General features: G+C 35.2%; 1 long non-coding RNA gene across 2 annotated transcripts; it reads left to right on the top strand.

The window, feature by feature from the left end:
• LOC110260098 lies at nt 25,344-35,799 on the top strand. Of its 2 annotated transcripts, XR_002342940.1 has the most exons (6): nt 25,344-25,383; nt 26,361-26,445; nt 28,994-29,248; nt 30,050-30,132; nt 31,200-31,307; nt 34,788-35,799. It is a non-coding gene; the product is annotated as an uncharacterized LOC110260098 (long non-coding RNA). The 2 variants fall into 2 exon arrangements; XR_002342941.1 differs by lacking the exon at nt 26,361-26,445 and having other exon boundaries at nt 25,351-25,383.

Below are 72,089 nucleotides of genomic sequence, written 5' to 3'. Positions count from 1 at the left end.
CTTCAGGTTTCCTTTATTATAAATTATGTAGCAATAAACATCATCTTTGTAAATTTTTGCATGTCGAGTTCCTCTTTTACCCTTCCTGTGACAATTATGATTAGTACAAAATTGAACCTCATTTATAATTTTGAAAAGTAAAGCAATTAAATACATATTTATTTGTGGATAGAAAAGCTGCATTTTTAATATAATATGGTCCAATAAAATGTTATTTATTGAACTAGAACCACAGCCTAAATGATATTCAATTTATTAGAATAGGTTCGGTGAATTATAGTAAGTTTTAAATTAATCGTGATTTTTACTCAGGCCCGCAGTTTTCTGGGAAACTATAGAATTTCAAAAACTTCATCTCTCTTGCCTTCAATTATTAATACTCCATTTTTGAAATGAAATCAATGTGCCTTGGAAATCATAACATATTAAGGCAAAACTTTTTTTTTCAAACTGTTGAGATAATTCTGCCTTATTAAATGTTTTATATAACTCATAATTGGCCCGACTAGTTTTTACTATCATATGTAATATTTAAGCAAATGCTTTAAATTTAATCATGATAATTCCCTTTTCTATATGATCTATAATGCCAGGAATTGTTGGTTATTTAACACCTGTTAGATAGAGTCTCATCTTTTTAGTCTCAGTACCTTCTGACCAGATGACATCAAACTGTCATCACAAATAGCAGTGATGTCATACTACATACTACCATTATATTATATCTATTATGTTGCTGGTGGAAAAGTCAAGGTAATTTAAACAGGTAAGTCCATAAATATTTGTGGAAAATGGAGGGAAGCTACTTTCAGGTTCAGAAAATACGTCTGCAAAGGATTCTCTCACTCTAGTATTCCTTATTATTTATTACTTATTTATTGTTTTAATACAGTATTTGTTAGGTGTATATGTTCATACAGGAAAAATGTGTAGAAATGTTTGGCCAAAATAGGAATAAAAATAAAAATAAACAAATGGGACCTAAGTAAACTTACAGGCTTTTGTACAGCAAAGGAAACAATGAAAAATACAAAAAGACAGTCTATGGAATGGGAGAAATAATTGCGAAAGATGCATATGTCAAGGGCTCAATCTCCAAATATACAAACAACTCATACAATTTAACAAAAGAAACCAAACAACCCAATATAAAAATAGGTAGAAGACCAAATAGACATTTCTCCAAAGACATATGGATGGTAAGTAGGCATATGAAAAAATGCTCAACATCACTGATTATTAGAGAAATGAAAATGAAAACTACAATGACATTCCACCTCATAGCATCCAGAATAGCCATAATTAATAAGTCTACAAATAATAAATGGCGGAAAGGTGTGGAAAAAGGCAACTCTCCACTACTCTTTGTGAGAATGTAAATTGGTACCAAAAGTATGGAGGGTCCTAAGAAAACTAAATATAGAACTGTCAGATGATCCAGCAGTCCCACTCCTGGGCATATATCCAGACAAAACTATAATTCAAAAAGATCCATGCACCCATGTTCATTTTAGCAATAGTCACGATAGCCAAGATATAGAAACAACATAAGTATCTATCAACAGGTGAAGGAACTCAAAATGGTTGAAAGACTTATATATAAGACAAGACACAATCAAACTCCTGGAAGAGAACATAGGCAAAACATTCTCTGACATCAACCTTACAAATGTTTTCCCAAAGCAACAGAAATAAAAGCAAAAATAAACCAATTGGTACCAAAACAGACAGACAGACCAATGGAACAGAATAGAGAATCCGGAAATAAACCCTGACACCTATGGTCAATTAATCTTTGACAAGGGAGGCAAGAACATCAAATGGGAAAAAGAAAGTCTATTCAGCAAGCATTGCTGGGAAACCTGGACAGCAACATGCAAAGCAATGAAACTAGAACACACCCTCACACCATGCACAAAAATAAACTCCAAATGGCTGAAAGACTTAAATATACGACAGGACACCATCAAACTCCTAGAAGAAAACATAGGCAAAACACTCTCTGACATCAACATTATGAATATTTTCTCAGGTCAGTCTCCCAAAGCAATAGAAACTAGAGCAAAAATAAACCCAAGGGACCTCATCAAACTGAAAAGCTTTTGCACAGCAAAGGAAACCAAAAAGAAAACAAAAAGACAACTTACAGAATGGGAGAAAATAGTTTCAAATGATGCAACTGAAAGGGCTTAATATCTAGAATATATGAGCAACTTATACAACCCAAAAGCAAAAAAACCAATCAATCAATGGAAAAATGGGCAAAAGACCTGAATAGACCTTTCTCCAAAGAAGATATACAGATGGCCAACAAACACATGAAAAAATGCTCAACATCGCTGGTTATAAGAGAAATGCAAATCAAAACTACCATGAGATACCACCTCACACCAGTCAGAATGGCCATCATCAATAAGTCCACAAATAACAAGTGCTGGAGGGGCTGTGGAGAAAAGGGAACCCTCCTGCACTGTTGGTGGGAATGTAAACTGGTACAGGAACTATGGAGAACAGTCTGGAGATACCTTAGAAATCTATACATAGAACTTCCATATGACCCCGCAATCCCACTCTTGGGCATCTATCTGGACAAAACTCTACTTAAAAGAGACACGTGCACCCGCATGTTCATTGCAGCACTATTCACAATAGCCAGGACATGGAAACAACCCAAATGTCCATCAACAGATGACTGGATTCGGAAGAGGTGGTATATATACACAATGGAATTACTACTCAGCCATAAAAAAGAAGGACATAATGCCATTTGCAGCAACATGGATGGAACTAGAGAATCTCATCCTGAGTGAAATGAGCCAGAAAGACAAAGACAAATACCATATGATATCACTTATAACTGGAATCTAATATCCAGCACAAATGAACATCTCCTCAGAAAAGAAAATCATGGACTTGGAGAAGAGACTTGTGGCTGCCTGATGGGAGGGGGAGGGAGTGGGAGGGATCGGGAGCTTGGGCTTATCAGACACAACTTAGAATAGATTTACAAGGAGATCCTGCTGAATAGCATTGAGAACTATGTCTAGATACTCATGTTGCAACAGAACAAAGGGTGGGGGAAAACTGTAATTGTAATGTATACATGTAAGGATAACCTGACCCCCTTGCTGTACAGTGGGAAAAAAAAAATAAAAAAAAAATAAACCAATTGGGACCTCATCAAACTGACAAGCTTTTGCCCAGCAAAGGAAACCAAAAAGAAAACAAAAAGACAACTTACACAATGGGAGAAAATAGTTTCAAATAATGGAACTGACAAGGGCCTAATCTCTAAAATATACAAACAACTTATACAACTCAACAGCAAAAAACCAACAACCCAAGTGAAAAATGGGCAAAAGACCTGAATAGACATTTCTCCAAGAAAGATATACAGATGACAAACAAGCACTTTAAAAATTTCTCAACATCCCTGATTGTTAGAGAAATGCAAATCAAAACTACCATGAGATACCACCTCACACCAGTCAGAATAACAGATGCTGGAGGGCGTGTGGAAATAACAAATAACAAATGCTGGAGGGCGTGTGGAAAAAAGGGAAGCCTTCTGCACTGTTGGTGGGAATGTAAGCTGGTACAACCACTATGAAGGTACCTTAGAAATTTACACATAGAACTACCATATGACCCAGAAATCCCACTCTTGGGCATACATCCAGACAAATCTTTCCTTAAAAAAGACACATGCATACGCATGTTCGTTGCAGCACTATTCACCATAGCCAAAACATGGAAACAACCCAAAAGTCCACTGACAGATGATTGAATTAGGAAGATGTGGTATATATACACAATGGAATACTACTCAGCCATAAAAGAGAATGAAATTATGGCATTTTCAGCCACATGGATGGAACTAGAGACTCTCATCCTGAGTGAAGTTAAATCAGAAAGAGAAAGACAAATACCATATGATGTCACTTATATCTGGAATCTAATATACGGCACAAAGGAATCTTTCCACAGAAAAGAAAATCATGGACTTGGAGATTAGACTTGTGGTTTCCAAGGGGGAAGGGGAGGGAGTGGGATGAATGGGGACATTGGGGTTAATAGATGCAGACTGTTGCTTTTGGAATGGATTAGCAATGAGATCCTGCTGTGTAGCACTGGGAACTATGTCTAGTCACTTATAATGGAACATGTAATGTGAGAAAAAAGAATGTATACATGTATGTGTAACTGGGTCACCATGCTGTACAGCAGAAAAAAATATATATATATAAATTTAAAAAAGATGAATGGATAAAGAAGATATAGTACATATATAAAACAATACTATTCAGCCGTCAAAAGAATGTAATAATGGCATTTGCAGCAACATGGATGCTACTAGAGATTTTCATACTAAGTGAAGTAAGTCAGAAAAAGAAAGACAAATGCCTTATGATATCATTTATATGTGGAATCTTAAATATGGCACAAACAAACCTATCTGCAAAACAGAAACAGACTCACAGATATGGAAAACTGATTGTTGTTGCCAAGGGGGAGAGGGTAGCGAGTGGGATAGATTGGGAGTTTGGGGTTAATAGATGCAAACTATTAAATTAGAATGGATAAGTAATGATGTCCTACTGTATAGCACAGGGAACTATATTCAATCTTTTGGGATATACCATGATGAAAGGTAATATGCAAAAAGGGATGTGTAGACGGATCTATCTATCTATCTATCTAGATATATATATATACATGTATATATATATACACACATATATATGACTGAGTCACTTTGCTGTACAGTGAAAATTAGCACATCATAAATTAACTGTACTTCAATAAAAAATGTAAATGGCAAAAAGGAAATGTTTTGTCAAAAAGCATTATAAATTTTTGTTTCATTTAAAGCAATGCTTCATCTTAAATATGAATTGTATCACATATTAGTAAAGCAATTGCTAATTCAGTCTTACTTTTTTCTAAATTTTTTGTAAAACAACCTACTCGCCTCATAGCTCATTTTGCATTACAAGCTGTAATCAACCAGCCAAATACCCTGGGGAAGAATCTCTATCATTGATTAACAATAAAAGGCATTTAACTGTGTTTGAGAGACTCAGAATCCCACAAATCTGACAGGTTATAGTTTTTTACTTTTTTTCTGTAAATGTTGATATAGTCATGATCTTAGAGAAAAAAGAAAGTCCAATTTCTCACCACTAATGTATATACATGTATATGTAGTTAATAGATATCAATATGTATTTTTATATAAAACTGTGTGTGTATATATATACATAAAACTTCTTTTAGAGCAGTTTTAGGTTCTAAAGCAAAATTATGGAGAAAATTCTCAAAATGGAAATTATAAAGATTTCTTTTATATACCCTCTGCCCACACATGTGAAGCCTCCTTATTATCAACAGCCCACAGTATGGTAACGCACTTCTTAGAATGAACTGATATTGGCATATCATCACCCAAAGTGCATAGTTTACATTAGGGTTCACTCTTGGTGTTATACATCCTAGGAATTTTGACAAATATATAAAGGCATGTATCCACTATTGTATCATCCTACAGAATAGCTTCATTTCCCTAAATTCTTCTTACTGTACATATTCATCCATTGCTCTCCCAAACCCCTGTCAATCACTGATATTTTTACTGTCTACAGAGTTTAGCATTTTCTAGAATGTGATATAGTTGGGATAATATAGTGTGTAGCTTTTCAGATTAACTTCTTTCTCTTAGTAGCATGTATGTAAGTTTCCTTCGTGTCTTTTTATGACTTAATAGCTTTCTTTTATAACACTGAATAATATTTCATTGCCTATATTTACCTCAGCTTGTTTATACATTCATTTAATGATGAACATCATAGTTGCTTTCAAATTTTGGAAATTATAAATAAAGTTGAAATAAACATCCATGACTTTTTTATGTAGACATAAATTTACAACTCATTAGATAAATACAAAGGAGTATGACTGCTGGATAATATGATAAGAGTGTGTTTCATTTTGTGAAAAAATAATGTTAGTATCTTTTTGATGTACTTGAGCTCGGTAGTGATGATACTTCATTTTTGATATTGTTAATATGTGTTTTCTTTCTTTTTTGTTTCCTTGATTATCCTTCTTCAAATTTTGTCAATCTTACTGATTTCTTCAAAGAAAAAGCTATTGGTTCATTTGATATTCTCTATTGTTTTCCTGTTTTCAATGTTGTGATTTCTGCTTTGACTTTTTTTTCCACTGCTTCTTTTAGGTTTAAATTACTCATTTCTTTAGTTTCCTTAGGTAAAATCTCAGGTTACTGATTTTATTCTTTTCTTCTTTTCACATATTTTATTTATATACTATGAATTTATATCTAAACCCAGCTTTCACTGATCCCATAAAGTTTGCTATATTGCATTTTCATTTTCATCTAGTTTAAAGTACTTGTTAAATTCTCATGAAATTTTGATCTATGCGTTATTTAAAATCATTTTCAGGAAATTCCCTTGTGGCACAACAGAATAAGGATCTGGCAATGCTGCAGCTGTAGTGCAGGCCACCATTGTGGCATGAGTTCAGCCCCTGGCCTGGGAACATCCATATGCCACAGGTGCAGCCAGAAAAAAAAAGTTTGTGAACCTATGGCCTGAACGCCAAGCATTGGTCTTAGCAGACCTTTTTGAGCTAGTTCCTCCTCCCACAAAAAAATCAAACAGATTAAAATCATTTTCAAATATTTGGGCATTATCCAACTATTTTTTGTTATTAGGTTCTAGTTTAATTATGTTGTGGGCTGCAAAATACTTTGTATAATTTTTATCAATTTTGTTGCCCAGAATGTCATTTGTCTAGGTAAATGTTCTAAGTGAGCTTGAGAAGAAAGTATTTCCTACTGTTGTTGGATGAGTAGTCTATAAATATGAATTAGATCAAGTACATTAATAATTCTGTTCACCTATATACTTACTGATTTTTTTTTTGGATGTTCATTCTATCAGTTACTAACAGAAGTATAGTGAATTTTCCTATTATTACAGATTTGTTTATCTCTACTTGCATTTCTACTAGCTTTTTTGCCTCATGTCTGTTGATGATCTATTGTTAGATAGACACATATATGTTTAGGATCATTGTGCCTTCTCAGAGAATTGATACTTTATCATTAGCATTATGTAATGTCTCTCTTTATAGCTGATTAGTTCTCTTGTTTCAAAGTTTGTTCTATATGAAATTAGCTATTCTAGTTTTGTATTAATTGATAGTGTTCCAGGGTATATGTTCCTCCATCTTCTTACATTTATCCTATCTAAATATTTATAGTTTTCTTGTAGACAGTACAGTTGAGTTTTATTTTTATAGTCTGTTCTGCCAGTATTTGTCTTTTATATGCTATATTTTATATGACTCACATTGAACATATTTACTGATATATTTGGATTAATATCTACCTTGTTTTCTATTTGTTGCATTTATTCTTTGGTCTTATTCCTTCCCCAAAGAACTCTTCCTTCTCTGGTTTAAATTGAGCATTTTCTTCTTTTTTATGGCTGAGTAGTATTCCATTTTGTATATATACCACTTCTTCCTAATCCAATCATCTGACAATGGACATTTGAGTTGTTTCCATGTCTCAGCTATTGTAATTGAACTAGAGACTCTTATACTGAGTGAAGTTAAGTCAGAAAAAGACAAATACCATATGCTGTCACTTATATCTGGAATCTAATATAATGTACAAATGAACCTTTCCACAGAAAAGAAAATCATGGACTTGGAGAATAGACTTGTGGTTTCCAAGGGGGAGGGAGTGGGATGGATGGGGTGCTTGAAGTTAATAGATACAGACTATTGCCTTTGGAATGGATTAGCAATGAGATCCTGCTGTGTAGCACTGGGAACTATGTCTAGTCACTTATGATGGAGCATGATAATATGAGAAAAAAGAATGTGTACATGTATGTTTAACTGAGTCACCATGCTGTACAGTAGAAAACAATAATATATTGGGGAAATAAAAAAAATAAAATGAGCATTTTGTATATTTTTCATATTTCCTCAATTAGCATTTAAATATCATTTCTTATGATAAATTTAGTTGTTGACTTAGAGTTTCTAATATACACTTGGACTGATCAAAGTCCCTCTGCAAATGACAATATGTGCTGATTCTTTCCTCCCATCCCTTCCGACATTGAGTTAATTCATTTTACTTTTCCAGCAGTACCTATTTTATTATTATTAATTTAAAGAGCTAACATTTAGATCAAATAAGAATAAGAATAGAAATATTTCACTTTGCTTTCATTTGTTCTTAGTTTCGTTTGTTCATAGTCCCAGATCTATATAACTTTCCACCTCTCAGAAGAACTTCTTCTAACAGGTCTTCCAGAGTAGTACTACTAGTGAGAAATTCTCTCCAATTTTTGATTGTCTGAGAAAATTTATTTATTTTTACTTTTCTTTTAGATGGCTGCACCCATGGCATATAGAAGTTCCCAGGCCAGGCCAGGGATTGAATCTGAGCTGCAGCTGTGACCTAGGCCACAGCTGCAGCAATGCCAGATATTTTAACCCATTGTACCAGGCCAGGGATTAAACTTGTGCCTCCACAGCAACCCAAGCCACTGCAGTAGGATTTTATTTTATTTTTTGTCTTCTTGTCTTTTCTAGGGCCTCACCCATCACATATAAAGGTTCCCAGCTAGGGGTCTATTTGGAATTGTAGCCACCGGCCTATGCCAGAGCCACAGCAATGCAGGATCCGAGCTGTGTCTGCAACCTACACCACAGCTCATGGATCCTTAACCCACTGAGCAAGGCCAGGGATCAAACCTGCAACCTCATGGTTCTTAGATTCGTTAACCACTGAGCCACAATGGAAACTCTCTGCAGTTGGATTCTTAACCCAATGCACCACATCAGGAACTATGAGAAAGTCTATTTCTACATCACTTTTGAAAGACAATTTCATTGAATATAGATGCTACATTGATGCTTTAAAAAAACACTTTACATATTTTATTTCACTCTCTTTTTACTTGTGTGGTTTCTGAAAGGTAACTTGTATCTTTGTTCCTTGAAGTGTATTAGTTTACTAGGGCTGTCATAACAAATTAGGATAAGCTGGGTTGCTTAAAATAACATAATTTTTTTCCTCAAAGTTGTGAAGGCTAGAGATATGAAATCAAGGCATCAGCAGAGTTGTCTCTTGCTTGAAGCTCTGAGGTAGAAACCATTCTGTGCCTCTTTTTGAGATTCTAGTGATTGCCAACAGTCTTTGAAATTGCTTGGCATATAGATGCATCACTTCAATCTCTGTCCCAATATTCGCATGGTGGTCTTTCCTCTGTGTGTCTGTGCCTAAATTTTCCTCTTCATATATGGACATCAGTCCTTGGATTAGGTCTCAACTTACCCCACTATGACCTTATTTTAACCATATAAAATCTGCAAAAAACCTATTTCAAAATAAGATCACATTAATATGTACCATTATCTAGGAGTTCAACATATATTTTGGAGGAACACAGTTTAACTCACAACAAGAGGTAGTATTTCCCCTCTTTTATATTATTCAAAATGTTCTCTTTGTCTTTGAGTTTTGCTATTTGACTATGATATAACCAGATATAGATTTTTGCTCCTTTCTTTATTGATTTACTTTGTATTTATATTGTTCAATGTTTTCTGAGCTTTCTGAATCATCTGTGATTTAGTGTCTATAATTAGTTTTGAAAAGTTCCACATATTACTTTACCTATTTCTTCTACTCTTTTCTCTATTTTCCTTCTGGTATTTCTGATATTTCAATTGTGTGCATGTTTTGAAATTTTCCCACAATCATGGCTGTTCTTTTTTTCCCCTCTATTCTCTTTGTATTTGAGTTTGGAAAGTTTCCACTGACCTAGTCTATTCTTTATCTCTAGAAATTTATTAAAATTACCATTTAGTTATTCTCAGAGGATGGATCAAGATGGCAGAGGGGTAAGATGTGGTGCTCACATTCTCCCACAAACACATTAAAAAATATACATTTAGAATGATTCACACAGAATATCTACTGAATACTGGCAGAAGACCTTAAATCTCCAAAAAGGACAAGGAACCTTCCACATAACTGGGTTGAACAAAAGGAAAAAAAGAGAGAGAGAAAGGGAATCAGGATAGGACTAGTGCTCTTGAGAGGGAGCTGTGAAAGAGGAAAGGAACCCACATGCTGGGAAGCCACCTAACTGACAGGGAGATCAGCTGAGAAGAAGGGACCACAAAGTTTTGGAGAAGAGTGCAGCAGTGGCACTGAGGAGGGCAAAGCAGAGTAAGAGCCACACAGACTATCACTACTACTGTCCCTGGACACCACAGCCTGAGATGCTTGAGTGGGGGCTGGGCACTGAGAGTCAGGCTCTGGAGGTCACTTCCAGGGACAGGACTATGGTTGGCTATGTGGAGACAGCCTGAGGGGCTAGGCAGTGGTGCATCACAGGCCAGGGAACAGAGGGCCACAGCCACGAGAACCCTGGAAGATGTCTGGGCCCTGCATGAGAAGCAAGGTAACATTATTGGGGTGGATAAGAGAAGGAGGGGCAGGCTGCCATAGGAATATCTTTCCCTGCACATGCCCAGACTCTCAGAGGGCAGGGTACTACTGGTGCAGGCTACAGATGTGAGGTACCACTTGTGTGGGCTAAGGGTGACGGGATGCCTCTTGTGTGGGCTACAGATGGCTGAGAACCTCTTTCTTGGGCTAATGGCAGTGGGGAGCTAAGTGCTATGTGGCACCTCTTATGTGGTCTACAGGCAGCGAGGAACAAACCATCGCAGTCATCTCAGACACCAGATGTGTACATGGCCACCACCACTAGGGGGCCATGAACAGGCATTGCCTGTGGCCCCAGTCACCTCAGAGGACAGCACACAGGATGGCACTGTAACCAAGCACCAACCATTGCTGTGCTCACTTTCCTGGGAATGCACACACCCTGCTCCTGCCACTGCCAAATGCTCTGGGCACCACCTACATCTGCCTGGAGATCATTGTCACTTGCCAGCGCCCTGCAAATGGGAGCAGCCTGCTCAACCTTCCCATGGGTCCATGCCACTGTAAAAGGCCCAGCAACCAGGCACTGGCTCCTAGCCCTGCCCATTGCCTCCATCTCCCTGGAAGCACACACAGCACCCTAAAAATAAATAGTAAGCCCTCACAAAATACTCAGGGGTGCTTGCACACATAAACAGCTGTCTAAGACTACAGTAATTGTCTTTCCCTAAACTAACAAAATAAAAAAATATGAGCAAAATGAAGAAGCTGAGGAACCATTCCCAGTTAAAAGAACAGGAGAATTCCCCTAAGGCGCAAACAATGAAACAGATCTCTGCAGGCTAATGACACCAAATTCAAAAAGGAGATAGGTGAGAATACTGAAGGAATAAAGGGTGAACATGAAGGAATAAAGAGTGTATACAGTTATGTGGATTACTATAAAGGAACTAGAAAATACAAGGAGGAGCCAAAAAAATTAGAAAATTCATTTGCAGAGATGCAAACTTAGTTAAAGGCACTGAAAAGCAGAATGAATAATTCAGAGGAATGAATCAGTGACTTGGAAGATAGAATAATGTAAATCACCCAATCAGGAAAGCAGACAGAAAACCATGTGAAAAAAACATAAAGGCAATATAAAAGATCTATGGAACAATATAAAGTGGGCCAATATATGCACAATAGGGATTCCAGAAGGAGAAGGAAAAGAAAAGTGGATTGAAAACATATTTTAAGAAATTATGGCTGAAAACTTTCCAAATCTAAGGGAAACAAATATCAAGATACAGGAAGCAGAGAGGGCCCCAAACAAGCTGAGGCCAAACAGACCCACACCAAGACATAGTATAATAAAAATAGCAAAAATTAGAGGATTCTAAAGGCAGCAAGAGAAACACAAAGCATTAATTACAAGGGAACTCCCATAAGGCTATCAGCTGATTTATCTACAGAAATACTATATGCCAGAAGAGAGTGGCAAGATATATTCAAAGTGCTAAAAGGGAAAAAATTTTCTGGCACAGAATACTCTACCCAGCAAGGATATAATTTAAAATAGAAAGAGAAATAAAGAATTTCTCCAACAAAAAAACCTAAAAGAGTATAGCAATACTAAACTCATTCTAAAGGAAATACTGAAAGGGGTCCTCTAAATAAATAAAAGATGTAAGAAGAAATGGGATGGAGGAAATCACAATTGGAAAGCAATCACTTAAAAAAGCCATCATACAGATCTAAAATTAAAAAAGGAGGGGGGAGGGTCAAGATGGTGGAGGAGTAAGATGTTGCTCTCACCTTCTCCCACAAACCTTTCAAAAAAGCACATCTATGGGTAAAATAACTCCCACAGAACATCTACTGAATGCTGGCCGAAAAACTTAAACCTCCAAAAAGGATGAGAAACTTTTGACATAACTGGGTAGAACAAAAGAAATAAAAGAGAGAGAGAAAAGGAAACAGAACAGGATTAGCATTCTTGAGAGGGAGCTGTGAAAGAGAAAAGGAACCCACATCCTGAGAAGCCACCTAGTCAGATCAGCCAAGACAGAGGGACCTCAAAGTCGTGGAGAAAATCATAGCAGCTGGACTGAGGAGGGCAAAGTATAGTGAGAGCTGCACAGACCATCTGTAACCACCACCCAGGACACCACAGCCAGAGATGCTATAGCAGGGGCTAGGCACTGAGATTCAGGCTCTAGAAGTCAGTTCTGGGGAGAGGACTAGGGTTGTCTGTTTTGGGACCACCTGAGGGACTAAGGAGCATTGTGCCACAGGCAGGGGAGCAGTGTGCTACTGGCTGGGGAGTGGAACGCCACAGCAGAGAGAACCTGGGAGGACATCTGGGCCCGCTGGAGAAGCAAGGTGCCATTCTTGGGAGGGTGAAAGCAGGAAGGTCAGAGCACTATAGGAATCTCCCTGTGCAAGTGTGTGGGATCTCAAAGGACAGGGTGCCTCTGGTGCAGGCTATGCATGGCAAGAAGCAACTTGCTCTGGCTACAGGAGACCAAGCAATTCTTGTGTGGGCTAAGGGCAGCAGGAGGCTAAGTGTGACATGGCCCCTCTTGCATGATCTATAGGTGGCAGGGACAGATGACGGCAGTCATCTCGGAGGCCAGAGGGAGGTGTGGCCTGGCTCCATTGGAGACTTGTATGTGAGCTCCACCTGCGGCCCCAGTCACCTCAGGTGTTGGCCAAAAAAAACAGAGAGCATTGCAACGGAGCACCACACATTGTTGCTCTCACTCCCCTGGGAATACACCCGCCCTGCTGCTGCCACTGCCAAATGCTCTGGGTAGTACCCAGATGCTTGATCACTGTTCCTTCCCAAGACCCTGCAATTAGGAGCAGCTGCTGCAGCACCTCCTGCATGGGCTTAGTGGAATGGGGTGCTTCTTGTATGGTCTATAGGTGGCGGGGGCAAACCACTGCAGTTACCTGATTCCAGAGGTGAGCATGGCATGCCACCATTAGGGGTCTGTGAATTGGCACCACTTGTAGCCCCAGTCACCTCAGAGGGCACCATAGAGGAGGACACTGCAATCAGACACCACCTGTTGTTGCTCTCATATCCCTGAGTACACACCTGAGTGCAATCACCACAGAGGAGGGCATTGCAATCAAACACTACCTCTTGTTGCTCTCATTCCCCTAGGAACTCACACACCCTGCCACTGCCACTGCCAAATGCTCTGGGCACCTTGTAAATCTGCCTAAGGCTCATTACCACTTCTCAGGGTCCTGCAACTAGGAGTAGCCTGCACCACCTTCCTACAGGTCCTTGCTGCTGTTAAGAGCCCAGCAACGAGGCACTGACTCTATACCTACCCACTGCCTTCTTCTCCCTGGAAACACACTCAGCACCCTGGGGATAACAGCCTGGCTCACACCAAAAAAAGAGACCGCAAATATTCGAACTCCCACACCAAAAATAAATAGAAACCCCCTACAAAATCAAAAGGGGTGCTCTTGCATAGAAGTAGCCCTCTAAGACTACAGTTTGGCTTTCCTAAGATCACAGAAAAAAAAAAAAAAAAAGCAAGATGAAGAAGCTCAAAAACCATTCCCAGTTAAAGGAACAAGAGAATTCACATGAAGCAGCAAACAATGAAACAGACTTCTGCAGTCCAACAGAAATTGAGTTCAAAAGGGAGAGAGTGAAAATACTGAAGGAATTAAGGCTTAATGTCAAGGAATTAAGAGCAGATATGAACAGTAATGCAGATTCCTTTAAAAAGGAACTAGATAATATAAGGAAGGACATAGGAAAATTAGAAAATTCATTTGCAGAGATGCAAACTGAGCTAAAGGCACTAAAGACAAGAATGAATAATGCAGAGGAATGAATTAGTGACTTGGAAGATAGAATAATGGAAATCACCTAATCAGGATAGCAGACATAAAACCAAATGAAAAAACACAAAAGCAATACAAGAGATATATGGGATAGTATAATGTGGGCCAATCTATGCACAATAGGAATTCCAGAAGGAGAAGAAAAAGAAAATGGGGTGGAAAATATATTTGAAGAAATTATATCTGAAAACTTTCCAAATCTAAAGGAAACTGATATCAAGATACAGGAAGCACAGAGGGCCCCAAACAACTTCAACCCAAATAGGCCCACACCAAGACATACTGTAATAAAAATGGCAAAGTTAGATAAAGAGAGGATTCTAAAGGCAGCAAGAGAAAAGCAAAGTGTTAATTATAAGGGAACCCCTATAAGGCTATCAGCTGATTTCGCTACAAAAACACTACAGGCCAGAAGAGAGTGCAAGATATATCTAAAATTGTGAAAGGAAAAAAATGCAGCCTAGAATACTCTATCCATCAAGAATATCATTTAAAATAGAAGGGGAAATAAAGAATTTCTCCAACAAACAAAAGCTAAAAGAGCACAGCAATAATAAGCCCATTCTAAAAGAAATCCTGAAAGGGCCTCTGTAAATAAAAATTTAAAAAAAGAAGTAAGAAGAAATAGGATGGAAGACACCACAACTGGAAAGCAATCACTTAAATAAGCTAGCATATATATCTAAAAGTAGTATAAAAATAAAATGAAAAAAAAACCTATTGTAAAAGTGGTGATAAACACAAGGAACAGCAAAAGGACAAACATAAAGATGTTAACAAAGGACATCAGAATCATAAGAAAATATAGACTCTTTTTTTTTAGAATGTGTTTTAACACAAGGAACAGCAAAAGGACAAACATAAAGATTGTAACAAAGGACATCAGAATCATAAGAAAATATAGACTCTTTTTTTTTAGAATGTGTTTTAACACAAGGAACAGCAAAAGGACAAACATAAAGATGTTAACAAAGGACATCAGAATCATAAGAAAATATAGACTCTTTTTTTTTAGAATGTGTTTGAGCCTCTATGACTATCAAGCTAAAGGAAGCAGATATAGGAAGGGGTTAGCGTTCTTTAAAAATAAGGCAATCACAAACTCAAAACAAATATTATATTCACAAAAACTAAAAAGAAGAGGACACAAGCCTAAAATAAATCATCCACCCCACCAAAAAAAAAAAAAAAAAAGAAAACAAAGGACAAACATAGAATCAACTGGAAAATAAATTTTAAAATGGTAATAAATACATATTTATCAATAATTACCGTAAATGTCAATGGATTGAATGTTCCAATCACAGGACAGAACTGCACATTGAATAAAAAAGCAAAAGCTGGAGTTCCTGTTGTGGCTCAGTGATTAACAAATCCGACTAGGAACCATGAGGTTGTGGGTTCGATCCCTGGCCTTGCTCAGTGGGTTAAGGATCCAGCATTGCCATGAGCTGTGGTGTAGGTTGCAGACATGGCTCGGACCTGGTGTTGCTGTGGCTCTGGCATAGGCCAGTGGCTACAGCTCTGATTAGAACCCTAGCCTGGGAACCACAGGAGCGGCCCTAGAAAAGGCAGAAAGACAAAATAAATAAATAAATAAATAAAAATAAAAGCAAAAGCCTACAATATGTTGTGTACAACAGATTCAACTTAGGGCAAAGGACACATATATATTGAAAGTGAGGGGATGTAAAAAAGATATACTCAAATGGAAAAGGTAGGAAAACAGGAGTTGCAATAGTCATATCAGACATAATAGACTTTAAAAGACCATAAAGAAAGACAAAGACTATGTAATAATAAAAGGATCCATACAAGAAGACAATATTACAGTTTTCAATATATATGACCCTAATACAGGAGCACCCAGATACATAAAACAAATACTTCCAGACACAAAAGGAGAAATTGATGGAAATGAAATAATAGTAGGAATTTAATGCCCCACTCACATCAATGGACACATCCTTAGAAAGAATATCAATAAGGAAACAGAGATCCTAAATGACACAACAGAACAAGTAGACTTAATTTACATTTTTTAGGACATTGCATCCAAAAAATATCAGAATATACATTCTTTTCAAGTACACATGGAACATTCTCAAGGATTGACCACATACAGGGGTACACAAAACTAACCTCAACAAATTTAAAAGTATAGGAATAATTTAAAACATCTTCTCTGACCACAATGGCATGAAACTAGTAATCAACCACAGGAAAAAAAAAAGGAGAAGAATTGTCTACATGGAGATTAAACAACATGCTACTAAAAAAACAATGGGTCAATGAGGAAATAAAAAAAGAAATTAAAAAATACCTCGATACATATGATAATGAAGAAACAACCATTCAAAAGCTATTGGATCCTGTAAAAGAAATTCTTAGAGGGAAGTTGATAGTGATACAGGCCTTCCTCAAAAAAGAAGAAAAAAATCTCAGATCAACAACTTAATCCACCACCTAAATGAATTTAAAAAAGAACAAACAAAACCTTAAGTCAGCAGAAGGAAAGAAATCATAAAAATCAAAGAAGATATCAATAACACAGATGTTCAAAAATCAATAGAAAAAATCGATAAAACCAAGAGATGGTTCTTTGAAAGGGTAAATAAAATTAACAAACCCCTGGCCAGATTCACCAAGAGAGGATACAAAGAACTCAAACAAAATAAGAAATGAAAAAGAGAAAATATCAACAGATACTGCAAGAATACAAAAAACCCTAAGAGAATACGATGAACAATTATATGCCAACAAATTTGACAACTTAGAAGAAATGGACAACTGAACAGAATCAAGAAGAAATAGATGAACTGAATAGACCAATCACTATAAATGAAACTGAATATGTAATAAAAACACTTCCTACAAACAAAAGTCCAGGACCAGATGGCTTCATAGGTGAATTCTACCAAACATACCAAGAAAAACTTATACCCATCCTTCTTAATCTTTTCCAAAAGGTTGAAGAAGAAGGAACACTTACAAAGTTATTATATGAAGTCACCACCACCCAAATACCAAAACCAGACAAAAGTACTACCAAAAAATAAATGTATAGGCCAAGATCTTTGAAATAGTTAGATGCAAAAATTCTTAACAAAATTTTATTTTATTATTTATTTATTTATTTTTGCTTTTTAGGGCCACACCGGTGGCATATGGAGGTTCCCAGGCAAGGGGTCGAATCAGAGTTGTAGCTGCTGGCCTACACCATAGCCATAGCAATGCAGGATCTGAGCCACATCTGTGACCAACCTACACCAGAGCTCATGGAAATTCTGGATCCTTAACCCACTGAGCAAGGCCAGGGATCAAACCCACAAACTCATGGTTCCTAGTCAGGTTTGTTTCCCAACAAAATTTTAGATGGCCAAATCCAACAATATATAAAAAAGATCATACAACACGACCATGTGGGATTCATTCCAGGTTCATGAGGATGGTTCAACATATGAAAATCAGTCAACATCATACACCACATTAACAAAAGAAAAGTCAAAACCACATGATCATCCCAATAGATTCAGAAAATGGAATTGAGTGAACCCAACATCCATTCTTGATAAAAAAAAAATTCTTACCAAAGTTTATATAGGAGGAACATAACAAAATAAAAGCAACTTATGACAAACCCACAGCAAATATAATACTTGATGGAGAAAAGCTGAAGCCTTCCCACAAAAATCTGGAACAAGACAAGGATGCCCACTCTCAGGAGTTTCATTCAACATAGTATTAGCAGTTATAGCACAGCAGTCGGAAAAACAAAAGAAGTAAATGGCATCCAAATTGGAAGCAAAGATGTAAAACTGTCACTGTATGCAGATGACATGATACTATATACAGAAAACCCTAAGTACTCCACACCAAAAAACTACTCAAACTAATAAATGAGTTCAGCAAAGTAGCAGGATACAAGATTAATATTAAGAAATTGGTAGCATTTCTGTAAACTAATAATGAGATATTAGAAAAAGAACATAAAAATGCAATACTTTTAAAATTATACCCACCAAAATTAAATACCTAGGAATAAACCTAAGAAGTTGAAAAACTAATATGCTGAGAGATATAAATTATTAATCAAGGAAATTAAAGAGGATTCAAAGAAATGGAAAGCTATTCCATGCTCCTGGGTTGTAAGATTAATATCGAGCTATCTACAGATACAATGCAATCCCTATCAAATTACTCATGATATTTTTCAAAAAGTACAACAGAAAATCCAAAAATTTATATGGAACCATAAAATTCCCAGAATTGCCAATGAAGTCCTGAGGAACAAAAACCAAACGGGAGGCATAATTCTCCCAGACTTCAGACAACATTGCAAAGGTACAGTAATCAAGACAGTGTAATGCTGGTACCAAAAGAGACATAAGGACCAACAGAACAGAACAGGGAACCAGAAATAAACCCGGACACCTATGGTCAATTAATCCTTGATATAGGAGGCAAGAATATAAAATGGAAAAATTACATTCTTTTCAGCAACTGGTACTGGGAAAAGTGGACAGCTGCATGTAAATCAGTGAAACTGGAAAATGCCTTCACAGCAGGCACAACAATAAACTCAAAATAGTTTAACGACTTAAACATAAGGCAAGACACCATGAAACTCCTAGAAGAGAACATAGGCAAAACATTCCCTGACATCAACCATACAAATGTTTACTTAGGTCAGTCTCCCAAGGCAACAGAAATAATAGCAAAAATAAACCAATGGGACCTAATCAAACTGACAAGCTTTTGCCAAGCAAAGGAAACTATAAGAAAAAAAAGACAACTTACAGAATGAGAGAAAATAGTTTCAAATAATGCAACTGACAAGGGCTTATTCTCTAAAATATACAAACAACTTATAAAACTCAACACCATAAAAACCAACAACCCAATTGAAAAATGGGCAGAGACGTGAATATACAATTCTCCAAAGAACATATACAGATGGCCAACAGGATCATGAAAAAATTCTCAACACCACTAACTATTAGAAAAATGCAAATCACAACTATCTAATGATGTCCATTCTGACCTCACACCAGTCAGAATGGCCATCATTAATAAGTCCACAAATAATAAATGTTGGGGAAGGTGTGGAGGAAAGAGTTGGTGGGAATGTACATTGGTACAACCAATATGGAAAACAGTATGGAGGTACTTCAGAAAACTAAATATAGAACTACTGTATGACCCAGCAATCCCATTCCTGGGCATATATCTGGACAAAACTTTCCTTGAAAAAGACACATGAACCCATATGTTCATTGCAGCACTATTCACAATAGCCAACACATGGAAACAACATAAGTGTCCATTAACAGATGAGTGGATTAAGGAGATATGGTATATATACACAATAGAATACTACTCAGCCATAAAAAGAACAAAATAATGTCATTTGCAGCAACATGGATGCAACCAGATATTCTCACACTAAGCAAGTCAGAAAGAGAAAGACAAATAACATATGATGTCACTTATATCTGGAATCTAATATTCAGCACAAATGAACCTTTCCACAAAAAAGAAATTCATGGACTTGGAGAATACACTTGTGGTTGCTGAGGGGGAGGGGGAGGGAGTGGGATGGACTGGGAGTCTGGGGTTAATAGAAGCAAACTATTGTATTTGGAGTGGATATTCAATGAGATCCTGTTGTATTTAGCACAGGAAACTATATGTAGTCAGTTTTAATGGAACATGATGGATGATAATTTGAGAAAAAGAATATATATATATATATATATATATATATATATATAAAATATATGTTACTGGGTCGCTTTCCTGTATAGTAGAAATTGACAGAACACTGTAAATCAACTGTAATGGAAAAAATAAAAATCATTAAAAAATTCAGAATATACATTCTTTTCAAGTGCATGTGGAACATTCTCAAGGATTTACCACATACTGGGGCACAAAACTAACCTCTACAAATTTAAGAATGCAGAAATTATTTCAAGTATCTTCTCTTACCACAATGGCATTAAAGTAGAAATCAACCACAGGAAAAGAAATAAGAAAAAACTGTCTACATGGGGACTAAACACATGCTACAAAAAAATTGGTCAAGGAGGAAATTAAAACAATAAGTAAAAAATACCTTGAGACAAATGGTAATAAAGACACAACCATTCAAAATCTATTGCATGCTTCAAAAGCAGTTGTTAGAGGGAATTTCATAGTTATACAGACCTTCCTGAGAAAAGAAGAAAAATCTCAAATCAACAACTTAACCCACAACCTAAATGAATAAGAAAAAGAAGAACATGGTGTTTCCATTGTGGTGCAGCAGAAATGAGTATGACTAGCTACCAAGAGGTGGCAGGTTTTATCCCTGGCCTTACTCAGTGTTAAGGATATGGCATTGCTGTGAACTGTGATGTAGGTCACAGTCGTAGCTCAGATCTTGTGTTGCTGTGGCCATGGTGTAGGCTGGGAGCTGTAGCTCTGATTCGATGCCTAGCCTGGAACCCTGCATGTGCCATGGGTGTGGCCCTAAATAAAAGAAAGCAAAAAAGAACAAAAAAACCCCAAAGTCAGCAGAAGGAAGGAAATCAAAAAGATCAGAGAGGACATCAATAAAATAGTCCAAAAATATTCAAAAAACAATAGAAAAAAATCATTAAAACCAAGAGCTGGTTCTTTGAAGGTGTAAACAAAATTGACAAACCTCTGGCCAGATTCACCAAGAAGAGCAGTCAAAGAACTCAAACAAAATGAGAAGTGAAAAAGGAGAAATCTCAATGGATACTGCAGAAATACAAAAAAATAAATAATAATATGGGAATACTATGAACAATTATATACCAACAAACTTGAGAACCTATAAAAAATGGACAACTTTATATAGACATACAGCCCACCAAACTGAATCCAGAAGAAATCAATCAATTGAATAGACCAATCACTAGAAATGAAATTAATCATGTAATAAAAACACGCCTACAAACAAAAGTCCAGGATCAGATGGCTTCACAGGTGAATTCTACCAAACATACAAAGAGAAACTTATACCCAATCTTCTTAAACTTTCCCGAAAGGTTGATGAAGAAGGAACACTCTCAAAGACATTCTATGAAGCCACCATCACCCTAATACCAAGGCCAGACAAAGATACTACCATAAATTAAAATTATAGCCCAAGGTCTTTGATGAATGTAAGTGCAAAAATTCCCCAACTTTTAGCCAACCAAATCCAACAGCATAAAAATATCATACACCACGACCAAGTGGGATTTATCTCAAATTCACAAGGATGGTTCAACATACGAAAATCAATGAACAACATACACCACATTAACAAAATAAAAGTCAAAAAACACATGATCATCTCAATAGATGCAGAAAAAGCATTTGACATAGTCCAACATCCATTCATGATAAAAAACTCTTACCAAAGTGGGTATAGAGGGAACATATCTTAACATAATAAAAGCCATTTATGACAAACCCACAGCAAATATAATATGTAGTGAAGAAAAGCTGAAAGACTTCCCACTAAAATCTGGAACAAGACAAGTATGCCCACTCTCACCACTGCTATTCAACATAGTATTGGAAGTCCTAGCCACAGCAATCAGACAAACTAAAGAAATAAAAGGTATCCAAATAGGAAGAGAAGAGGTAAAACTGTTATTGTATGAAGATGACATGATACTATATGTAGAAAACCCTAAGGACTCAACCCAAGGGCTTCTCAAACTGATCAACAAATTCAGCAAAGTAGCAGGATATAAGATTAATATTTAGAATTCAGTTGCATTTCTGTGTACTAAAAATGAAATATTAGAAAAGGAATACAAATTACAGTACCTTTTAAAATCACATCCCCAAAAATTAAATATCTGGGAATAAACCTGACTAAGGAGGTGAAAGATAAATACGCTGAGTACTGTAAAACATTAATCAAGGAAATTAAAAAAGATTTAAAGAAATGGAAAGATATTCCATGGTCCTGGGTTGGAAGAGTTAATACTGTTAAAATGGCCACACTACCCAAAGCAATCTACAAATAAAATGCAATTTCTGTCAAATTCCCCATGACATTTTTCATAGAAGTACAACAAACAATCTAAAAATTTATATGGAACCGTAAAAGAACCAGAATCCTGAGGCAAAAGAAACCAAGCAGGAAGCATATCTTTCCCACTCTTCAGACAATATTATAAAGCTACCATAATCCAGTACTGGTACAAAAATGGACATACAGTCCAATGGAACAAAATAGAGAACACAGAATTTAACACAGACACCTTTGGTCAATTAATTGTCAAAAGGGATGCAAGAAAGAACATAAAATTAGAAAAAGACAGTCTTTTCAGCAAGTGGTGCTGGGAAAACTGGACAGCTGCATTTAAATCAATGAAACTGGAACACACACTCACAACCATGCACAAAAATAAACTCAAATTGGCTTAAAGACTTAAATGTAAGACAAGATCCATCAAACTCCTAGAAGAGAACATAGGCAAAACATTCTCTGACATCAACCATATGAATGTTTTCTGAGGTCAGTGTCCCAAGGCAACAGAAATAAAAGCACAAGTAAGCCAATGGGACCTAATCAAATTGACAAGCTTTTCTACAGCAATGGGAACCATAAAAAAAAAAGACAATCTATGAAATGGGAGAAAATAGTTTCAAATGATGAAACTGACAAGGGCTTATTCTCTAAAATATACAAACAACTTGTACTACTCAATAGCGAAAAACCAACAACACAATTGAAACATGGGAAAAAGACCTGAATAGACATTTCTCCCATGAGATATACAGATGGCCAACAGGCACATGCAAAAATGCTCAACATCACTAATTATTAGAGAAATGTAAATGAAAACTACAATGAAGTACTGTCTCATACCACTCAGAATGGCCATCATTCACTAGTCAACAAATACCAAATGCTGGAGAGGGTGTGGAGAAAAGGGTGCCCTCCTTCACTGTTGGTGGTAATTTAAATTGGTGCAGGCATCATGGAAGACCTTATGGGGCTATCTGAGAACACTAAAAATAGAACTACCATACGACCCAGCAATCCCACTCCTGGGTATATATCCAGACAGAACTTTCATTGAAATTTTTCCTATGTTCATTGCAGCGCTATTCCAAATAGCCAAGAGATGGAAACAATCTAAATGTGAATGGATTAAGACAGGTGAATGGATTAAGAAGATGTGGTATATATACACAATAGACTACTACTCAACCATAAAAAGAACAAAATAATGTCATCTGCAGCAACATAGATGGAACTAGAGACTTCCATACTAATACAGTAAGTCAGAAAGAGAAAGACACATATCACATTATATCACATACCTGGAATCTACTATATGGCATAAATGAACATTTCCACAGAAAAGAAATTCATGGACTTGGAGAACAGACTTGTGCTTGCTGAGGGGGAGGGGGAGGGAGTGGGATGGACTGTGAGACTGGGGTTAATAGAAGTAAACTATTGCATTTGGAGTGGATAAACAGTAAGATCCTGTTGTATTTAGCACAGGGAACTATATGTAGTCAGTTCTGATGGAACATGATGGACGAGAGTGTGAGTGAATTCTTTTTCACTTTGCTAAACAGCAGAAATTGACAGAACATTGTAAATCAATTATAATAAAAAATTAAAAATTATTCTTATCAGCTTACAGTGCCAACGACTCCTTTTAGACAAACAGATCTCAGGTGTGACTCTCAATTTATCTGTCTTTATAGACATCATGGTGATGGAAAGTTTGCCTTGCAACCTCATTTCTCTAATGGCCTCAGAAAAGTTACTGATTTTTTGTTAAAATTCTTTTTATTTTAAAGATGGGAGTTTGCTTTCTAAGGCCTTTAGATAGTAGAGCTGAAACAGGATGTTTCCATTGCTCTTTTTTTCTTATAAAACATTTTTTATTTTTTCACTGGATCTCTTTGAGTACTCAGTATTTTAGCTAATAAAGTTACCTTTCTCTTGCAAGAAATCAGTCTCAGTGGAAAAGTGAGTTTAAAAAAAAATTGACTTTTAGGAGTTCCTGATGTGGCTCAGCGGGTTATGAACCCACTAGTGTCCATGAGGATGTGGGTTTGATCCCTGGCCTTGCTCATTGGGTTAAGGATCTAGCATTGCTTTGAGTTGTGATGTAGGTCACAGACACGGCTTGGATTCCATGTTGCTATGGCTGTGTCATAGGCTGGCAGCTGCTTCTCTGATTTAACCCTTAGCCTGGAAACTTCCATATGCCACAGGTGTGGCCCTAAAAAGCCAAAAAAAGTTTTTAAAAATTGATGTGTAGTTGATTTGCAATGTCATGTTAATCTCAGTTGTACAGTACCATGAATATATATATATATATATACTTATTTAATAAATTTTATTGGAGTATAACTGACAAAGTTCTGTTAGTTTCAGTTGTAGAGCAAAGTCAGTCAATTATACATATACATAAGAGTTCCCATCGTGGTGCAATGGTTAATGAATCTAAGAACCATAGGGTTGTGGGTTCCATCCCTGGCCTTGCTCAGAGTGTTAAGGATCCAGCGTTGCTGTGAGCTGTTTTGTAGGTTGCAGATGCGCTCGGATCCAGCGTTGCTGTGGCTGTGGTGTAGGCCGGCGGTTACAGCTCCGATTCCACCCCTAAACTGGGAACCTCCATATGCTGTGGGAGTGGCCCTAGAAAAGGCAAAAAGACAAAAAAAAACACATATACACATACATATAACCATTACTTTTCAGGTTATTTTCCCATATAGGTTATTACACAGGTAGATTATACCCTGTGCTATATAGTAGCTCCTTGTTATCTATTTTATCTCTGCTAGTGTATATATGCCAACCTCAATTCCCTAATTTATCCCACCACCCTCCACTTTTCCCCTTTGGTATCTATAAATTAGGTTTCAAAATATTTGAGTCTGTTTCTGTTTTGTAAGTTCTTATGTATCATTTTTTTTTCTTTTTTCAGGTTCTTTTTATATACAGATTATCACAAAATATGGAGTATAATCCCCTGTGCTATACAGTAGGTCCTTGTTTCTTATCTATTTCATATACAGTAGTGTGTATATGTTAACCTGACCTCTTAATTTGTCCCTCCCTTCCTTTTCCCCTTTGGTTTGTTTTCTATGCCTGTAAATCTTGTTAGTAAATTCATTTGCATGTTTTTTTTTTATGATTCCACATATAAATGATACCATATTATATTTGTTTTTTCTATCTGGCTTACTTCACTTCATACAATCATCTCTAGGTCCATCCATATTGGTACAAATGGCATTATTTAATTATTTTTATGTCTGAGTAATAGTCCATTATGTGTGTATGTGTGTGTATATATACACACACACATCTTCTTTATCCATTCATCTGTGAATGGATATTTAAGTTGGTTCCATGTCTTGGCTATTGTAAATAGTGCTGCAATGAACACTGGGGTGCATATATCTTTTCAAATTACAGTTTTTGCCAAATATATGCCCAGGAGTTGTCTTGCTGGATCTTATGGTAACAATATTTTTAGTCTTTTGAGGAACCTCCATACAGTTCTCCATAGTGAGTGCCCCAACCAACAGTGTTGGAAGGTTCCTTTTTCTCCAAACCCTATCCAGCATATATTTATAGACTTTTTGATAATAGTCATTCTGACAAGTGTGAGGGGATACCTCATTTGTATATCTGATTTGCATTTCTCAGATAATTAGTAATGTTGAGCATTTCTTTTTTTCATGTGTCTCAGCCATCTGCATGTCTTCTTTGGAGAAATGTCTTTTTATGTCTTCTGCCCTTTTTTGATCAGAGTATTTGCTTTTTTGTTATTGAGCTGTATGAGCTGTTTGTATATTTTGGAAGTTAATCTCTTGTCATTTGCAATGTTTGCAAGTATTTTCTCCCATTCCATAGTGTTTTTTCATTTATTTATGGTTTCCTTTGCTGTGTAAAAGCTTTGAAGTCAAATTAGATTCCATTTGTTTATTTTTGTTTTAATTTTCAATACTCTAGGAGATGGATCCCTCCAAAAAATATCTTGCTGGCTATGTATTTCACATATTAATATGTTTTTTCCTTGTCCTGGTTCCCAATTCTGGTAAGCAAATTTGTAGCTCTGTGTATATTTATCAGTTAATTTCAAATTCTTCAGATGGCTCAAGTTTTCAAGATCAAAGTGAACAGTGGAATTTGGAAAGTATTTTCATTCCAGCTGGCCATGTATTTTGTGCTGTTGTAATGGAAGGGGAACTCCATTATTTAATTCTCCTCCCATGCAAAAATATATACCAAAAAGCCAATAGCATATAACAGTATAAATAAAAAATGCTAAAAGCCAAACCACTTAAATCATAAGGACCATAGGAATACTAGCGTAATTACTAAACAACATTTTGAGAGTCTAACACATATGTAAATAAAATGAGAGCATCATTATAAAAGTTTAACAAAAACTATTACACTATAAAAATTAAACAATTACCTCTATTAGTAGAAATTATGATTCTATAATTAATACAATCCTTTAGAAGATAGCAAAAGTTAGTAGTATTAAAATGAAAAACTGATGTCAGACGGAAATCAGATAAATATACAAAAAAAACAGTGGTTTCATCTTTCTTTGTCTCTACGTAAAATAACCAACTGGAAATGTAAACATTACTTCATTCACAAGAACACAAAAAGCTATGAATATTTTTGTGTGAAATAAACAAAATAAATCTGAAAGAAACTAAATGGTAAAATCTATGTGATTTTATTACAGAAAATGAGAACTTAAACTAGTAAAGCAATGTAATATATTCCTACCAAGGAAGACTCAGTATCATCAAAGTATCATTCGTCTCTAAATTAATAGACATAACTAATGCAATTGGAATCAAAACCGAGCAAGCGTATGTATTTAACAATATGTCATTTTAAAGTGCATATGTCAAAAGAAGTCTAAAAAACAAGAAAATGATTAAAATGAAGTTACAAGAGTCTGGTCTTATACAAAATTAAAGCTTAATTTATGGCCAAAGTAATCAACGGTTTGGCTCAGAAACTACCAAATGGATCAAATATTTGCTCATTACCAGAGGAACAAAGTAATCTATCTATAATTTGCCTATGGGATTTCAATAAAAACATGTGTTGTATTTAAATTTGTAAAAAGATCATTTGATAAATGGTGTTGGAACATTTAGCTTTCCAACTGATAGAATAGAAAGTCAGATTCCTAACATTTTTAAATAAAAAAATTAAATTATAACTCCTTTAGTAAACTAAAAACTGCTTGAGACTATGAAGTTAATGATAGACATACTGCCAACTCTTCCCAAAAGTGTGCATGACATATGCTGCAATAAATAATAGAAAGACTGAGACTGACAAAATATTTACAATATCTTTGGAATCTAAAAATAAATAAGAAACACAATGAAAAAAGAGCAAATTATATTAAAAGACATTATCAGAAGAGTAAATATACCTATGAGAAGATGCTCATTTTCGCTTTTAGGGAAATGCAAATTAAATGTTTAATTACATTTGTAAAGCCACTAGATTGTCAACTGCATTACTGCTGAGTGTTACAAAGGATGTGAAAATACGTCTGTTGTGAACAAAAATTATTCTTTGGAAAAGTCAAGAAAGTATATCTATATGTTTTATGTTAGCATAATAGGAAAAAAAGATGCTGCTAATTTCTAAATCAGACTATCATGTCATTTATTTGATTTTCTGGCTTCAGTCAGGCCAAGGCATCCCTAATCTGTAATCCTTAGTTAAGAAGATGACTAACATAAGTGTCTCCATCTAAGGAATCTTAATGAGAATGAATAAAAATTAAGTAAACCACTGTTGCAAGATATGATATATGGTATTGATTTAGACAGTTTGTAGAACTGTAGTCTGGACATTCATTGTATAAAACTTAGTTGAGGACTGGTTATATTTTTTAATTCAGAATCAGAACTCTAGAAATTGTGTTTAGTTATAATGGTATATGGTTGAAAAGGTAATAGGTTTAGCTCTAGCCGTGATGAAAACCTATTTTTTTGCAATATAAACATTCTATAAAAACAAATACTAATTTTATGTATATTTTGAAATATACAATAGAGTGTCCAGATAAAATTGTGTGCACATTTTCTAAAGGTGATGAACAGGTGATTTTATCTTCTCTGGAACAAAAAGCACAATGTGAATGAGCTGTGCAACTAAGAGCCATATCTAAATTCCTTTTCCATCTCCAGGGAGACAGAGGAGCATTGAATTAACTGACTTGAGTAATATAAAACATAGAAATTGCAATACATTATAAAAGAATAAGGAAAGTAAGGATCAAGGAACTTGCCATGTACTGGAAAAGTGAAAACACAAATAAGAAAAAAAAAAATTTAAGATAGGGCTACATGATGATACAACAGGTAAAGAAATCCTTGGGGTTTAAAGTGGATGGATACTCGATGAGTGGAAGACAGTTTCAGAAATTCCCATCTTCTACTATTTACACTTATGCAATACTCTCCTCTTGAGTGTAAGGTGGATATAGTAATTTGCTTCCAGTTAATAGAATACAGACAAGCCCATTTGATGATTAAGTTAAAAATCACGTCTTCTCTCTCTTGCGTTGGTTCTCTGTCTCTGTCTCTCTCTCTAAGCTTGTTCACTTTGATGAAGAGGGCTGCCATTCTGCAGCAGTCCACATGGCAAAGAATTTATGGCAGTGTACAGCCAACTAGCCAGGCACTGAGGTCTCTCAATCCACCAATCCATAAGAGATGGAATCCTGCCAACAATCAATACTGAGCTAACTTGGGAGAGGAATTTTCCCCAATTGAATCTTGAGATGAGTGTGGCCCTGGGCTGGAATGTTGATTGCAGGCATTTAAGAAACCCTGAAGCTGAGGAATCAGGTAAGTCATGCTCAGATTCCTGATCCAGAGAAAACATGAAACTATAAATGTCTCCTATTTAAGCCAATAAGATTTGGAATAATTTATTATGCAGCAATAGGTAGGTAATACAATATGCACTATTAGTTAAATATGAGGAATTATGACATGATGTGTTTTAAGAAAGCTTCATGAAGAAAGGGAATGAGCTGAATTTTAAAGGGAGAATATTAGTTGTTGTTTAATTCAACTTAGCACATTTAAAAAATTGCAATGACTAAATAAAATAATGCTGGGAAGATCCAAAAGAAGAAAAGCATTTAATTGGAATGGAATAAGATGCAACTGAAAGCAGGAAAAGTCAATTGCTTATGAAAAGATAGGAGAATCATTAGAAAGATTTTTTTTTAAATGAGAGGGAGAGAGAGAGGAGGAAGAAGGGAAAGGGGAATAAAGGAGAGAAGAGAGACAAAAAGATGGCACAGAGAGAGAAAATTAGATGTGAATCTTAATTTCTATGTGAATAGCTTATAAAACATTTTGTAATTTAGCCATAAATATAGGTATTTGAGTTACTGTAAATAGTAAGAAATTTCTCTAAACATTATTAAATAGGATATTCGAAGTATGTGTGTATTTCACAAATACTATAATAATTATAAAAATGTTAGGGATATTTTACTCTAGAAATTTCGAAAGCTTCAGGAGGAATCAGCAGTATTTGTGAGTGTGTTGTCTGTAATCCTTTCCACTATCAAGTGTGAAAGACATGCACATAAACTCACTCTGTGTTGAGTGTAAGGCACCATGCTCTGTTTTCAGGCACCTAGTGAATGTCTCCATGGTGACTATCTATACACTTCAGCAGTGGGACACCAGAAAATACAGACTCTGTGGATACAAAGGTGTGTAATTTATTGACTGAAGTTATAAACATCTATATTAATTTGTCTATAGTTTTCTGCCCAAGTCTTTTCCTGCTGCTACATAGTTAAAATGTAATCACTAGGTAGTTGGTCCGTAACTCTACATGGTTATGCTGGAAAGATCCATAGTCTTACCTAACTAATCAACCTCATTTTGTTGTTCCAATTTTATCAAACTGTATTTCAAGTAGCAATGACCTGTGCCAGCCTTTGGTCTACTCTGCCTTGAGTTAGCAAGGTGATTGTGTGGACCAAGTTTGTGGAATCTAAACAGAGGAAAGAATCACTTGGGGTATTGATTAATACAATAACTCTAAGGTTTCCTTTCCAGATATTCTGATTCTGAAAATTGTCATGGGAACCCAAAATCTGTACACTAGATGGTTCTTACAACTAGAAGAGCAATGCTTAGGAAAATGATCAGAAAGAAGAAAAGTAACAAAAGTTGTTGTCAGAAAAATGTGCATAACCTTTGGCTAAATCTTAGAAGTCCAGAACATGAAATATTACATATAAATAAGAGTTGGAATACTTTTCTAAAATTGTATGCCTTCTGAGCTTTGAATTTTAAAACAGAAGAACATTTTAAAAACAAATTATTTTATCACTTTAATGGTTTCTGAATGGAACTTTAAAAAACTGATTGTTGGGAGTTCCCGTCGTGGCGCAGTGGTTAACGAATCCGACTAGGAACCATGAGGTTGCGGGTTCGGTCCCTGCCCTTGCTCAGTGGGTTAACGATCCAGTGTTGCCGTGAGCTGTGGTGTAGGTTGCAGACGCGGCTTGGATCCAGCGTTGCTGTGGCTCTGGTGTAGGCCGGTGGCTACAGCTCCGATTCGACCCCTAGCCTGGGAACCTCCATATGCCGCAGGAGCGGCCCAAAGAAATAGCAAAAAGACCAAAAAAAAAAAAAAAAAAAAAAAAAAAACTGATTGTTAAAGGTTGGAATTTCAGAGGATTTTTTTCCAATAAGCATTTGAAGCAGAAAGAAGAAAATAAAAGGTAACCCAGACTGGAAACCAAAATATCATCTTTAATTTTGCTAGATGCCAAGATAGAGAATATAGCCAAGGTTTGGGCACTGAATGAAGAAGGCACACTCTGGGAAAAGCCACTACTGCAGGAATAATTCGACTTGGGCTTTCTCCAAGAAGGTAGACCTGGTTATATTTGTATTATTCCTAGTTTGTTTGTCTTAAATTTACAAATAAGATCAGTTACTACATCTACTTAGAAAAAGACTGAGGAAAAGGGGCAAAGAGGCTATGAAAGGGTTCAGGAGCAATCTCTACTAGGGGAGAGCCGAAAGTGGAAGAAAATGTTCCTTTAAAAAATAAACACATGAAAACTAGTCAGTATCCTTATTTAGACCACTGAATTACCTCTAATTTTTTTATATCATGATTTCTTCAACTCCTACACTTCTCTCACTAATTGTGAAACACTAATTCTGAAATTTCAGCCAGCCATAAGAACATAATTATATACACAAAGTGAATATAACCTGTTAATTAAGATTAAATTATGTGACTGAGCTAGCGTCCTTATTATTATTTCAATTATCTAGTCTAACAATGTGTATTATTGCACTTTACACTGTATTCATAAGTATAGAAGACAGAGGATCAAGAAGTCTTCAATGAATGAATCAAATCCAGAATCTCAAGGAGACAAGAAAACATAAATTATCTTAGAGTGTCTACAGTAGAGGCATTGTGCAGACTTTGTAGAGGAAACAAAGAGAAGGAAATTCTTTACCACCCACAACTCACTGGAATACTTATAGTACTCAGAATACAGAGTAGCTCATGACAGGGCAAGAGGAGACAGGTAGAAGTAATAGGCGAACAGCTTCGGAAGTTGAATGTTTTGAGGATGGATGACTGGAGTGTTTATGGCACACTTAGTGATGATTTCTCTATCTTGTAGGCTACTGTCTGCAAACATATTTTTCATGACCATTTATCTATAAAGGTTTTAAGAATATAACCTTAATTATTTATGTTTACATCTATAAGTTTGTAGATATAGATATCAAATTAATATTGTCAAATTGTCTAGTTAATTGTCTTCAGCAAGTTTTAATACAGAGCCTTAGATTTTCTGCTTTCTCAGTCCATGCCATATTCGGTATAGGAAATTAGAATTAGGAAAGTTGATAGAGACTAATAGGCTAATAACAATAGCCAATTTGTATACAGTAAAATATTTGACTGTCATAATCTAAGTGCTTTGTTAAAATAATGATCAATTATAGATATTAAGTTCCACTTAGAACAATGAAATATATTTTGAAATATTGTTCTTATAAATGTTTAAATCCTAACTTAGGTACATAAATGAATAAGCTATCTAAAACATATAATTGTAAGGATAGTTACTTTCCTCTATGATGATGGATAACTGATATGTTTCCATTCCTTTTATTTTCCTTTATACCTCATATGCAATGAACTGTAGTAATTATTTATAATGCACACCCATACCTTTTTCAACACATGGTCCATTTTAAAATTTATCTAGTTAATTACCTAAAGTACTGTAAAGTACCTTCAAGTATACCACTAAAACAGCTCTTTCATATGAATTTTGACTCCCAGTAGCTTAATACTTATCATTCTAAATGGATGGCTGAATCAGGTTGCTGACTGCTACTAGCACAATCGTCATACTTTAGAAGAAAATATTCTTTATTTTATTTTGGACTGATATCATTTTCCTCTTAAAAACTGAACACTCATCTGCTTAGTGGCTGCATACCTTCCGTGCAATTATTTTAAGCCTACTGCTACTTTTTAAAACTAAATGGTGACACCATAACCTCAAAGAATTTACTTTTATATTCATGAAGATTTATCATAATCACATTGATTAATTCTACTTAACATATTAAATAACTGGTTGACTGGCATAAGGTCTTGAAATGCATGACATGAAAAATGATCAAGTGAGATGTATTTCAAGTAGGAAGTTAAAAAAATTATTTAACTTGCTTCAATTTTTTTGGCTAATAAACCTGTGATGAATATGTTTCACTTACTGCTTTTTTTGTTCAACTAAAAAATCAAATATGTTTCACTTACTGCTTTTTGTTCAACTAAGAAATCAACTAAGAAATCAATCAGTTCCCGTCATGGTTCAATGGTTAACGAATCTGACTAGGAACCATGAGGCTGTGGGTTCGATCCTTGGCCTTGCTCAGTGGGTTAAGGATCTGTCATTGCCGTGAGCTGTGTTGTAGGTCGCAGATGCGGCTCAGATCTCATGTTGGTGTGGCTCTGGTGTAGGCCGGTGGGTTCAGTTCTGATTCGACCCCTAGCCTGGGAACCTTCATATGCCATGGAGCGGCCCAAGAAATGGCAAAAAAAGAAGAAAAAAAAATAGAAATCCAATGTCCATGTCTTTTTTTAAAATATAGGAATAAAACTCCTCATTCTCATTTCTTTTTATGGTTAAATAAGCTGAAAACTGACCACAAAATACAGCATTGAGAACAAAACACATTTCAAATAATTTATTCTCTGAAAATTATTTTTATCTTTTCCAACTCTAAATTTTTGTCCTCACTTCCTTTATAAATTTTTTCTGTAGTGCTAGCAGCAGTAAAATTTCAGAACCAATTTTATATGTTTTAATGTAAACGTAGATTAGAATTTGCTATTTTTGAGAATAATTTAGAATAAGGTAGTTGTAAATTGGGTTATGTTCCAAATTCATTTAAGCTTTCCATACCTTTCTAACACTGACTGAGTCTGTGTCAACCAACTCTACGATGTAATGGATAGTGATCCAATTTAGTAGGCAAGTTGGCCTATAGAAGAAGGGGACAAGAATAGAAATCAAATGCACATTGTTTGACATTTAGATATAACTGCTTTTTCAGTGTGTAATTCTATATATGTATTAGATAGTATTTCAGTGTGTATAGATTTTTCAGGGTTTTCTAAGTGTTTATTTTAGTATAATTTGGTAACTTTTCCTCTTTCTCAATCATGAAATAAACATTTCACTCTTAACTAGCACATAATAGAGATATATACCAACTGTATGGACAAACCAAGGGGAGAGCACTAATTCAGCCTTTGTAAAGGCAAGTCAGAAGAGACAGCATAGAACTTTTTCAAACTAGTTGTAAATAATGAATATAAAACCAATAGATTGAGGTAAAAAGAAACAAATATACAAAATCCCAGGAGAATAAAAGAGTATGTTATACTTGGAAATTTTTGAGAATTTTCATAAAACTTTATATCTCTGCTAGAAATGCCATGTTCCTGCTCCAAAAACCATTCTGGTCTTGTAGAATCTTCTTGAAAACAGTTATTGCAGGCATTAGCCATGAACGGAGCATCTCTTATAGTTGGATATTACATAATATGGGGTGTGAACTGCACCTGATGTTCTCACTGGGGCTAATTTGAATGATCTGTAGATAAGGCCAAAAAGAGAAAGAACGGTGTTATTCTTATTGCACATCTAGAAATTTTAGTTAAAATCCAAGGTATTGTTAAACTAAATACTCAATTCAACCTCCTTTTACATCTCAACAGGATCCTAAAGGAAATTGTAGGCCTTTGTGTTTGAGTTTATAGTCCTTATGAGCTAATAAGTTAGGCTATTGTTTTGTTTCACAGGTGCTCATAGAAGACCTGAGACTCCGGGGTCAGAGGTAAAGGGCTTTACTACACACAGCAACATGAGCACCATGTTTGCCCTGGTTTTTCTTTTTCCACCCATCTGATGTAGCCAATGCAGGAGCCCAAGATAGATGCTATAGCACAGTGAGCTGCATTACAAGAGGAAAACAATGTGCGTGGAGAATTTACAAACTTAAAGCACGTGGTAAGAAAACCTACACTTTGTCCCAAAGGAAGACATTACCCCATCCTTCAATGTTGCTTGCTGTAAACACAACCCTGAGAAGCAGCACAGGCATAATACTCTCAGGGCCTTACATTCTTGGTAGGCCCACTAAGATGGGTAGAAGAGTGAAAGATTGTGGAGACAAAAACATAGGTGAGATTGTGAAGTAAATCCACATCTGGAAGGTCACCCCATATAAGACCGTTCTACTTTCATTCACTTATTTAGTTTTGCAGAAATAAAACTTCCCTGGATTTCTCAATGTTTCTGTAAAATCCCTTAGCCTCCTGACACATGGAAACATTTTACTCTTCACATACCAAGAAAATTAGATCTATAGCTGTTTGTCTAGTACATCATTTTGATCTGAAAGGGTAATAAAATTTCTCATATTTCCCCAAGACATCCAATATTTCTCAGCCTGGAATAGGTCCCTAGGCTGAGATACAGGCTGCCAGGGAGAATGGAGCACTCTCTCCCAAGACATTAACATTTCAGAAGGGCATACAGTGCAATCTGGTTCTTAGGGAGATTTTTATTTGTATAACAAAGAATTGGAGGTCTTTTTGAAAATCTGTTCAAGAAGGGAGAGAGACAGCTGCAGCTTTCTCCTTTATATGTAGAGAAAAACTGTCTTACTTTGTCTCTCACCTCTGGAGTATTGGACTCCATATATTAAAAAAATCCTACCAGCTCTTGAGAGGATTAAGATGGTGGGATAGAAGGACTGGAGCTCAACTTCTCTACTAAAAAACAACAAAATTCACAACTAAAGACTGAGCAATCTCCACTCAAATGGACCAGAAACCTTAAAAAAGATACCCTACTCCAGAAGAAAAAGAAGAGGCCACATCAAGAGGTAAGAGGGGCGATTTCATGGTATAAACAACCCCACTCCTCTGGGGTGGGAAGCTCCACAGACTGAAAACTAACTAGTTCACAGAGACTCACCTATAGGAGGGAGAGTTCTGAGCCCCACATCAAACCCTCACGTGCGGGGATCTGGCACTGGGAGAAAGAGCCCCTGGAGCAGCTGGCATTGAAAGCCAGTGAGGCTTGTGCACAGGAGCTCCACAGGACTGGGGGAAACGAAGACCCCATTTTTAAAAGGCACACACAGACTTTCACGTGCACTGGGTCCCAGGGCAGAGTGAATCTCCATAGGAATCTGGGTCAAACTTGACTGCAGTTCTTGGAGGACATCCTGGAAAAACAGGGGTGAATGTGGCTTGCTGTGAGGGACAGACACTGAAAGCAAAGCTTTCGAGAATATTCAGCAGCTTGCCTGTCTCTAGATGTGGCCATTTTGGGAAAATCTGGCCCCACCCATCAGTCACTGCTGAGAAGCCCCAAGGCAAACAACAATCCATGTGGGATCACAGCCCCGCCCCTCAGTAAACAGGCTACCTAAAGACCCCCTCAGGTACACAGCTGCCTCTAATCCCATCGAGGCACTAAGCCCCACCCACCAGAGGGATTAGAATCGGCTCCACCTACCAGTGGGCAGGCACCAGCCCCCACTTCAGGAAGCCTACAGCAAACCCCCATACTGACTTCAGCCACAACGGGGGCAGACACCAGAAGTAAGAGAGGCTACAACTCTATTATCTGTAAAAAGGTCACCACACCAAAAACCTATAAGAATGAAAAGACAGAGAACTATAACTCAGATGAGGGAGGAAGGAAAAACCCCAGAAAATCAGCTAAGCAATGAGGAGATTCTCAGCCTCCAGGAAAAAGACTTTAGACTGTTGATGCTGAAGATGATGCAAGACATTGGAAATAAACTGGAGGCAAAGATGGATAACTTCCAGGAAACACTGACCAAAGAGATACAAGATATAAAACTGAAACAAGAAGAGATGCAAAATACAATAACTGAAATAAAAAATTCACTAGAAGCAGCTAACAGCAGAATACAGGAGGCAGAAGAACAAATAAGCGAGGCGGAGGACAGATAAGTGGAAATTATGGATGCAGAACAGAAAAGAGAAAAAAGATTGAAAAAAAGTGAAGAGCATCACAGAGAACTTTGGGACAATGTTAAATGCACCAACATCTGTATTATAGGGGTCCCAGAAGGAGAAGAGAGAGAAAGAAGGGGACAGAAAAAATATTCCAAGAGATAATTGCTGAAAACTTCCCTCACATGGGATAGGAACCACTCACTCAAATCCAGGAAGCACAATGAGTACCATATGAAATAAACCCAAGGAGGAACACCCCAAGACACATGTTAATCAAACTGACCAAAATTAAAGACAAAGAGAAAATCTTGAAAGCAGCTAGGGAAAAGAAACAAATAACATACAAGGGAACCCCAGTAAGGTTATCAGCAGATTTTTTCAGCAGAAACTCTGCAGGCCAGAAGGGAGTGGTATAATATACTTAATGTGATGAAATGAAAAAACCTCCAACCAAGATTACTCTACCCAGCAAGGCTCTCATTCAGATTTGAAGGAGAAATCAAAACCTTCACAGATAAGCAAAAGTTGAGAGAATTCGGTAACACTTAACCAGCCTTACAACAAATACTAAAGGAACTTCTCTAGGCAGAAAAAAAAAGCCTGTAACAGGGAACAAAAATTCCACAAATGATAAGGCTCACATATATACAGTGAAGATATGAAATCACCCATGCACAATTATACCACCAAAATCGAAATCACAAAAAGAGGTGGGTACAAATGCAGGACACTTGAGATGCACTTGCAATTAAGAGAACAACAACTTAAAACAATCTAATATACATATAGACTCTTATATCAAAACTTCAGAATAACGGCAAACCAAAAATCTACAATTGATACACAAACAAGGAATCTCTGGAGAAGAAATATATCTCATAGTAAATAAGTGCATAATCCACCATGAAGGGGGTCATTTGACATCATTCTTGGAATGCTGAAGTCTTCTTAGATCTGATTCTGATTTCCTCTCCATCAAAGAACTTATGATAATTATAATTAAATAATGCCACTGTACAATTAAATAATACAGTTCTACAATTGTATTATTAATAACCATTTCTCTCCATGGTACAATGTAAAGCCTATAATGTCTTGTTTATCACATCACCTAGAATGGTGTAATGCCTATATTGAAGAATCAGTAAGTTGTAACAAATTGTGAGGACATTTATATAGTTACACTGTTTTTTAACCAATTTATCCATTTTATATTTTACTTATTTTCAGAGGGTGTATTATTTTTGTTATTCTTACCAGTTAAAATTCTTTTTCTTATGCTATATAAAATATTTAATGGTATATAAAGCTTTCGTTTTTATAAATTTTAGTTGCATAATATACACAATTTTAATATAATGCTAATTTTTAAAGAAAAATTGAAATGTAATAGGTAATACTAAATAGTAAAAATGAAAGCCATACAAAATGGGATAAAGTATAGAATAAATTTCCTATTTGTCTCAGCATATTTTCCATTCCACTTCTTCAGACGGAGTCACTTAATCTGTTTCTTAAGATCCATGATATAATAATCTGTGTGAATGTAACTGCATTTAAATATATGTATTTTATCCTGTAAAAAAATAAAAATAAAAAATAAACTGGTAAACAAAAATCAGTAAAAAAAAAATTTTAAAAAAATAAATAAAAAGTCCTACCAGCTCTCATCATGTGACCTGACGATAGGGGAAGAAGGAGACAATGCATTTATTATTTTCTGTGAGTTGATAGGAAATCTGTCTCTAGCCCAGAATACCTCCTATGAATATCCAGGATAAAATCAATAAAAATTTAGAAAAAAACCAGTCAGTTTTCAACAAATATCTATTGATCATCAATTATATGGCAGGCCAAAGATAAAGTAGAATTAAAAGTAGCACATTCCCTAACACATGGGATTTGAGTGTAGTCAAAAGATATCTGCTGAGCAAAAATTAAACTAAAGATGGACTGTTAAATATCCTTATCAATGCTACTGAAATATAAATATAAACCAAGCTGTTAAAAAGCAAAATGGAAAAAATCCAATTTAGATTTGTAGAAGACCAGGCTTCACTTAGAAATTACTTCAAAGCACTTAATATATGTTAATAAAGACATACATACATGCATTCATTTTCTCTCTTCCCTTTCCTAATTTGACCACTACTTTATCCCAGTGCATAAAACATAGCCTTGAAAATAGTAGAAATCTAGGAAGTATTTGTGTGATGATGAATAAAAGACTGAATGAACCAAGTCATTTAATCATTTAACCTGAGCCCTAAAGTGTAGCCATTAGTCAGGCCAAGAAAGGATGTGAAAATATTGCAGACAGAGGAAAAAAAAAAAACATGTTGAACAACCTCAGTAAAGGAGTAAACAGGACATTATTGGCCGTGTTAAGAGTTTTTATAGTTATCTCAAGAGTGATGATAATAATCTACACATTTTAACAAAGGTACAACAGGATCCAATTTATATTAAAAAAATATACAGGTCATTAAGTAGACAACAGATTTTCTGAGAGCAAGAAGCCACGTTGATAGATGGGGAAAGTGACAGTGGATGAGGAAATAAGTGAGAAGACTGAAAGTGATTTCCACATAGAATCATTGGGACTTGCTGATAGGGATTGAGGATGAGGTTAGCCTCATCAGTAGTAGGAAAGGAAGAAAGATAAGGCTATGCTGAAATTTGAGTGGGGAATATAGTTCTGTGGTCTTTGAACAGACTACTCCAGGATACATCCAGCATTAAAATTAATTCCATTGAAAAATAGTTAAATGCAATAAGCAATAGGGAGCACATTATCAGAAAAATATTTGGGGAATGCTTATTATTATCTAAAATATGTGACTCCCAACAGCAAAAAAACCAATCAATCAATGGAAAAATGGGCAAAAGACCTGAATAGACCTTTCTCCAAAGAAGATATACAGATGGCCAACAAACACATGAAAAAATGCTCAACATCGCTGATTATAAGAGAAATGCAAATCAAAACTACCATGAGATACCACCTCACACCAGTCAGAATGGCCATCATTAATAAATCCACAAAGAACAAGTGCTGGAGGGGCTGTGGAGAAAAGGGAACCCTCCTGCACTGTTGGTGGGAATGTCAACTGGTACAGGAACTATGGAGAACAGTCTGGAGATACCTTAGAAATCTATACATAGAACTTCCATATGACCCCGCAATCCCACTCTTGGGCATCTATCCGGACAAAACTCTACTTAAAAGAGACACGTGCACCTGCATGTTCATTGCAGCCCTATTCACAATAGCCAGGACATGGAAACAACCCAAATGTCCATCAACAGATGACTGGATTCGGAAGAGGTGGTATATATACACAATGGAATACTACTCAGCCATAAAAAAAATGACATAATGCCATTTGCAGCAACATGGATGGAGCTAGAGACGCTCATCCTGAGTGAAATGAGCCAGAAAGACAAAGACAAATACCATATGATATCACTTATAACTGGAATCTAATATCCAGCACAAATGAACATCTCCTCAGAAAAGAAAATCATGGACTTGGAGAAGAGACTTGTGGTTGCCTGATGGGAGGGGGAGGGAGTGGGAGGGATTGGGAGCTTGGGCTTATCAGACACAACTTAGAATAGATTTACAAGGAGATCCTGCTGAATAGCATTGAGAACTATGTCTAGATACTCATGTTGCAACAGAACAAAGGGTGGGGGAAAAAATGTAATTGTAATGTATACATGTAAGGATAACCTGACCCCCTTGCTGTACAGTGGGAAAATAAAATAAAATAAAATAAAATAAAATATGTGACTCATTTTGCAGATATAACAAACGAATTAAATTTTAAGACAATGATTTGTAAGATGGCAATGACAGTATTTTAAGAGTAGTAAAGCATAAGGTCTTTGGTGAATAACTTTGGATTACACCAAAAATACATACAGTTAAATATGTGTGTTGAAATTTTAATTACTAAAAATAAAACCTATAATATGCCAACCAAGAGATGAAGTAAGAGAAATAAAAGAGAAAAGTGAAAAGAGAGGGCTAAGATTCAAATGATAGACATTTTCAAGGCTAAATGGGAAGATAATTTTGTACAAATGAAAAAAGGATATATATGAAGATAATACCAGTTTACAAGAATTAAAAGCATGATTGACTACCTTGTTAAGGGCAATAAGCACCAATTTGAATTATTAAAAGCACCTTTTAAAGGTGTAATTTATTAATTTTAAAAGCATATTATATTATGTTTTAGGTTATATGAAATCTACTAATTTCTGACCACTGGCTTTTAAGGAAATATGGATAAAAATGGTGTATGTTTTGGATTTTGCTTTCACTAAGGAGTCCCCATCACAGTAGAAAGAAAAAACTGTACCTGCAGAATGAAAGAAAAGAGGTGATATTTGTTTTCTTGGCCTTCAAATTGGAGGCCAAAGAACTGGAGACAGAGAGAGACCAAGAGACTTCACAACATTTGAATAGGAAATACTGCTATAGTGTTCTCATCACCAACCCCAGGCACAACAGAAGAAACCATACCCTTGGCAAATTAATTTGCTCTAACTGCAAATACCTATGCAGATTTAATAGGAACACAAAGAGCCTACATGTCATGGAAGATGTTGTCAATAACTCCATTACTATACTTATCAGAAGGACAGATCCTGGAGTTCCTGTGTGGCTCAGCAGTAAGGAACCTGACTAGGATCCATGAGGATGCAGGTTTGATTCCCTGGCCTTGCTCAGTGGGTTAAGGATCCAGTGTTGCTATGAGCTGTGGTGTAGATTGCAGACATGGCCTAGATCCTGTATTATGCTTGTTGTGGCTATACTGTAGGAAGGCAGTGTAGCTCGGATTCAACCCCATCCTGAGAAATTCCATATACCATGGGTGTAGCACTAAAAAGCAAAAAAATAAAAGTAAAAAAATTTTAAAAAGGAGGACAAGTCTTCAGTATCTTTACCATGACATTTTCCCTTCACTCATTCTTCTGGCAATTCTGAGTCCCAAACATGTTTTAACTTCAGCCTATACCTGAGCCTAACTATTTTAAATGATAATAACCAGATGGTTTATGATTAGGTTGTACATTATATTCACCTATAATATAATGAATTTATATTTTCCACACAATCCTAAGAGGTAAGTTGGTCTGCATATCATTTCCATTTTACAGATGAGAAAACTAAGACTGGGAGCATTGAAATGGCTCACCTGTATTTTACAAGTCTTGGGAGGGGAAAAAAAAATTGGGCAAGGCTCTGATTTCCTAACTTCAAGTTTAGTTCTCTTTCTGTTAAAACAAAGTACATTTTAGACAATATCATAAAATTAATTTTAAGCTGAAGTTGGTTTTGTTAAACTGATTTATAAAATAAAGGGCTTAGAGCTAATTACATGATTATAGCTTTAAATTAATAAAAATCCACACTATGCAGAAAATATTTGATTTAAAATTAGTACTTTTTAGTGCATTAATAAAATATTTTAACAGTAAACATGAATAAGAGATAAGGGAGTGAAGTCAGCATATGGAGACACTTATTCTCAGAAACCTGGTTAGCTCTAAGGATAATATATCTTACAATTGGGTAGAGTTCTGATAAGAAAAATTAATAATTTCTTTCCTACTTTCTCTGTTTCTTCATATAGTATGGCCCTTAGTCCCCCCAAAACATAGACCAATGTATAAAACAGAAGGGAAGTGGAATCAGCAACTGTTGTCACAAGACCTGGACCAGGCAGCACCTAACCCTTAGGCATCTGTTGACATGTCTTTCCTTCGCCTCATCTCTAAGAGTTTACAGGACAGGGTGTGAACTCAGTTCTCATCCATACCTTTTTGTGACCCTCCTCCTGTCCTGGTAAGAAGATTTGAAAGTAAGGACTGATTTTTCACAGACTCCCTAGAGTTGTGATTTATAAACCTGATTGTAGCAGCAGAATCACCCCATGAGCTTTTTGAAAATAGACATGTGTACTCCCCACTCACTGATGTTTTGATTCTGTAGCACTGGGCATCTGTATTTGTTTAAAAACTCCCCGGATTATTTGGAGCTCAAGATGGGAACAATCACTCCCCTTATCAAACATCAGCTAATGGGGCTGAGGACTCTCTTGCCCCCTCTTTATTTATTTTCTGGATTTTCAGCCCATTGCTTTAGAAATGCTTCAGTCCCAAAAAAGAGAAAGGAGTTTGTTTTGTTAAGCAAAACTCAGGACATTCACCGGGTCACGTTTTCATACTGAATGCAATTAAAGTTCCTTATAGGAACCAATCCATCATGGCATTGTCTACCTACTACCTGCAACACAACCAGTCAGGATTTGCATTTTTAAATTTATTTTCAACTTAATTGAGAAGCTAATTTGGACAGAGCCTACCTTCTGATATCTAGCTTCACATTTTTCTGCATGTCTCAATACCCAACATATTTTTTAAAAGGAGTCAACATTAAATACACCAATGGTTCTGAATTTTCATATCTATTTACCTTTTGGATACATTTTCTCTGAAGTCTTTTCTGTCCTTGGGAATAGGATTCCCACAATTTAAATTTGGGTTGGGAGGAGGTAGTGGTCTGCTTAAGCCTGAAGCCTAAGCCATATACCCAGTTTTACTTTGATTCTGTTGTTCCTATAGTAAACTCTAAAACCCCAAATTAATTTCAGTTTTCCACAACTGGTAAAATACAGACTGTTGTGGATAAGAGATCTTTAAAAAATGTATGTTTGCCTTTAGTTTTGATATATGTTTAATTTCTTTCATTGGGTTTCACAATGCTGCAGTTTATTTTATTAAAGAATCATTGATAATATCTCTCCAAGATGTTTTCAAGCACACTAATATGTCCATTGCATTGAAGCAGATATTGTTGTGCATTTTGTTTGTGGCTACATGGCCTGTGCACACATCACAGCAAACATTCTGGCATGACTGAATTATGGCATCCAAATAAAAGCTTTCAGATACTTGGCAGTCAGCCACAAGGCTATCCAATACTTGATATTATCAATTACCTTCACCTTCAGCCATTTTAAATATTTTTGAACATCCTTTAAAACTGTTAGAACTATTCTGTCTTTATTTCTCTTGATGGCCACCAAAATGAGATAACATCCATTCTCCCTATCCAGCATTGGTTCTGTATTTGCAAACAATCTAGGTTATTCAGAATGATACAAATAATGCATAAATAAATGTAAGTAACTGTGTCTATTCATAGTAATTATCTTTCCTGACATTTCCTCATTAATATCATGGTCAAAGTGTAAGCAGTTAGCTAATAAGGTCACAGAAACATTTGGAACAGAATTTTGCTAGTTCCATTAAGGAACACTTCTAAGATGACTATGCTCTGATACTCTCTTTGGAAGTTCCTTCTCCACTGTATGCTTGGGAGTATCTTCAGCCTCTTCAATTTGTCTCTGGGATTTTGTTTGGGCAGTATTTCCTTATGTCATGCAGTGCTTTCCACTTTTAAAAAACAGTCATATTTCAATGGCACTGTCAATCATGTATTCATCCCTAGGTCTCATTCTCATGGCCCTTTCCCATCTTTCTCCACCTGAGTTCTGGTGCTCCCACTCTTTGGAAGAATTGACTGGGAGCAATTCCCACTTCTCTAAATTATGCTCAGTAATTAGCTCCCAGAGTCTAAAATTCTCAAAGTTTACTATAGCTCATTCATTCTCAGGTGCATGTGTTTAACACCAGGATAGCAAACTTGGGACATATCAAGACTAATCACAACTAAATATACTGTCAATTTTGCACCTTACTGCAATTTCCTTATCACATTGGGATAAATCCTCTTCTGCACCATCCCTTTAGTCTCTCATGAAAGTAAATGTTCTGTTGCAAAACCCTCTGCCTTTAGATATAATTGAGATTCTTATCATAAGAATCTCCATAGTCCCTATGGTGTGTGTGGGGGGGTGTGCAGCTGGGAATAGATCTAGGGGATATCAAATTTGGTAGTGAAATCTTAGTTCAGACTTATTTGAGTTCCCTCTCATACCATGCAGTGCACAGCACTGTATAATTATATATATATATATATATATATGTATATATATATATGTCTACTTTACATATATATACCTATCTCTATTGTTTATGAATCTATGAATTTATCTATTATCATCTATCATCTTATCTATCTGTATCTTTATCTTCTCTGTATCTATTGCCTCCTTATGAAGACTTGACTTACAGATTTGTGTCACTACTGACCCAGAATAATATGAGCTACAGTGGATATTTATGTTTAACACTAATTCTATAAAGATTTTTGTCCATGGTCTTTTAAATTTTTTTTTCATTGAGCTCCTCAATGTACTTAATCCAAGCACCAAGAAAGAAAAAATGTCATTTAAGCCATTTAGAGTCTGAAATATGTCTTTCTTATTTAACATACAAATATTTTGATTTAACTCAAGCTTTCCTATTTGATTTCTTAATTTTTGTATTAGGAATTAATCTCATTGAAGGATTACTGAAATAAAATAGTCATGACAATGATAATATAAAGATTAATTTTATATATTCACATTCCTTAGTATAAGTTTAAGATAAAATTTCCATAGAGTTGACTTTTTTTCAACTTTATTCTCGAGTACGACTCAATAAATCTGATTTATCGGGCAATTATGCAAAACCCTTTTTATTATCACTTTAGATTAAAAATGCTCTAGGAAATAATCTAATAAAATGGTGATTAAGCCACAACATCTCCTCCAAAAGAGAGCATGAGAGCTCTGGTTCTTTTTCTTTCTTACACTATGCCCTATGCAACGAGTTTCAATGAGGTCTGGAAAAATTTATCTTGAGCTCTAAATGACTTTAGCTCTACTAAACATACTTTTCACACACACACATACACAAATCTAGTAACTGCCAGGACTTTGAAATCCATTCCAATCATAGTCCCTCATTTTATTTATTTGACATTTAACTTTCAGAAACCATCAGACATACAGACAATAGTGAATCCTACAGAAATCTCCTCTGTTATTAATCTGGAATCATAGCAGAAGTTTTGGATGAATTTACATGTATTGGACCTCTGGAACTTAAGAGCTGTCTAACTAAGGAAAGTAATACTGAGACTTGCTTCCATTCAGTGTAAGCCAATTCAGCTAGCATCTCCAAATTGTGCTTTTTCTTCTGGAAGTTTCTGGGACAAATATCTTGGTTGGCCCATGAACAAATCTTGGGGAAGTCACAATCCTCAGATGAATTGGAAACATTCTTTTTGTTTGTATATCTTTTAAAATAATTTTAAAACGTATATACTCATTTATATAGTTTAAGATGACTCAAATGTTTTATTAAAATTTTAAAGAGTAGGAATGGATTATAATTTGAAACAGAATATTATATCAATCTTTTAAAAGACTGTGACATAAAAATACTGGAGTTTCTGAGAGCTGCTATTATTGTTTTTAATATATATAAATAAAATGTTTTAATAATCAAATACTTTATACTGCTCTTTTTCTTTTTAAACATATTTCCTTTACATGTAGTACACAGAAATTTATTCAAATCAAATATATTCTTGAAAGTCATCCTTGACTATCATATCCTATTCCCCTATAAAAAAGGTATATAAGTTAAAATTACATGTTAATTTGTATGACCCCAAAGTTGTAAATATTATGATTTTTCTGAGTTATTTAATCAATAAATACTAGAATATATCTCATCAAATAACGCACAAATATATAACATTTAAAAATAACTATTTTGGGAGTTCCTGTCATGGATCAGTGGTTAGCAAATCCAACTAGGAACCATGAGGTTGTAGATTTGATCCCTGGCCTTGATCAGTGGTTTAAGGGTCTGGCATTGCCATGAGCTGTGGTGTAGGTTGCAGATGTGGCTCTGATCTAGCATTGTGGTGGCTGTGGCATAGAGCAGCTACAGCTCTGATTGGACCCCTAGCCTGCAAACCTCCATATACCACGGGTGCAGCCCTAAGAAGCCAAAAAAAAAAAAAACTATTTAACATAAAAGCAAAATTTTAGTAGAAATTCATCTCTTTATAAGGTGGGTGAAGAGTTATAAAAATTATTTACATATATCTGTGGACAGAGATTAATTTTTAATTGAATACCACATGCCTAAATATTAATTTTACATTTGTTTCATTATTATAAACTTTGTAAACCTTGTCAACATAAATTATTAGATAAGAACAGAAAGAAGTTCTCTGCCAAATATCACATAATGATAAGTCATCAAAAATTATTTTTAAGCATTTCTGCTAAGAACAGGAACAAGACAAGATGCTTATTTTCACCACTGTTATTTAACATAGTTTTGGAAGTCCTAGTCATGGCAATCACAGAAGAGAAAGAAATAAAAGGAATCCAAATTAGAAAAGAACTATCACTATTTGTAGATGACATGATACTACACCTAGAAAATCCTAAAGACATTACCAAAAAGATGTTAGCCCTCATCAATGAATTTGGTAAAACTTCAGTAATTAAAGTAATACACAGATATCTATTGCATTTCTATATACAAACAATGAAAGATCAGAAAGAGAAATTAGGGAATCAATCACATTTACCATTACATCAAAAATAATAAAATATGTAGGAATAAATCTACCTAAAGAGACAAAAGATCTGTACTCTGCAAACTCTAAGAAGCTGATGAAAAAAAATCAAAGATATCACACACACAGATGGAAAGATGTACCAAGCTCTTTGATTGGAAGAATCAATATTGTCAAAATGACTAGACTACCCAAGGCAATCTGCAGACTCAATGTAATCCCTATCAAATTACCAAAGACATTCTTCACAGAAGTATAACAAAATATTTTAAAATTTGTATGGAGACAAAAAAGATCCAAAATAGTCAAAGCAATATTGATACAGAAAAATAGAAATGGAAGAATCAGGCTTCCTGACTTCAGACTAAAATACAAAAGCTATAGTAATCAAAACAGTATGGTACTGACACAAAAACAGACACATAGATCAGTAAACAGGGTAGAAATCCCAGAAATAAATCCACACGCCCATGGTAAACTAATCTATGAAAAAGGAAGCAATAACATAGTGTTAGAAAGATAGTTTCTTCAATAAATGGTTCAGAGAAAACTGGTCAGCTACATGTAAAAGGATGAAATAAGAACACTTTCTAACACCATACACAAAAATAACACTTTCTAACAGCATACACAAAATGGATTAAAGATCTAAACATAAGGCTGGATGCTATAAAACTCTTAGAGGAAAACATAGGCAGAATATTTTTTTTCATATAAATCTCAGCAATATCTTGTTTGATCCAGAATACTCTTTCACATAAATCACAGCAATGTCTTGTTTGAGCCACCTCCTAGAATAATAATAAAAACAAAAATAAACCAATGGGACCTAATTAAATGTAAAAGCTTTTATACGTCAAAAGAAACCATTAAAAAAAAAAGAAACAAAAAGACAACCCCAGAATGGGAGAAAATCTATGCAACCAACAAGGGTTTAATATCAAAAATGTACAAACAACTCATACAACTCAACAACAGAAAATTAAACAACCCAATAAAGAAATGGGCAAATACCTAAACAGATATTTCTCTGAAAAAGACATATGAATGGCTGGCAGGCACATGAAAAATGCTCAACATCACTAGATTAGAAAATGCAAATCAAAAACTAAAATGAGGTACAAACTTACACCAGTCAGAATGGCCATCATTAATAAGTCTACAAATAATAAATGCTGGAGAGGGTGTGGATAAAAGGAAATTGGTACAACCACTATGGAAAACAGTATGGAGGTACCTCAGAAAAATGAATATATAAATACAATATGATCCAAAATCCCACTCCAGGGTATATATCCAGATAAAATTATAACTCAAAAAGACATTTGCACTCATATGCGCATAGAGCACTATTCATAATAGCCAAGACATAGAAACAACATAAATGTGCATTGACAGATGAATGGATTAAGAATAAGTGGTACATACATACAATGGAATACTACACAGCCATAAAAATGGAATAATACCATTTGTAGCAATTTGGATGCAACTAGAGATTCTCACACTAAGTGAAGTAAATCAGAAAGAGAAAGACAAATACCATATGATATCACTTATATGTGGAATCTAAAATACGGCTCAAATGAACCTGTCAGCATAACAGAAACAGATTCACAGAAATGAAAACAGACTTGTGGTTGCCAAGGGGGAGAAGGGGGAATGGGATGGACTGGGACTTTGGGTTTAGTAGATACACACTATTACATTTAAAAGGATAAACAATGAGGTCCTACTGTATATAGCACAGGGAATTATATCCAATCTCTTGGGATAGAACATGTTAGAAGATAAGGTCAGAAAAAGAAGATATAGATAGATGTAGATATAGATATATTACTGGGTTACTTTGCTGTATGGAAGAAATTGGCACATTATAAATCAAACATACTTTAATAAAAAATGTTAAAGAAAAAAATATTAATAAAGCTTTATATTTCTTATAAAAATGACCCATGTGCTAAGAGCTCAACCAAGTCCCTAATATTATTGAAAATAAAACATTAAGAAAGGAATATACATCATGCCTTGACAGTAGGCACATTCTCAGGCAGAACAGTTTTAGGAAAGAGACATATGGCAGTTGAATTTTTTGAATTTAAGGTACTTAAAGTTCTTCATGCCCACAAACTCAATGGATGTCTGCAACCAATTTAACACTGCTAAAGTAGAGAAATGGCCTGAAATGTTTTCTTATTTCAGACTTATACATTCTGAATTAGGTGAGGGTGGAAAAATCTCCAGAGCCATGAGGACTGGCAAAAGACTCTATTGAAGTTTCAGCTATTTGCATTTATATAAAACACTCTTCCTTATATGTTCCTTGGACCATGGGAACATTCTGATTCATGAAAATGCACTTTTAAGAACCCAGAGCTTGGGAGTTCCCGTTGTGGCGCAGTGGTTAACGAATCCAACTAGGAACCATGAGGTTGTGGGTTCGATCCCTGGCCTTTCTCAGTGGGTTAAGGATCTGACGTTGCCATGAGCTGTGGTGTAGGTTGCAGACACGGCTCAGATCCTGCATTGCTGTGGCTCTGGAGTAGGCTGGTGGCTATGGCTCCTATTTGACCCCTAGCCTGGGAAGCTCCATATGCCATGGGCGCGGCCCAAGAAATGGCAAAACAAGACAAACAAACAAACAAAAAAAAAAAACAGAGCTTATGTGTACTGTCTACAGATGAGCAAAAATGCTACAAATCTTTACTTTTTAAATCTAATTAAGTTCACAGTACTAAATTCCGCCTTTGAGTTTCCCTTGCCTTAGAAGACATAGTGGGAGAAAAGAGTTGAAAAACAAAAGAGGAGAGACAGAAAATTATTTTTTCTTAGCCAGTATAATTTTGGCCTTAAAATGCTGATGCTATTTCATAGACAAGTTCATGAGTTTTTAATTCACTTTTCTTAATAGACTTTATTTTTTAGAGTGCTTTTAGTTTCAGTTACATTAAATAAAAAGTACAGTTGATCGTTGAACAACATGGGTTTGAACTGCATGTTTCCACTTACCTGTGGATTTTTTTCAGTAGTAGATACAATACCACCCCATCTGCAGTGGGTTGAAGCCCTCAATGTGGAATGTTGCATAAGGGGGAGCCATGGATAGGGAGGGTCAATGATAAAGTTATACATGATTTCCACTGCAAGGAGGTCAATGCCCCCAACTCCTGCATTGTTCAAGGGTCATTGTGCAGAGATTTTCCACAACCCTGCCCTCATAAATGCATAGCATGCTCTATTGTCAACATTCCCCATCACAGTGGAATATTAGTTATAATAAATGAATCTACACTGTCACCCAAAGTTCATAGTTTGCATTAATCTTTATTCTTAATTTTGTACATTCCATGGGTTTGGATAAATATATAAGGACACATACCATCATAATAGTATTACAAAGAGTAATTTCACTGCCTTAAAATCCCCTGCGCTCCACTTATTCATCCTTTCTTTCTCCCAAACCCTGCCAAGGATTGCATCACAGTTGTGACCTGCACCACAGCTATGGCAATGCTAGGTCATTAACCTGGTGTACCTCTGAGGAATTTCCTCAGTATGCTCTTAAACTTTAATACTGTGTTTGCTATTCTGTCTTTTGCTTTATAAATAAACTTTAGAATCAGTTTGTCAATATCCACAAAATAATTTCCTGGGATTCTCCTTCAATTGCATTGAATCTGTAGATCAAATTGGGAAAAACTGACATCGTGACACTATCGACTCCTGTTATCCAAGAACATGGATTATCTCTCCATTTGTTTAGTTTTTCTTTAATGTCTCTCATACAGTTTTATGAACATATTTCATTAGTTTTATACCTAAGTATTTTATTTTGAAGGGTACAAAAAAGTAAATGTTATCATGTTTTTAATTTCAAATTCCGTTTGTTCATTGCTGGTATATAATAAAGCTATGTACTTTATAAATTAACCTCATATCCTGCAATCTTGCCATTATCACTTAATAGAGTTGGTTGTGGTTTTGTTGTTTTGTTTTTGTCAATTCTTTCAGATTTTTCTACATAGAAAATCATGTCTTTTAAACTGGTAAACATGTTTCCTTAGTTCTATGAGCTGCTCTAGTTAATTAATCAAAGCCTAGGAGGAGAACCTCTAATTTATATCTAATTAATCAGAAATATAGAGGAAAACCTGGCCTTGCAATGGGCATTTGTAGTAGGATGAGGGCAGCCTTAACCTGTCAGATCTGATGATATCTCTAGGTAAATAGTGTCAGGATTGAGATAAATTATGGGACACCCAGTTGGTGTCCCTGATAATTGCCTGGTGGAAGAACAAACCCCATACATTTGGTGTCCAGAAGTGAAGTGTGCATAATAAAGGGGAAAGACGGTGGGGGGGATTTTTTTCTAAAATATACATAAACATTTGTGATTGACTATATTGCTGTTATTATTTTGAGCAAATTATTATCTGTTATATCAATTAAGAATAAGAAATTAAGAGATTTTATTTTACCATCACTTATTCCTTCTCTGATGGTCCTCCTTTCCTTATGTGGATCAAATTCCTCACCTATATAATATTTCTTCTCTCTAAAATATGTCTTTGAACATTTTTATGAGGCAGGCAAAATGGCAACAATTGACCTCAATTTTTGTTTGTAAGAAATTTTCTTTGTCCTTTAGTTTTGAAGAATAATTTTGCAGGGTACAGTATTCTAGGTTGGGGGCTTTTTCCTCTCAAAATTTTAGGTATCTCACTCCACTCTCTTCCTGCTTGCATGGTTTATAAGGGGAATTAAGATTTAATTCTTATCTTGCCTCTCAGTAGGTAAAGTCTTTTTTTCTCTGTCTTCTTCCAGGATATTTTTAAAAAATTTATCCTTGATATTCTGCAGTTTGAATATTATATGTCTAGGTCTGATTTTTTTTTTTTTTGGACTTTATTTTGCTTGTTCCTGGATCCGTGGTATGGTTTCTGGCATTAATTTGGGGAAATTATCAGTTATCGTTGTTTCAAGCATATCTCTTCTCTCTTTCTTCTTCTTCTGATTTTCCCATCACATATGTGTTATACCTTTTGTAGTTTCCCAATAGGTCTTGAATATTCTGTTCTGTTAGTGGTTTCCTCAATATTTGTTCCCTTGCTTTTCAGTTTAGAAGATTTCTACTGAGATATTTTCAAGGTCAGAGATTCTTTCCTCAGCTCTGTCCCATCTACTAATAGTTTATCAAAGGTATTTATCATTTATATATGGTGTTTGTGATCTCTAGTATGATTTTTGGTTCCTTGCAGAATTTCCATCTATTTCCATTGTCCATTCTTAGATGATATCTACTTTATCCATTAGATCCTGTATCATATTAATCATACCTATTTTAAAAATCATAGTTGTTTTAAAACCCCAGTAGGATAAAACACAAGTAGAATAATTGTCATATCTGAGCCTAATTTTGATGCTTGTTCTGTCTTTTCAAACTGTTTAGCCTTTTAGTATGCCTTGTAATTGTTTTGTGATGGCTGGATATGATGCATTGGGTATACTGCTGTAAATATGCCTTTAGAAATGTGATGGAAGGTGTAGGGAAATGGGAACAGTTCCATAGTTCTGTGATTAGGTTTCACTCTTTTAGTGAGTGTATGCCTCTGGACTATGAACTTCACAAGTGCTTCTCGGTTTCCTTAAACCATACTCATGTAAGGCAGAATGACTCCAGTGGTCTGGAGTGGGGTATTTAATTTCAACCACACAGGTGGCTAGAAACATTTGCAGTCGATTATTTACCTTCTCTGAAGCCATTTAGTCTCTGAAAAAATCCCAGAATGTTAGGCTCTGGTTAATTAGTTTCTCCCGAGGGTAGACCTTGTTCAGAAGAACAGAGTGCTCTGGCGTATTTCGAAATGGTTCTTTTTACCCTATTTCTTCCAGAAGCATAAGGGGATTTTCTTTCTTCCTAGAGAATACACTAAAACTCTAGGAAGGAGGACACAAAAGTTTGCCTACCTCTCTACCCCTTCCCCACACCATGACTAGTTTGCTGCAGAGTTTTATATCAGACTTGTCTACACTGAGTTGCCAACACTTGGGTCAGTTACAGTTCAGGTTTCCCTATTTTGGCACCTGTTCCCATGGAAGATTTTGCTCATTGGTTTATGCTCTGATAAATTACAATGCTCTGTATTTGCCTTTTTATCTATCTAATTTTGATGGTATTGTTGGTTCTGTGACCTCACATTCTTACATATCTAAGGAGAATTACTTTTCCTGTTTGTTCAGCATTTTACTTGTTAAGATGGAGTGGTGACTTCTAAGGTTCTTACATGCTGGACAAGAACTTGAAAGTTCTTTTAAGTTTTTACTCATGAAGTAGGACACATAATTCTCCAAGACTTCAGATAATATTACAAATCTATCATAACCAAGACAGGTAGTACTGGTACCAAAACAGACATACAAATTTATGGAATAGAATAGAGAACCCAGAAATAAAGCCAGATTTCTATGGTCAATTACTCTTTGAAAAAGGAGGCAAGAATATAAAATGGGAAGGAGACAGTCTTTCAGCAGGTGGTGCTGGGAAAACTGGGCAGCCACATGTAAATCAATGAAACTATATCACACCCCCACAACATACACAAAAATAAACTCAAAATGGCTTAAAGACTTAAATGTAAGACAAGACACCATCAAACCCCTAGAAGAGAACATAAGCAAAATATTCTCTGACATCAACTTGGAGAATTCACTTGGAGTTATCTACAAGTTTCTTATGTCCCATGGGCACTTTTGACATAAATCTGAGCAATAGACTTTACAAATGTTTTCTTTGGTCATTCTCCCAAAGCAATAGAAATCAAAGCAAAAGTAAACCAATGGGATCTAATAAAACTGACAACCTTTTGCATAGCAAAAGAAACCATAAAAAAAAAAGGAAACCTATGGAATGGGAGAAAATAGTTTCAAATGATGCAAGAGACGAGAGCTTAATTTTGTAAAATATACAAACAACTTATACAACTCAACAGCAAAAAAACCAACAACCCAATTGAAAAATGGGCAAAAGAACTGAATAGTCATTTCTCCAAAGATTTACAGATGGCCAACAGGCACATGAAAAAATGCTCAACACTACTAATTATTAGAGAAATGCAAATTAAAACTTCTATGAGGTACCACCTCACACCTGTCAGAATGGCCATCATTAACAAGTCAACAACTAACAAATGCTGGAGAGGGTTTGGAGAAAAGGGAACACTCCTATACTGTTGGGAGGAATGTAAATTGCTACAATCACTATGGAAAACAGTATGGAAGTACCTCAGAAAATTAAATATAGAACTACCATATGACCCAACAGTACCATTCTTGGGCATATATCTGGACAAAACTTTCCTTGAAAAAGACACATGCATGTGTGTGTTCACTGCAGCATTATTCCCAATAGCCAAGACATGGAAACAACCAGTATGTCCATCGACTGATGAATGGGTTAAGAAGATGTGGTATATATACAAAATGGAATACTACACAGCCATAAAAAAGAACAAAATAATGCCATTTGCAGCAACATGGATGGAACTAGAGTCTCTCTTACCAAGTGAAGTAAGTCAGAAAGAGAAAGACAAATGCCATATGATATCACTTATATCTGGATTCTAATATACACCACAATGGAAACTTTCTGTAGAAAAGAAACAAACATATGGATTTAGATAACAGAGTTGTGTTTACCAAAGTGGGGGGGGGAGGGAGTGGGATGGACTAGGAGTCTGGAGTTAATAGATGCAAACTACTGCATTTGGAGTGGATAAGCAACGAAATCCTGCTATATTGCACAGGGAACTATATCTAATCACTTATGATGGAATATGATGGACGATAATGTGAGATAATCAAACAGTCCAAAAATTTATATGGAACAACAAAAGACCCAGAATCGCCAAAGCAATCCTGAGAAACAAAAACCAAGCAGGAGGCATAACTCTCCCAGACTTCAAGAAATACTACAAAGCCACAGTCATCACAACAGCATGGTACTGATATCAAACCAGATAGAGAGACCAATGGAACTGAATAGAGAACCCGGAAATAAACCCTGACACCTATGGTCAATTACTCTTTGACAAGGGAGGCAAGAACATAAAATGGGAAAAAGAAAGTCTATTCAGCAAGCATTGCTGGGAAACCTGGACAGCAACATGCAAAGCAATGAAACTAGAACACACCCTCACACCATGCACAAAAATAAACTCCAAATGGCTGAAAGACTTAAACATAAGACAGGACACCAACAAACTCCTAGAAGAGAACATAGGCAAAACACTCTCTGACATCAACATCATGAATATTTTCTCAGGTCAGTCTCCCAAAGCAATAGAAATCAGAGCAAAAATAAACCCATGGGACCTCATCAAACTGAAAAGCTTTTGCACAGCAAAGGAAACCAAAAATAAAACAAAAAGACAACTTACAGAATGGGAGAAAATAGTTTCAAATGATGCAACTGACAAGGGCTTAATCTCTAGAATATATGAGCAACTTATACAACTCAACAGCAAAAAAAACAATCAATCAATGGAAAAATGGGCAAAAGACCTGAATAGACTGTTCTCCAAGGAAGATATACAGATGGCCAACAAACACATGAAAAAATTCTCAACATCTCTGATTATGAGAGAAATGCAAATGAAAACAACCATGAGATACCACCTCACACCAGTCAGAATGGCCATCCTTAATATGTCCACAAATAACAAGTGCTGGAGGGGCTGTGGAGAAAAGGGAACCCTCCTGCACTGTTGGTGGGAATGTCAACTGGTACAGCCACTATGGAGAACTGTTTGGAGATACCTTAGAAATCTATACATAGAACTTCCATATGACCCTGCAATCCCACTCTTGGGCATCTATCTGGACAAAACTCCTTAAAAGAGACACAGGCACCCGCATGTTCATTGCAGCACTATTCACAATAGCCAGGACATGGAAACAACCCAAATGTCCATCAACAGACGATTGGATTCAGAAGAGGTATTATATATACAAAATGGAATACTACTCAGCCATAAAAAAGAAGGACATAATGCCATTTGCAGCAACATGGATGGAACTAGAGACTCTCATCCTGAGTGAAATGAGCCAGAAAGACAAAGACAAATACCATATGATATCACTTATAACTGGAATCTAATATCTAGCACAAATGAACATCTCCTTAGAAAAGAAAATCATGGACTTTGAGAATAGACTTGTGGCTGCCCGATGGGAGAGGGAGGGAGTGGGAGGGATTGGGAGCTTTGGGTTATCAGATACAACTTAGAATAGATTTACAGGGACATCCTGCTGAGTAGCATTGAGAACTATGTCTAGATACTCATGTTGCAACAGAACAAAGGGTGGGGGAAAAAATGTATACATGTAAGGTTAACTTGATCCCCTTGCTGTACAGTGGGAAAAAAATAAATTAAAAAAAAAGAATATATGTATATATATGTTTGACTGGGTCATTTTGCTATATAGTAGAAATTGACAGAGCATGTAGACCAACCATAATGGAAAAACTAAAAATCATTTAAAAATTAAAAAAGGATCTATGTCTAATTATAGATAAAATGAAAAATTGTATTTTATATTCAGAATTTATATTTTACATGGAAATTCTAATTAGAAAAGTAAACATCATAGGAAGTGTTATATTTGGAGCTACTTTGTAAACATACTTATATCCATCAAAGTGTAGAGCAAAGACATCTAAGTAGTGCTGCCTGTGCTATTTTGCCTCTATCTAACATGTGCTTCTTTATCAAGAAAGTTCATCTGTAAAGGAGATCTAAATGATAAAAGTGAGTAATATAAGATTATGCTTTATATTGACAATCTATTGCTCAGATTTATGTTGAAAGTGCCTATGGGACATAAGAAACTTGTAGATAATTCCAAGTGAAATGGATGATCTTTATATATTTTGACCAAACCCATTTCAAGAGAGAATTGAATTTGGCAGGATGGGGTATATGTAATTGCTCTTCTGAGCACAATTCATCTCATGTAAAAGTGCAGTTAATTTTATCACATTCCCTTAGCAATGATCAGTGCTGTATTCCAGAAATCCCAAACTCATGCATAATTCAGGATTTTTTTTAAAAGGTGCTTTTAGATTTTCTTTAGCGTAAAACCTAGATATAAATTTACTTTTATAAACTCAATGTTCCCATTTCACCAGTACATAAGAAATACGTTTATTTATCTTCAATTCAAGTACTAGGTGCTCTCTCCTTTACTTTCCTGCCTTATGATTTGTAGCACTCCTTTTATAGAAATAGCAGTAATAAGCATAGGGGGACAATCCAGATTTTATACCAGCAAACACATTCATCTCGACATTTATTAGACATATTTAAAGTAAGGAACAGTAAATATCCCCTTCTAACACAAGTAAAATTAAGTCTATCAATTCCTTCACTATCAGAATAGAATGGCACACATACAGTGGAAGTAGGATTAAGAAAATCTGTTTCAAATGCTCTTTTTTACTGTTTGTATAGTCTTGGATGAACTATATACCTTCTCTCAGGACCTTAACCATATTTGTTAACAGGGTAATTTTAGCCCCTACACTATTTACACCATAGGATGATTATACTTTTCAAATCTTTTGAAAAAACCCAGAAAGCCTTTGAATTTGATCCTGACCTTTTATTACTCTGTGAATTTATCCTAAAAATCAGTACTCAATCTCATCATTTTGTGGGTCATTAGAGATGAAACTTTGATCATGAGGAGCAGTGGCTGTGTCACTGACTTCAACCTCACCTATTCTCTTTGCTCATCAGCTAATTAGCTACTTACCTGCTGCTGCCACTCCTTCATGTTTGGTACCTGGCCTCTCCTAGTTCTCCCACTTCCATGTCACTGTAAGATGCTTAGGGCTAAGAAACCAGGTGGGTCAACTCCGCTTTCATCTGGGGATGGAATTATTATTTTTTTCTTACACATTTTTCAGTGTCAGTGTTTTATATATGTCCATCAAAATGATTTTGTTTTCACTCTAGAAGAGTAGTTCTTGACCTCAATAGAGCTTTAAAAAAATGCTGAGATCCCACTCCCAGATTCTGATTTCACTGGTCTGGAATGGGGGTTAGGCACTATAAATTTGTAAATCTCCCTAGGACATTCTAATATAATTATGAAGACCGAGAACCACTAAATCTAGAAGACCTAGAAGATCTAATGAAGACAGACATTGCATTATTATTTCTTAAAAAAGCTAATTACACTTTTTATATATGCATTAAAAAACTTATTTTTCAAACACAGGAAATTATTGAAAGATTCCGCCAAGTTCAAGTGGATAGAAATTATTTTGCCTTATAAACTGTTAACCCTCTGATTTCACTGTAATAACGGTATCTGATCATAACTGCTTATATACGAGGTAAACTGATCTGTTATATTTTGGCCTACTGGGATCTTTTGAAACCCCTAGCAAAGGGGAAACACTTATGTGAAAGAAAGTTGTTTCAGATACATTTTAAATAGCTTTTTTGAAACTAGGATAGGATGTGGTATAATACATATATATATATGTGTTAAAAATGATATGAAATAATAATATTCATTGCTAACATTTATTGGATATGATCAAGGGCTGAGGAGGTTTGTGAAGAGATTTTGATAGACTAGTTTTTACCATAGTTTTCCTTCTTGTGCTAAATATATACAATTCCACATCAGTGTGCATGGCACATTATAATGTCCTTAAATAAAAGATGTAAGTGAATATAGGGCATGTGGCTGACCAAATGATGAGCTCAAGGAATGCAATATAAATGATGAATCTGAAAGACCTATCTGGACCTAGATGCCCTTGCTATCATTAGAAAACATATACCTAAAACGAAAGAATATCTACTTACAGATTTTTTTCCAGAGAGATTCAACGGGCAGATATGTGTCCTGTGGGAACACTGATTAACATATCAATGCCAATTGTGGCATAGTATTAACTGGTTTTCATCTGCAGAACTGTGGAATGTGAGGGTAGGGCATAGTAGGGAGATCTTTTGAATGGGAGTTTGAATGTAAGAAAGGTCCGGAATATAGGACATACTTCACAGAGAATACTAGATGTTACCTGATGGAAGTGGGCAGGGCAGGTAGGAATGGGGGTTATGTCAAGGGGAAAAAAAGTTGCTATAGTATTTTTTTGACAAAAAGAGATAAACCTCAGGTATAACGCTTTCAGTAAGTCATAGTATATATGTAGAATTTATTAACACTTTGCTTTCATCATTTATTTGTTAGGTTAATGCCTATGTAAAAAAGAAAAAGATAAGGATTTTCCTTGTATGGATGTGATGTTTTTCTTTTAAATAAAATTATTTAAAGTTTAAAAAAAGAGTTCTGGTGTCTGAGCAAGCAAATCTCAGAATAAGAGTTGGAAGTGCAGTGTTAGATAAAAAGGAAAGTATAACCTCCTACTTAATGTTTAACAGTAGCAGTATATTGGGAGGGGGGAAAAGAATGAATAAGCGTGGTATCTAATAACAGTTCCTAGTATCCATTAATGTATTTAATAGTGAGTAAGAATTTCATGACAGAAAAAGAGAGAGAGAGGGATAATGAATATGGCACTTCTCAGGAATAGTTGACTTGGGGTTAAGAAAAAAAATTACTCTTCCCCTCAATTCAAAAATGACTTTTCCAGAGTTCCCATCATGGATCAGTGGTTAAAGAACCTGACTAGTAACCATGAGGTTTCGGGTTCGATCACTAGCTTTGCTCAGTGGGTTAAGGATCTGGCATTGCTGTGAACTGTGGTGTAGGGCGCAGATGCGGCTCAGATCCCACATTGCTGTGGCTGTAGCGTTTGGCCGGTGGCTGTAGCTCCTATTCAACTCCTAGCCTGGGAACCTCCATATGCCCTGGGTGCAGCCCTCAAAAGACAAAAGACAAAAAAAAAAAAAAAAAAAAAAAAAAAAAAAGGCTTTTTCTCTCTTTGAACCAAGCCTGCTTTGTCTGCTTTTTAATTCTTATACAAATGACTATTCTAGATGACACTAAATTCCAGCTTTAAACTGTGCTCTCCTTGAGAGCTGTGACATTTTTTATTTCCCTTGTTTTACATTTAAAAGGCTTTGAGTAAATACTGACATGAAGTGAACTGAAAATATCCTATCTTCACCTTGATCTCCTAGTTTTCCAAGCTTAGTGAAATTAGGCATAATCATTGTTCGCCTGTAAAAGCACAGACTGCCTTAGACCCTCGAGCAAAGCACTATCATTCCACAAAGAGCCAGTATGGTGGTTACCAACTGCATTTGCATCTGTTAATTCAAGATGGCCTAATTAAAGTAGTAAATATATTTAAAAGCATAGTAAAGTAATAGCCATGAATAATCATTTTGCTTCCTGTCATACTGATAGAGAGAAAAGGAGAAAGCATTTTTTTCCCCGAGGTAAAATGCTTGATTTCAGTGTCAGTGGTTTCGTGTATTAAAAATCTCAGTGTTAATATTGAAAAACAGCAGCATTTAATCTATTAGTAGTATGGACTACAGAAGAACTTGCAAGTTGCTGCTAAATACATGGCATGTTTTCATAATTATAATCAGCTAAACTGCTTAGGTGATTGATACTGTTTAAATTAGGAAATTAAAAAAAATTGAATTATTTTTCTGCAAATTTGCTACTGCTTCTTGAGAAAGCTAAAGTCTTGTTGGATGCCAAAATTCTTCATAGCCACTGATTGTATGCTGTTTACAATCAATCTATAATTTGCCTAGCTGCTTCCAATAAAATATTAATGCAATCAAACCCAAACTGTTCTCTTTTCCAATCATTTCTCATCCTGGGTCAAGCTGTAAAGCTCTTTTACTAAAATGAGCCAAGCTGTCTAACTGCTTATATGTACATTTGGAAATCTTACCCTAAATTGGTCAAGAGATTTTTGGGGGGATTGGGACTTCATCACCTATGTGACTTACAACAAAAGTATTTATTGTTGATATACTTTTATGTTCTAGCACATTTGTACTAAGGAAGATGTAGGTAAGGGGTACAGAATAAAGTGTGACATTTATAGGATGATTGAGGAGATGATAACACATGTACAAAGAGTAATAATATGAAACAACATACTCTCAGAAGAGTACTTGACCATCAATTCTAATCACGAGTTGTTTTCACTGAGGGTCTGGGGTAGAGTTGGAGGACACAGGGTTGGAGAGCAAGGTACGCCATGAGAGGCTGTAGTATGTAAACTCTTTTCCCCTTCAAGTGACTCTGATCCCACCCCTTGCTCAAAAGTTGAGTGCCAGTGTAAAAACAGTTTAATGAGGGGAATTTCATTTATGCTGAAAGGACCAAGTATCATATTAGAGAATTTGGTTGTACTTAAGCTGAAATTGCCAAGACTAGAAATCAGACATATGGAAAACTGAAGGGCAGGGCATTCCAGTTGCATTAAAAGAAAAAAAAAATGAAAAACAAAACAACAATAATAAACAAAACCAAGAAGAAACATTTAGATATGGTTATGACCTGGGATAAATGAGCAGGGGCAGGTAAATAAAAATGATGAAAGTAGTCTGGCACACATGGATTTATAGTATTTTTGATATTCAAAGATAAAAAAAGGTTTTGTCTCAAATATAAATTCCATGAAGAACTAGGTTTTAATGGTGGAGCTTGATTCTCAGACACCAGAGAGATTAGACAGGATCTAGGACATTTTTTTTTCTTGGATGTGGCTAAAGCAATCCTAAACTTCCTTGACAGTAATGAAATTCCATATTTATTATCAAGAGAAGCCCCAAACTCACTTCCAACTATGTCCTGACATGTATGATAACAAATTGAGGTACTGGCTTCACCATTCTGTACAGCTGATGGACCACACCAGTTAAACACCTTCTCACTTCATTCAAACAGTCTAATCTATCCTGATACATAAACTAATGTCTTACCAAACATCTTTTTGGTTTAAGCCTCATTTGTCAAATCAAAATATAACAGTCACCATAACTGAGTGAACAACCCTGAGTTCACTGATGGCTGGTCCATAAAGAGTTACATCACTTAAAAACCAAGTTTTGTGAGTCGCCCTAAGCAGAAATGTAAAGATGTAAAGGGCTAGATTAGGGTTTCTCAGCAGTGGTGCATTTGACATTTTGGGCAAGATAATTTTTTGGTGTGTGTGTTTGTGTTTGTGTGTGTGTGAGGGATATCCTACATATGGTCGGATGCTGAGCAGTAACTCTGGCCTCTACTCACTAAATGTGTTATCCCATGCAACTAGAGTGTGACAATCAAAATTGTCTCCTGACACTTGCAAATGTTCCCTTCTAGGTAAAAATCACACTGGGTGACAATCACTGGGCAAGTTAAAGGAAAAAGAGAACACCAATCTACGCAATATTCCAAGTTTAAATATTTAGTTTACTCATTAATCAAACTGTAAACCTTTTCTACAGATGGTTTTTATCTGATCTAAGTCCCTAAAGGGAGGGTACCATTCTCAAAGAGGCCCGGAATGAGATGAATAAGCCTCTGAAAGCCATTTGGAAGTGCACAATAGAGGCTAGATTTTTTTTTTGAAACAGCCCACTTTATGGACCCTTATTATCCCTAAAAATACAGAAGAGGTCAGCAATAGGTTATGTGTTCATGGCTTCCCTGTCTTCACCACCATTTACATTATTTGAACAGATGTTCTATGAAGTGGATTTAGATGAATGTTCCAGTATTCAGTCTGAGCAGAGCGGAAGCAGTTCATTTTCCTTTTGTTGAGGAATGAGTTTTTGTGCCATCTGACAAGAAAGCAGTTATGCAGCATTATTTAAGACTATGGAGACCAGACACCTGAAGAAGTGAGATAAATAAGAATAACTACAGTCATAGAAGATGGGACTAAGAAGACACTTCAGAGCCAACACTGATGATTCCCTGATCTTGACAAGGAGAACATACCCTAGAGACTGTCCATGTCTATGTTTAATAATCACGTTGCTTTTCCCTTTCATTTGCATATGGATTATTTAACTAGATCTTTAGTGTTACTCAATGTGCAGCAGGAAATGTTAGCCACAGCATATCCTCTTCCTGGGCATACCTGTAGGAAAACAGAGAAAGTCTACTATCCAGGAGCACCCAGCCAGTGTATTTAGTCTAGTTTGTTGTGCTTTTAGGGCTTATGCAGTGGTATTTATCACAGGTAGTATTAGAGTAACTATTGGATTGGTGGATCAATATCCTGGATTTCCACATTCATATGTAATATCATGTTGAGATAAGGGAATATGGTATAAAAGTTAATATAATATGCAAAACTGGCATTATGAATTTCTCCACTGTTTGAAATGATGTCATGATAAATCTCAATATCAGAAAAGGATTTCTGGATATGTTTGGTTTAAATGAAGCCTTTTCATGAAAGGTGAGATGGCTTAGTGTAAGATATCATTTGAAAATCTGAGTTAATCCCATCCTATTCTTATATATTGATATGAACTTTTCATATGAAATATATTTGCATATCATCATAAGCACTGTGGAAATTGTTAGAACTAGTTTCCTCTCTTCTTATTAATACATAATAGTATCCAGTATAATCTTTACCCTGCCTACTAGTCTCCTGCACCCAATAACGTACCTGGCCAGACTAAAATAAGAATCACAACTAGTAGCTATCTTCTTTCCAGTTTTTGTTTCTGTGTTGTTTACTTTCCTTCTTTTACAAAATATGATACCTTATTCTAAATTCCATTCAATCTAAGGATTTATTTCTCCATCAATCACAAACTTTCCCTACATCTCCTTTATCTTTCTTAAGTGGCCTATCACTTCACATTAAGAGATAACTTGGCTTTCTCTCTTGAGGATAACTCTCACTGAGACTCTGATGGAAATAATCCTGTTTATTTCTTTGAATGAATACCAAATTTTATTTGTTCTCATCTAAATTTCTCATTTTGACATTAGTTCATTTACACCATGGTTTCCACATTTTTGTTTTTAACACATCCAGACTTTGAATAAATCTATTTTAACAATTCATATAAAAAGAGAAAAACCTTCTACCATTTTTTATTACAAATTAATAGTAGCAAAAATATGGACTTGCTACCTCCATAAAGTTAATTTGTTTGGAGACTGCAAAAATAGACACATGGTGTAGAGAAATGGGGAGATTTTAGCTCCTAATTGAATTTCAATGTCTGATGTTGCTTAAGCTCTGGAAACCACATTAAAAAGAACAGATGTCAAAACCTCAAGACTCTTGAGAGGAGGAGGGGCAGAATGGTGGATATATCTAGAAAGTACATCAAATAAGAATGATGTTGTATTCAAGAGTTATGTTTTTTCTATTTAGTTAAATTTGTATTTATAAAATTTAGACATGTATTTCTCTGTATATATGTAGGAAAGAGAACTATAAATATTTAGAAAAAAAAAAAAAAAAAAGAGGAAACTCCATCAGGGCAGGAAGGAATTAGAAGGTGCCTGAGAGGAGTTCCTTTTGTGGCCCAGCAGAAGTGAATCTGACTAGTACACATGAAGATGCAGGTTCGATCCCTGGCCTTGCTCAGTGGATTAAGTATCTGGCATGAGCTGTGGTATAGGTTGCAGACATGGCTTGGATACTGTATTGCTGTGGCTGTGGTTAAGGCCAATGTCTACAGCTCCAATTAGACCCCTTGCCTGGGAACCTACATATGCCATGAGTGTTGACCTAAAAAGACAAAAAAAAAAAAAAATGTGCTTAAGAATAATGACCACATAGAAAAAGGGTCAAACTAGGAGTTTCAGTGTGACATATCAACCACATTCAGTAAGACGGGTGTTTACAACAAATTCAGTGTCTCCTCTACTGAAAGATGGAGCCTCTGGATGACTGTGCAAACAATGATGCATTGCTAATAAGTCACACCAAGAGCCAGCATTTCTTGAACAAAGCTTCATAGATTTAGGAGGATCTGGGGAGTATCAAGAAAAAAGTTGAAAGTAAAAAGTAAACAAAAGGGAAGTCCTCCTAAATTTTGTGCTAATGACTGGAGTCTTATAGTTGTTTATTACTTATGCCCAAATTAATCATGTAAATAAATTATTTTCAACAGAAGAGTAGAAGAAATTATCAATGAAAATAGAGCCATTAATAGCCATCATCAAAACTAAAGGTCTGCCATAAAGAAGTGGGGTTAGATCATCCTTAGACCCATTCAAGGTATTTCCCAGCTCTGAATCTTGAGAATTAGGAGGCTGTGCATATTACATACACACACAAAAAAAATGTATTAGAGAATACTCAGGTGCCTGTCACTCATGATCTGGCAGGCATGTTAGCACAATTTAACTCATAACCCAAACATTTGTTTTATGACTAATTCTTTGAAGTCTCTAAGAAATTCCTCATTACATTTCTTGCCCTATATTTTCAAAACAAAAATCAACCATGGCTGAAGGTTTTGAAAGTTTAGATTGTGCTACTCTTCTCTTCACAGGTAACTGCTTTGAATTAACAGAAGAATTTCAGCTGTGAAACACTTGGATAAGAGGAAAAAAAAATTAACCTATGAATCCTTCATCTCCAAAAGCAAGAATGCAATAAAATCTTACAGAATGAAATATCTTTGGGTAGCTGTGCTAAGCATTTATTTCTTTTTCCTTTTTTCTTCTATTTTTTTCTTGTTTCTTTTTCCAATACTTCATTCCAAAGATAATCATCAAAATAAAACAACTGAATTTATTTTAGACAAGATATGAAATGTAATAGAAAAAAACAGTGAAACAAGAGTGATCTTCAAATAAAGAGTGAATCATGGTCTTCAGCAGAAACAAAATTTAAGTTTGAACTTGCACTATTCACATGATGGTATAAATTCTTATCTACTTTTAATAATGTCAGCAAAGATAGAAAAATAGTGAACATATCTGAGTGGAAAAACGCAACATATGTAACATTATAAAAAATAAGATAATTAAAAGAAGGAAATGAGCACCATGCCCATGGCTATGAAGAATAAGATTAATGTATAAATAATCTCAACACTGATGTCTATAGAGAGTAATATCTGGCAATTATAGATCAAAGTATATGAAGAGAAATTTGGCACCATGCTGCCATTTTCATTTTCTTTATAATATCCTAGCATTGAAATTTTGAAAGATGAATGAAAGCAATAATCTATGAAACCATATGCTGCTTAATTTCATATCTCTTATTTTCTTAATTTTCTTAATTTCATATCTCTTAATTTCATATCTCTTAAGATGATGAAAATGGCAATTTGAGATAGCAATTTATAAGATGAAATTTAAGTGCTTTGTAATATTTTCTAAGATAATATTTGTAATACTTCATTATTTGCTGCCTCATTAAATGTTTTAGAATAATATTTAAAATCTATAATTCCTTTTTTAGCCTAACTTTTAATTTAAGAATTTTATTGACAATTCCAGTGATTACTATCTCAGTAGTCTATAATTTTCCATGTTGGATTATAAAATAACTAAGAATTACAATAACTCAATAAGAGCTATTTAGGGCTGAGGGAACTTCTTATAGTGATGGAAGCATCAAATACCTTCATTGTTTAGGTGGTTACATTACTTTAACCATTTGTTAAACTCATGAACTATACATTTTAAAAGTGTATCACTTTTTGCAAAGTATACCTCAATAAAATTTATTTTGAAAAATATCGCAACATCTGTTCTTTGAACTCTAATAAAAAATCATAACAATACCCTTTATTTAAATAAATTATCTAAAAATATTTGTTTTTGAAATGTCTAATATGGTAGTACTGTCAAGAAAAAAAAAATACATTAAAATTGTGATTGTAACAGTTAATGATGTTGAAAAAATAATCAGGCTAAGATTGAATAGAATAAACATAATAATATCTGAATTATGTCCATCTTAATTTATTAATCATGCAGAAACCTCTGACTCATCAATAATTGATTATTCAGAGAAATATAATGAAATAAAATTTTCTTATAGTTTACATTCTGGTATCTTTCAGTTGCATCTTAATACATAAGTTTTCATTTTTCCATTATATAGATACACTTTTCAGAACAGGAAAATGGAAAATATTTTATGTATCAATTGTGCTAGTTTGATTGTAACTTTGAGACAAAGGGTATGTGATCTTCTATGTTTCTCAGATGACAGGTCCCTTGAAAACATTAGATGTGGGTCTGGGGCTACTTATTAATGAAGGTAATTATCTTGATATAATCTATGAGGCTATTTATTAGTAAAGTAATTTCAGTTCCAACATAAAAAAGAACCTGTTAGCCATGAGTCCTGCCCCAAACTGGAAAGGACAAACTTTTTTAGACTGTGTATGCCCTGTAACTAGAAGGGTTCAAGTTAAGGTTGAACAGCTGCCTGAGAAAGATGCTTGGGGGAGATTTCTTGTATTACACTAAGGTTGATAAATGACACAGACTATTTTAAACACCAGACAGGAGCTCCTGTAATGGTGCAGTGGATATGAATCTGACTAGGAACAATGAGGTTGCAGGTTCAATCGCTGGCCTCGCTTAATGGGTTAAGGACCTGGCGTTTGCCGTAAGCTGTGGTGTAAGTCAAAGACATAGCTCATATCTGGCTTTTGCTGTGGCTGTGATGTAAGCCAGCAGCTATAGATCTGATTAGATCCCTAGCCTTGAACTTCCATATGCCAGAGGTGTGGCCCAAAAAATCAAAAATAAACAAATAAATAAACACCAAATACCCTATGAATATATTAATATTTACTATTTATTGATTAGTAGCGCTTACTGTTGTAAGCGCTTCTTAGATGTTCATTATTTTAAGTTTTACAAATTTTAAGGTAAGTGCCATAGTCTCCATTATATAGATAAGGAAGACCAGTCTGAGAGAAATGAAATGATTTTCTCAAGTTTAGCTTTCCAGTATATTCCAAGTCTGGAATTGACTTCTGGCCTATCAGTTCCAGTAACCCCTATTATTCATTACATAGTATTGCCTTTCATTTATTTCTCATTTTTAAAAGAATGTTTCCTGAAGAAGACATCACAGAATCCTGTCAAAGCCTTAACATATCCTCTGAATACTTACTTATCCTTTGAGTATTTTCCCTGCATCCCAGTCCACCTTCTAGCATATCTTCCATCTTAGCACCTGCATCCTGTTGCCAGAGGACATTCTCTGACTCAAGAATTAGCTCTGAATACATAGATGTAAGGTTAGAATTACCAGGGAACTAAGCTCCCTGGGAATAGTCTCCTGACCAAGGATTGATGGGTATCATCTAGGAAAGACCTTATCTTTTTACATCTCAGTTCAAAAAACTCTGAGTCATATGCCTCCAGTGTTTGCCAGCAGAATTTAGCTTTGTTAAATTTACTTGAAAAATGATACTTTATCTTTTAAAACATACTCCATAAAATGCAGTAGTACTATATAAATTTGAAGCCTTTATATAAAAGGATATTAACTAACTGGTCAATAAATATCATAGAGTTCCCAGTTAGAGGCGTAGGTTAAGCAGCCATGCTTCAAGTTATTAATTTTCTATTGCCAGTCTACAGAGTGTTTAGGACTATTCACTATAGATTCTCCAATGAATCAAGTTAAAATTACCAAAGAAAATATTTTATCTTAAATAAGTTACTGGTAGCTTAGTTGAAAAATGCTTGAAAATACAATGGTTGTATAATTGAAAACAGATCTTAAATCTAAATTTGTAAACCATAGTCTGAAATACAATAATAATTGAATGATAATCATTCTCCAGTATTATAGGGATTGTATTACAGGTAGTGAAGTATCTTAAGATTTTTATTTCTATATGAATAAAGTTATTTACCTTCCAAGGCTTAATAATTAACTAACTCTGCCTACTTATTAAGTAATCCTTAAATTTTAGAATAAAAAGTGGCTTAAAGAGATTTGGTGTAAGTTAGCTCTGAATAATCACAACGTTCTTTCTGTTTCTATTGAATATTTTTATTGTCAGTGGATAAAATTTTAAAAAAACAATTAAAGTTAGAAATGAGATTATACAATAAAACTCGTTTGAATCAAATTATCTTTATATGCTCAGGGATTTCAAGAAGAGAGGTATGGAACGAATCAGAGGATTTTTGCATTGGACCTAGTGATTTCACATTTTCCTAAAGGAGAAGATATATAGTTCATAGTTCTTAGGAGGTCTAGATGATGTCACAGTGACCACAGGTAGCTCAGGTAATAAAGGTAAATAAATAGAAACAGTAGTTGAAAAACAAAACAAACAAACAGAAAATTGCTAACTTCTGCTGGCAAACCAAGAGACTCCAGCTGGATACATTGGGAAAACTCTAGCTATTTTGATCTTTCAATTCTCAGTGTTCACCAATGTATTTCCCTGCTAAAAAATGATGTCTCTAGGTTAAAACTATTTATTAATTTTTTCATTAGATATATTTTAAAAAAATTGGCATGTAGTTGATTTACAGTGTTGTATTAGCTTCAGGTTTGCAGCAAACTGAATCAATTATATATATACATATATCTATTCTTTTTTTCCCATGTAGGTTATTACAAAACATTGAGTAGACCTCTCTGTGCTATATACAATAGGCCCTTATTAGTTATCTATTTTATATACAGTAGTGTGAACTGAAAATCATCCCAAATTTTCCCTTTTCATAAATGTAAATTTAGTTTCAAAGTCTGTGAGTTTGTTTCTGTTTTATGAATAAGTTATTAGGTATCATTTTATTAGATTCCACATATAAGTGATAGCATAGTATTTATCTTTCTCTGTCTGGCTTGCTTCACTTAATATGGTAACTTCTAGGTCCATCCATGTTTCTGCAAATAAATTATTTCCTTCTTTTCATGGTTTAGTAATATTCCATTTTATATACATACCACAAATTCATTATCCACTCCTATGTCAATGGAAATTTATGTTGTTTCATGGCTTGAATATTGTGAATAATGCTGCAATGAATAATGAGGCTCTTGTGCCTTTTTGAATTATGGTTTTATTCAGCTATATGGCCAGAAGTGGGATTGTTGGATAATATGGTAGTTTTATATTTAGTATTTTAAAGAATCTCCATACTGTTCTCCTAGTAGTTTCATCGATTTGCATGCCCACCAACAGTGAAGGAGGGTTACCTTTTCTCCACACCCTCTAGAATTTATTGTTTGTAAACTTTTTGGATGATGGCCATTCTGATTGGTGTAAAGTGATATATCCTTATAGTTTTGATTTTCATTTCTCTAATAATTAGAGATGTTGTGTATCTCACCATGTTCTTTTTGGCCCTCTGTCTGTCTTCTTTGGAGAAACTGTCTACTGGGATCATCTGACCATTTTTGATGGGGTCTTTTTTTAATATAAAGGTGTGTGAGATGTTTGTATGTTCTGGAGATTAATCTCATAAGTTGCTTCCTTTGCATAGATTTTTTTCCCTATTCTGTGGGTTGTCTTTCCTTTTGTTTATGGTTTCTTTAGCTATGCAAAACTTTTAGGTTTAATTAGGTCTCAATTGTTTATTTTGCTTTTTATTTTTACTCTAGTAGGTGGATAAACAAGATATTGCTACAGTTTATGTCAGAGAGTGTTCTGCCTATGTTTTCTCTAGGAGTTTATAGTATATTCATGGTCTTAGATTGGAAGAATCTATATTGTCAAAGTGACTAGACTACCCAAGAAAATCTACAGATTGAGTGAAATCTCCATCAAATTGCCAATGGTATTTTTCAGAGAACTAGAACAATTTTTTTTTAATTTGCATGGAAACACAAAAGACTTCGAATAGCCAAAGTAATCTTGAAAAAGAAAAATGGAATTGGAACAATCAAGCTCTCAGATGTCAGACTATACCACAAAATTATTCAAACATTCTATTACTGGCAGAAAAACGAATAAAGGTCAGTGGGACAGGATAGAAAGCCCAGAGAAAAACCGATGCACCTGTGGTCAACTAATTTATGACAAAGGAATTAAGAATATACAATGGAAAAATGACAGTCTCTTCAATAAGTAGTGCTGGTAAAACTTGACAGCTATGTGTAAAAGAATGAAATTAGAACATTTTAAATACCATACATGAAAATAAAATTATTAGATAGTTTTAAGTATATCCTTTTAATGGTATCCTTTTAATTTTGAATTTATCCATTTTCTATTGGCATGTTTGGAGCAATCGGCTTAGGATTTAGCCCAATGATTTGCATGAGAGTTATACACTGTTTTGGGATCACTAATCTGTGGTATGTTAATAGAATCTAAGAAACCACAATGTTCTATGGACATATAAGTTTGGGAATGCTGCAACAAACATATTCAGTCTGTCTGTCATTTAGTAACAGTAAAGTGTTGAGAAGAAGATATGAAACATCAACAAAAGAGGAGGGAAAACAAAAAAAAAATAAAGAAAGAAAAGGAAAACACAGAACCAATACTGAATAAGAGTCTCTTAAGGCATGCGGTCTACCTATCATACCTCCATACCTTGGGAAAACTATACTAATGCTTGAGCATAAACTTTAATATCATATGGTAATTATCTTGGGTTCTAACTATTTATTTATTTATTTT

This window comes from Sus scrofa, chromosome 3 (genome assembly GCF_000003025.6).
Source record: "Sus scrofa isolate TJ Tabasco breed Duroc chromosome 3, Sscrofa11.1, whole genome shotgun sequence".
NCBI lineage: Eukaryota > Metazoa > Chordata > Mammalia > Artiodactyla > Suidae > Sus > Sus scrofa.
The sequence above is the reverse complement of the archived record's forward strand: the minus strand, read 5'-3'. Positions and strand labels throughout refer to the sequence as shown.